This window comes from Aedes aegypti, chromosome 2, assembly GCF_002204515.2.
Source record: "Aedes aegypti strain LVP_AGWG chromosome 2, AaegL5.0 Primary Assembly, whole genome shotgun sequence".
In the NCBI taxonomy this organism is placed as follows: domain Eukaryota; kingdom Metazoa; phylum Arthropoda; class Insecta; order Diptera; family Culicidae; genus Aedes; species Aedes aegypti.
The window spans coordinates 42,873,796-42,945,884 of NC_035108.1; positions in this window are offsets into that span (position 1 = coordinate 42,873,796).

Genomic DNA, 72,089 nt, shown 5'->3' on the forward strand with positions numbered 1-72,089 from the left:
ATAATCCACACCCATGAAAGTGAACGGTCTACAGGAAGCTGACATCCTGGATTTTGAGAAATCGCCCATCGCTGGTGGCTGAGGAGCTGCTCGTTGATTCTTGCACTTCTGACAGTTTGTCCTCACTTTACGAAACGCAACCCTTTAGAGTTCTGAATACCTGGCGTAGTTCGCTAGTTACCCAGAAAACCAGAAATCGCATCAAAGTTCACGTTATAACTCGTTTATTCATTCAAATCACATCAAACCCGCAAAACACGGTGGATGAAATCGTCAGATTGATGAGTTTCCTCGCATTAAACGCTTTTCTTCTGAGTACATTTGTACATTTTGTTTCGTCCCGTACACTCGTACAAAGTAAGTCGAATCAATTCGTAGCAGCTGTCAAATCAACATTTGTTATAGAGTTTTCAATTTTCCCGGGATTCAACTTCCCGGGAAACGGGAAATAAAATTGTCATTTTCCGGGAAATCCCGGGATCCCGGGAAATTTTCAAAAACGTAATAATAAAGCAAATTTGATGGATTTTTTTTTAAGCTATTCGTATTTTATGTATATTTATTTTATACCAGTAAAAATGTAAGGTTACTTCTCTTTTTTGTGAGTTTATGATTCCAAAAATCTGTTGGCTTCGTTTTAATCCTCATTGAAGCCTGAAAGTTTATAACATCAATCCTTAAGCACTAGAATAAAAACCAATTAGAGTCTTATGTTGAAGATTGTGACTATTACATGCATGAAAGCCACGATAAAAAGAAACAAGGTATTATATTCCGAAAAATTACAATCTCGAACGAGTGCAAGAGAAAGCAAATCCTGCTATCTTTTACTATTGTTCTAGATCCATGCTTGGCAATAGGAATGACGACACATGTTTTTATTGAAAATCGTTGTTTACACGTGAGAATAGCCTACCTTGCTGTGCATGAAAACTTCATAAGCCTACTCAATTCATGGAACCAATCCCTCGAAAAATCCTTTGTTTAGTATACTGCTGTAATTTTAAGTCAGTCCCATCTGCATTTTCATCAAAATTGAGTTGAGTTCAGTTTTCAATTTACCTTCCAATGAGCTTTCAACTGCACTCATGAGAATACAAGATTTGTTCGGAAAAAATAATAAAAAGTTCCAAGTCAAATTGTCCCATAATGAAAAGTAACTGCATATCAGTTCCACAACAGATTTCCACACCGTGTAACACAAAAAATTAACAATGTTTTGCTCATCTTAATATTTTTGACATAGAGATATCAGAATAAAAAGTAAAGATATTGGAACAAGTTCCAATCTGCTGGAAGTTTTTAATTTTTTTGTATGGAAAACGAGTTTGAAAACATCACAGCCCATTTTCTTAATGCCTACTTTTTATAGATGACTTGCCCTTCTACGCTTACTTGTCTCATGTTCTATGTAAACCTTATGGACTGCGGGACAAATAAGCGTAGAACGGCAGTATAGCTTATAATCATTTTTAGAAAAAACATATCGTCAAAAAATATACATTTTATCAACAACTATTTGATTTCGGAAAACAACAAATTAAATTCGATATATAACTAGTGATTTAGAGAGGTCAATAATGATCTTCTTCTTCTTGGCATTTCATCCTCATTGGGCCAGAACCTGCTTTTCGGCTTAGAGTTCAATGAGCACTTCCACAGTTATTAACTGAGAGCTTTCTTCGCCAAAGTTGCCATTTTCGCATTTGTATATCGTGTGGCAGGTACGATGAATACTATGTTACTCTATGAGCAGGGTAGTCATGGAAATTTACATCACCAAAAGATCCTCGACTGAGTGGGAATCGAACCCAGACACCTTTAGTATGGCTTTGCTTTGTAACTTGGGACTCTAACCACTCGCCTAACGAAGGTCCCTGGTTGGAATGATATGAAAAGTAAATTGTGCGAAAGTTTTTTTTATTTTCAAAAAAGATGGTCAATCCTATTTTTAATAATCCCGGGTAGTTCCCGGGAAAAACGGGAATCCCGGGAAACAAAAAATCATTTCCCGGGAAACGGGAATCCCGGGAAATCTCATTTCCCGGGAAATGTTCCCGGGATTGAAAACTCTAATTTGTTATCATAAGTTAAGTCGCATAAGATCACAAGTTACTTCGGTAGAAAATTTATACACTCGCATTGTATGGTACCATTCATCACATAATATATGCACGCATATCGCCTCCACTTTTGTAGGTAGAAGGCACTTTCGCGACATCTTATGAGTGAAATTTTGCACGTACAAAGCCTCCAGGTGATTTCGCTATTCGTACATTTTGGTTGTCTGGGTACGACCTCATGGTTACGGTGGTGATCATGGTAACTTCGTACTACCAACATCGTGTTATAGTGGTCTCTTTTGGAAGAATGATCGGGTTCTGCGCGTCCATCGTAGCATACTCGCATCTACTAGTTCTGCCACGCATTCGCATTACCTATTGCTCATCTATGAACGGATTCATCGAGTAGATTGTGCTCTGTTGGAAACTGTTTTCGCTATGGCTTTTATGTTCGAAAGAACACTTTTTTCATCGGGATATGACTCTTTCTGCGCCACTCTGAATAGGTAATTTGATGCTTGCTGTGATTCTATGCTGGACAGAGAGCCGAATCGACGTTGGTTTCCCGCAATCATACTTCGACAGTTCTTCAATAATTGGAACACGATAGCATCGTACCGGCTAGCTGATCCCAACTAATGAAATTTGCCACTGTTACACATGAATTTATGGCGGTTGTATGATGGAACACGTGTACACGTATCTCCACCTTAGTTGAACCGGTTGTAAATGGTTCTAGTGGCCAATTAGCGGGCTCTTGCCATAGGAACTCTGGTCTCTGGCTTTCGCTTCCAAGGTCTGGAAGACGTTACCATTTAGTGGCTTCATCGGCAACATTATCCTTTGTGCCGACCCATCTCCTCCGTCTCAGTGCTGACTAGCATATCATCCACGTAGTGGCTCTTGATAATTACTTTAGCTGCGGCTGGATACTTTCCTGCGTGTTTCTCCGCGTTCAAATTTTTCACGTATTGGGCGCAGTTTGGTGGTAAATGACTGGACAATGCGTACCATTGGTACTTTTATACTGCAGGTATAAAATAGACCCCATTTGTGGTTCTTAGCCTCTTGTCCAGTAACTCCTATCCCTACCTCCCCGTGGTGCCGCCTGAGGTACGAGTAACCGTAGAGAAGATCGGGTAACCAACCCTGGTGGAACCTTGGTCGTATGCTGACAGGGAAGGGGGGCTCCTCTCTTCTGATAGTGTAGCTTATCAGAGCGTCTGTTCTCCATGTCAGAGGTGGCTCAAAACAGCGTCTGTTCTCCATGTTAGGAGCGGCTGATCATCGTCCTAGTACCAGCGTGGAACTCTAAACAGTGCTGTGCACGATGATCCTCCGGCGAGACAGGGGGTTGGTGCAGGCCTTACAATCCAGCCGTAAAACCATCAGTACAGGAAGCATACAATGTAAATTCGTACCGGAACAATCGGCATAGACCCAGGAATCGAAAACAGACTAACGATTGGAAACTCGGATCATGGAACTGTAAGTCTCTCAATTTCTTGGGAAGTACCCGCATTCTTTCCGAATTATTGAGGGTCCGCAAGTTCGACATCGCAGCGCTGCAAGAGGTTTGCTGGAAAGGGTTGACGGTACATACGTATAGGGATGGTTATACCATCTACCAGAGCTGCGGAAACAGACATGAGCTGGGCACAGCTTTTATCATGATGGGCGAAATGCAGAGGCGCGTGATTGGGTGGTGGCCAATCGACAACAGAATGTGCAAGTTGAGGATCAAAGGCCGTTTCTTCAATATCAGCATAATCAACGTGCACAGCCCTCACCTAGCGAGTGACGATGACGATAAGGACGCTTTCTACGCGCAGCTGGAACGTGAATACGACGGCTGCCCAAGCCATGATGTCAAAATCGTTATCGGAGATCTCAACGCTCAGGTTGGCCAGGAGGAGGAATTTAGACCGATTATAGGGAAGTTCAGCGCTCACCAGTTTACGAACGAAAAAAAACGCAAATCGACCACGTTTTGATTGATGGAAGACACTTCTTGGACATTATCGACGTCAGAACCTATCGCGGCGCAAACATCGATTCGGACCACTACCTAGTGACGGTTAAAGTGCACCAACGACTCTCCGTTGTGAACAACATTCGGTACCGACGCCCGCCACGGTACAATCTGGAACGACTCAAGCTACCCGAAGTCGCAACTGATTACGCGCAAAGCCTTGAAGCTGCGTTGCCGGAAGAGGGAGAGCTCACCTAAGCCCCTCTTGAGGACTGCTGGAGTAGTCTCAAAGCAGCCATTAACAACGCAGCGGAAGGTGCCGTTGGGTTCGTGGAAGCAAATAGACGGAACGGTTAGTTCGACGAGGAGTGTTGGACGGTTTTGGACGAGAAGAATGCAGCACGGGCGATGATGCTGCAGCAAGGCACCCGTCAAAACGTGGAACGATACAAACAGAAGCGAAGACCCATCTATTCCGGGATAAAAAGTGCCGCCTGGAAGAGTTGGAGTGCGAAGAGAGCAGCTGTTTCGCTCTCAAGACACGCGTAAATTCTACAAGAAACTCAATGCATACCGCAAAGGCTTTGTGCCGCGAGCCGAAATGTGCCGGGATAAGGATGGTGGTATCTTGACGGACGAACGTGAGGTGATCGAAAGGTGATGCCAACTCCCACAATAGGTGAAGTTAAGGATGCTATCAAACAGCTTAAGAACAACAAAGCAGCTGGAAAAGATGGTATTGGAGCGGAACTTATCAAAATGGGCCCGGACAGGTTGGCCACTTGTCTGCAACCGATTGATAGCCAGGATCTGGGATACAGAACAGCTACCGGAGAAGTGGAAGGAGGGAGTAATATACCCAATATACAAAAAGGGTGACAAGTTAGAATGTGAGAACTATCGAGCGATCACCATTCTTAACGCAGCCTATAAAGTGCTTTCCCAGATCATCTTCCGTCGTCTATCGCCACTGGCAAGCAGATTTATGGAAAGTTATCAAGCCGGTTTTGTGGACGGGCGATCGACGACAGACCAAATCTTTATGTTGCGGTAGGTCCTCCAAAAGTGTCGCGAATATCAAGTCCTTACGCACCACCTATTCATCGATTTCAAAGCGGCCTATGATACCATCGACCGCGAAGAGCTATGGAAGATTATGGACGATAATGGTTTTCCCGGGAAACTGACTAGACTGATCAAAGATGATGGCATATTTGAAATGCCAATGGAGAAATAAATATAAGCACTGAAGAATCAAAAAGTTATCAATTAAAAGTGTGGTATATGATTTGAGGTGCTATTTTCAATTCTTATTTTTTATTTTCTCTTTTATTTTTTGTGTTCAACATCAGGTTTTAAATAAATTTTAAATGGTGATATTTGGAGATTGTTATTGAAAACTTTAATTGCAAATTTCAACACTTATCGTTTGTTTCGAATTATTTTATTAGGGGCTTTTGCATGAACAAGTGATGGTTATTGTTTTCCTAGGGCATGATAATACATTCCCCGGTAACATATATAGTTTTTAGTGATATTTTGGCTCCTTCTTATTTTTTAAAATGTCCAAACTATTGTTTGCATCTAATTATTTTATTAGCATCTTTTAAATAAGACACAGAGTATGCTCTTTTCTAAATGCTTGACAATTTGGCTGCCTTCACCGATGGGACGGAAGATGGGTGGTCGATCGGCTTTACGGACACATGTCACATCGTCGTGGTCCCTTGGCGACTAGAAGTGTGGCATATTGGGTGAGAATGGGCCGATTGAATGCTAACTCTGCCTCTCCCTGGCCAAGTACCTAATTAAGAAACTCAATCTGTCACTTGAACGGCAGATGGAAGTAAGTTTTGACATGTCTTGTGGCGAATAGATGATATAACGCGAACATAAGCGAATTAGGAAGTTTTGTGGGGATGATTCGACAAGTACGTGGTTGGACGTCTATAGTGCTTAAGTTTGTTGGTCAAATCAATTTGGGGGCTATTTAATACGGCGATATATAATGAATGGACAGATTTTGGTTTACCAAGAAAAATCACTGTCAGAAACGTTTGCGTCTTATGGGAGTCATTCGATTTTTGTGCCACTTATTTAGTGTGGATGTGTTCCCATCATTGGAATAACTATCAATTTAATTCCACTAGAATTTGCATCCTTCGACAGACGACAGACCTCAACTCTAAGACCGGCTTCAGAATCGTGTACTAGATTCATGAAATCATGGAAAAATCTTAATCCTACAAGAGTCTGGGTAGTCTTGAACCCTTGAGAAGGTATGCACCATATCTTATGGTCTCGTCCCTAAAGTCATTGGTAACAGTGTGTTTAGCTCGCCGTTTTTAAGTACATGATTGGACTCATATAAAAACTATCACCAATGGGAGATAGATGAGGATCTCTAGTTCATCGTACCATTGTTCAACAACTTGTAAATCCATTTGGTCGATAAATTGAGCGAGAATTGTATTATTTTGATTCTTGGAAGTTTTCGATGGTAAAATACAAGAACAAGAAACTAAACAACTTTTGCTACAATTCATTGCCTGCAAGCAAAATTAATTATTGATGCAATGGAAGACTATCACAAACAAAGAACACCAATTTCCACTGAATGCTTGACAAACAAGAAACTTACTGGTTTCTCGCTCCTCGCTTTGAATAACTAATTCCCCATTTATTCAGCCAATAAAATTTTGCCAACGAAGTAAATCTTTCGTTCGTTTGTCTCCATTTTGGAACGGAAATGATCTACTACTTGAGCAAACACGTTTAAGACCCTCCCCCCTCCTTCCCTAGCTCCATCTCACGGTTTCCCGGAGCGGATATTCAATCTGACATTTCGGAACCGACGAGGCGTGCGATGCCCGGTCCTTTCCCCCATTTAATAAGTCTTATCGTCCCTGCTATGGATCCCATTAATCCACTGACTGTTCCAGGCGCTGAGCCACAGTTGAAATCGAACCGAAGGGAAGTACCGTGAAACGGGGTATGTTTGATAATGTGGACAACTTCAAAGTTGTGGGACCTACATCATACTAAAAGAAATCATATAATTTCATAAATTTTAAGAAAGGAGACTGCAGTGTTTTTCCGATAGCTCTAGACGATAAAACTGAACATTTGTTCAAGGTCGTCTTGAATTGTTTCCCAAGTGACTATAAGTCATCAAAAGAGATCAAAAATGGAATAAATGATGTAGTATGATTTTTTAACAAAAGTGATCCAAATAATATTTAGGCTATTTAAAAAGCAAGACTTATGTTCGATGTCCTTGCGACATTGGAACTTTTCTAGAAACCAGAATGAATTTCCAAAAGCTCTCAGTGCTGTCGGTGCCAAAATTGGGGTCATAGTACCAAACATTGCTGAATGGATGCTAAATGCATGATTCTCACGCTAAGGACATCCTATGTATCCTATGAAGGAAGATACCAAAAAGTTTGTATGTGCACATTGCGGTGGCAACTATTAGTCTAACTTTAGAAATTGCCCTTCGCGTAAACGAATCATCGAGGCTCGTACCAGACAGATGAATGGTAACGTTTTTCTTTCCAGGAATTCCTCAGGCAAAATTTTCAATAGTCTTCAGTTAACGATCGCTTGTTTAAGAATCATACCCAAGAGGTTTATTATAATCATACTCATTACCAAGCTAATTTTCATCCGTTGAGTAGCCGTTCAAATCTCTTATTAACAAATGAGAAACTCGTCTGCTGATATTGTACCAGGCAGTTTCAGCTCTTCTCCTTCAAATTGTCTTCCAACGGATAATCGTTCTATATGTTTTAAATCATATTGAAAAACTCCTGCCACTGCAGGCAACTCCTATTACATCTCTTCATTAACTGATAATCCCAGCAAAAAATCAACAGAACTTTGCCCAATTCTAGTAAAATGTCTGCTACTGATTTTGATTTTTTGATTAAACAATTGAATCAAGTGATTGATGCACATTGACTGAAGCAGTCCAAGTTGGCTTGAAATTTACCAATAAAATTGTTATCTGATGACGTTTCTCTAATGGATTTTAATATTAAAATAAGAAAACTCGTTCTTTGAATGGTGAAGAGGACGAGCTGCTTAATTTTCTAACAGTTAATAATATACATATAACATTTATTGCTAAAACTTATTTGAAACCTGGATCCAAACTTTGCTGATTATCGTAATGATCAATTAGATGGGCCATGTGGAGGAGTTGCACAATGGTCAATTTAACCCCGTTTTACTGTACATATTTCCACCCATAAACTTGGAAACGGCCGGATTCGAACCTGTCTTCGGTTGGGGCCATTCGTTGTCGCTGCCCATTCTAACAGTGCTTTTGCTAGAGGGGGACAACCGACAAAAGGTCCGCACATTATATCTAGGGCAACGAACAATGAACGAAGAAAATTGTTCGGAAAAGGGTTTATCTAGGTCGTGGGATGCTAGCGACAAGGCGGCAAGGAGACCAGAGCCGTGATTAGCATTTATTTACTGCCGACAGGGATACTTAAAAAGCCGCGTGTTTCACCTTGTTCGACAACTTGCCGTTGTTGTTGTTTTGCGATCCGAACCAGGTTGACGCAGCCTATTAGGAAGGCTAATCGGACGTTTAATGCCGTTTCCTTCTGGCGAGTCGCGTCTCATTTGGCTAGGACGTGCATGGGTATAGGCAGAATACGAAGATGTCGACGCCTGTGATGAAGAAATGTGTAATCTTGCTTGAGGGCAAGCTGCTGTGTTTATTGGTCGCTTTTTGTACGGTCTGAAATGTTCGTTCTGTTGTGTATGATTAATTAAGTAGCATATTGTACAGGCGAAGCTTTTGCTCAGTTAGTGAAAGACGAAAGCTATTGTTGAAAAGTTTGCCTCTGTCTGTAATCAACTGAAAGGGTCGTCTGTTCAATGATGTAGCTACCCGAGGAGGAACAAATAACTCCCCAATAGCTTATGCATACCATATTTTGGTATCATACCAAAATTAGGTATTGTTCAGTTGTCAATAACTCAATTTGGTATTATAATGGTATTGAAAAAAATCTTTAAAACAATTAAAAATACTTCATTGAGGTATTGAACAGCTATTGAGGTCTGCTGGAGGTATTGAACTACTATTGAAAAATTGCACTTTTATATGAAAATCTATCAAGTATTATTGAGGTATTACAATACCTGATCTAATTATCAGTTTGGTGTTCATAGAATATGCTTGAGATATTATTTGAGGTATTTTACCTCTTATGCAGGGCTTATTCATACCTCATTCAGGTTGTAAGTATTGGAAATTATCTGGTATGGAATACGTTAGTTTGGTATTCACAAGTTATTTTCTTCTGCTCGGGTAGTGTTACATACCATCTGAAGGCGAACAACTCCAAACCAAAATTGTAAAATTGTATGTTTTTATTAACTTTGTGCTATAATTTTCCAGCACATCCTCAAATATCGGTAAACTGGAGATCACCCCAACAGACTTCCTTAGCCGAGTGGTTAGAGTCCGTGGCTACAAAGTAAAGCCATGCTGAAGGTGTCTGGGTTCGATTCCCGGTCGATCCAGGATCTTTTCGTAATGAAAATTTCCTTGACTTCCCTGGGCATAGAGTATCATCGTACCTGCCACACGATAAGCGAATGCGAAAAAAAGGCAACGTTGGCAAAGAAACTGAGAGCTAACTGTGGAAGTACTCATTGAACACTAAGCTGAGAAGCAGGCTCTGTCCCAGTGAGGACGTAATGCCAAGAAGAAGAAGAACCCCAGCAGACTGAATGGTAAACGTTTTGATTGGTGGAAGATATTTTTTTGGATATTATCGACGTGAAAACTTATCGTGACACCCGCATCGATTCAGACTAGGTAGGTAGGTGTACCAGTTATAGACAGAATGATAATTTGAATATCTTCAATTTTTTAATCACTGTGTCTGTTTAAGTAGTTTAATATCAAACATATCTTGATGTTAATACATTCAAAGATGTTGAAAATGTGAAAGCTTTCGAGAAAACACGCATGGCCAAATAGGGAAACACTTAAGCTATAACTGGTACACTTTCTTTACTGCCTTGTAAAGTTAAAATACGTTGAAGCCTTTATGATGTGAATTACGGTCGGTACCAATGCCTCCCGGGGTGACCTATTTCGCATAAAGACGTTTTGCATAAGGACGTTTCGCATACGGACGTTTGGCATAATGAACGTTTCGCATAAAGCAGTTTCATATAAGAACAGGTAGCATTTTAAAGAAGGCATATAATTCTCTTTATGCCAAACGTCCATTATGCGAAACGTCCACCCATAAAATTATGCGAAACGTCCTTATGCGAAACGTCCCACCCCCATGCCTGTCACTGTATTAACTGTATTCCAGCTTCTGGAACGACTCAAGCTTCTGGAAGTTGCAACTTTTTTAGCGCAAGGCCTTGAAACCAGGGCTGGGAATGGTAATAGTAGTAGGCTTGAATTTCACGAAAATCACGTGACTTCTCTTCTCACTACAGCAGTTTAAAATCATGAAGCTCATCAAGTAGCCTATGTCGGGTACATTCATTTTCTAAATCAGTAGTATCATTGAAGGCTATAAATGCGGGAAATGCAGCGGGAAATAGAACATTTTTCTACAGTAGTTTTGGGTTGCCCTTAGCAACAAATGTTTTTTTTTTAATTTCAAGGCTGCCTACAGCAGAAATAGGTGTGATTCAGTGGCGCAACCAAGGGGGGGTTTTGGGGGTCAAACCCCCCCCCCCCCCCCAGAGCCGAAAAAATATAAGGCTTATCTTGTATATTTCTGTAGTTCATTAACATTCTACAATTATGGATCATTAATTTAGGCTCGTATTAACACTCTGAGTTTCAGTGGTTTTAACAGTAACATTCTTATTCTATGTTTTCTTTAAATTCTTAGACCCCTGAAGAGGTTAATAAAACAAAAATATTTGCAAACTTGTACTATAATACAGTACTGAACAAAATATAGTACAAGTTGGTCGTTTTATCAAAACAAAATGGTCGAGTTTGGAGCAACCCTGTCGTCGTAAAATTTGAGCTTCTTAGTCGTCCCTTTTTCAGGAGGGCGTTGCTATACCCCAGAGGGCGCTTCTATTCCCAGGCGCTAATGATGTCGTCTCATAAGAAATATCACAAATATTTTAATGTATAGGGATCCACTGTGATGGCAGGTTATGTTGCTATGGGTTTTCGACTTTCAGTCTGTATAGAGCATTAACGGAAATCCGAAAACCCTTAGTAACATTTTAATATATAAAAATTTCAAACATCACAAATATTTTAATATAAATTCCTAACAAACGAAAACCAATATGCATTTGCACGTATTTAGTTTGTGTTCCATTTCTATTAAAATATGGCACGAAGAGATCAAGTACATTGGCTTAAACATTATTTAGTTGAAAAATTTGCTGATGTAAAAAGTGAATGTTATTTTGTCCTTGTATCAATTGAATCTAACAATGCCTACTGTATATGCTATGTGACTATTTCCAAGAGTCATACACCTAATACTATTAAAAGACACTGACACGTTAATGCTTCCAGTGGGCATTTATGCCCTTTGAAGAAAGCACCACACTAGACAACGGACTAGCATTTAACGCCCAGTGGCACAGTCGGAAAACATTCCTCACGAAAAATTTACCGGCCTGAGGCGGGAATCCAACCCACACTCCCTAGCACGATGCGGCTAAATGCCTGGTGACACTAACCGCACGGCTACGAAGCCCACATATTACGATGTGCCCTTTAAATAGAAATTTCAATCCATGAAAAAAAACTCAGTCTCGTAGAACCTATCACTCAGTGTAAAACGAATCATCTAGTGTCAATCTAAGAACCACATAGAACCGTTTATTAATAAACGTTTTTGTGTCTCCCTCAAATTTCAAAATTTTTTTCATGTAAAGCATTTCCCTTTTAAAACAATATATTGTTATTGCATTTCGCTTTTTAAACAAAATTGTGAAAAATTTAAGCACATTGATGCAACAGTTTTCGAGAAACGACAGTTTATGTTTCTAGTTCTATTTTGCCCGTGTAAAGTTCTTCAAAAGACAAAAGCATAATTTTGACAATACAATTGTATGGTAATTGTATGGTTTTTTTTACTTGATATTGCATTTCTTTTTGTTTGATAAATTGACTAAGAACCAAATGGCATTGCACAAAACATGACGTTTGCATTTAAAAAGTAAATCGTTCATTCGTTAAATATTGTTGTAGGTACAGCTTTCTCTATGCTTTTTGATGCTGATCTTATAATTCAAAACGAAACGCTAACGGTGAATCACGTTTTTCTGATAAAATTCAAGATGGAGCCACATTCAAAATGGTCGCCAAAATTATTTTAAATTAGACTACAACTTTCCTCCATGAGATGCTCTAAGATTGCTTTGTGTTTCAGGGAATATATGAGAAGAAGATACGTGAAGAATTTACGATACGATAGATTTTTTTAAAAACTGAGCTTTTTTGTCAACAGTCAAGCTAGGGTCCAGCAATTTGAGTCAACCAAAATGCTTCTCCTCTAGTTTTATAAAATTCAAGCAAAATACGACGCAAACTGTAATTTTAATTATATATGCCGATGGTAACCGCGTTTCAGCGATTATTACTCAACCATAACTCGGAACATTTTTTAACAAAATATTATGCGTATTCTCAGTCATGTCAAACCAGAAAAAAATGTAGACTTGACTAGACTGTGAAGAAAATTTTTAGAGTTGAACATAAATAAATTAATACCTAAGATTCGTTGGCTCGAATGTTTGATTAGATTTGTACGTAAAGTAATATATGAAGCATACTTATAGAAAATTATGATTTTTTTTCTTTAAAAAAAATCAAATAATTAAGTTTACTAAGATTTTCTTGAGTTTTCCAAAAGCAGAAAATCTAGAACGTTTGAACTATTTTTTTACATAAAGAAGAGATGTTCGATTTTCAGCCAAATATATGGCTTAAATTACAAATAAAATATCACTGTTGAGGTGATAACAAAATGGATAAAAGTCAACAATATCTCTGGAATTCAATATATTTTGTTATGGTTTTATCTTTCGTAGTTATACGTGAGACATATAAGTGAATCTTGGAATTGCCACGTATCAATTACATATGGTTTTCAAACTAATTTCATCAAATTTAAAAACACAAAAATGCTGCTCTTTTTGCATACTTGATTATGAAATTTATCACAGTCACATGAAAATTATTAGTCCAGAATAAACAATGATTCTTAATGATCACGTGCTTTTATCGAAAAATCTCTCGAGATAATTGATCCAACAATTTCTTTAACAATACCGAATATTAGGGATCAAGCGCATACAGCCCTGTAGGCAAATGCTTTTATGTATATAGTAATATCCATTTAATTAAGGGATTGTGCTACTTTGCCCTAAATATTGATTTCCCAAATGTCTTTTCCCCGAACGCCAGGCCCTTGAATGTTTGTTCTCGGAATATCCCGTTTCACAACTTCCCACATTTCAGGGTAGTGAATGGACCAGTCATTTGGTACGCACCCTGTCACTGAGAACTATTCTTGCACCTTCATGAATTGCATCACTTTTTGAAGATACAAATCATTCGGAAAAATGGCATTCGAGGAAAACGATTGTTCGGGGAACTGTCATTCGCGAAAACGACATTCGAGAAAAGTAGCACAATCGTTTGATAAATAATATAGACAAATCATATGAGACAAAATATAGATATTATAAGCAACATATGAACGGAAAGAACTTACCAATATAATAAATAAATTGCTCGGCATACACAATACGCTAATCAACATTGATCCTGATTGCTTCGCTCGTCCCCGCAAGAGCAGACGACGCAACTTAAGGACCAAATACTACTCTTCACTTGATATACATTAGTTAAGATCATAAAGTTATCAACATTTAATTGGTTTCCTGCAGGGCCTTAAGTTGCAGCTTACCTACGTAAAACAATATATATTCAGGGCGTTGATACAGATTAAAAAAAAATTACGATTCAATTCATTAATGTGGACTAAGGTTAAATTACTGCAGGATATTGATAGATCTTGGAATTTTGAATTAATGTCATACAGGGCGTTAAGATGTACCTGATCTTCATAGGATAAGGTCAAATTACTCCAGGGCGTTGATATTGCTCAGAATGCTTGCACATTTTAGCATGCAATAATTTAACTAAGAAGTGTAAATATGATCTACATGAAACAAGATCAATTACTATACAGCTTGAGAATCTCGATTGATGCCACACAGGGCATTAAGATGCACCTGATAAATGTGGAATAAGGTCAAATTACTTCAAGGCATTGATACAGCTTGGAATTTTCAACTAATGCCCTACAGATCATTAAGTTGAACCTGATCGACATAGAATAAGGTCAAATTACTCCAAGGCGGTAATACAGTTTGGAATATTCAATTGATGACCTAAAGGGCACCAGACCTACATAAGATAAGCTTGTATTATTCCAGGGTGTTGAAAAGGCTAGAATTTCCAATTGATGTCATAGACGACCTTAAGATGTACCTAATGTATGTGAGAAAGGAAAAAAATATTGAAAGGAATGAAAGGAAGGGCATTGATGTATCTTGACAATTTCGATGACATCCATCAGAGAGTTAAGATGCACCTGATCGTCATAGAATAAAGTCAAATTACTCCAGGGAGTTGATACTGCTAAGACATTTCAATTGATTTTCAACAGGGCGTAAATATGCTACAGATCTCGCAAAGCTCAATATGGAATAAAGTCAAACTACTACAGACCGTTGATATAGTTTGATCGATTCTTGTCATACAACGCGTTCAGATGTTTCTAAACTACGTGAAATAAGGCCAAATTACTCCAGGGCGTTGCTAAAGCTTGGAATTTTTTACTGATGTCCTACAGGGCGTTGAGATGTACCTGATCTACATAGAATGAGGTCAAATTACTCCAGGGCGTTGATACAGCTTGGAATTTACAATGGAAGCAGACCATTAAGTTGCACCTGATCTACGTAAGACAAGATCTCATTGGACAAGGTCAAAAGACAAGAAAAATAGATATCGAACAGGGCGTTAATATAAAGTTGATTTAAAGATCACGTGTCCAAATTACTCCAGGACGTTGATACAGCATGGAATATTCAATTGATGTCCTACAGGGCATTAATATGCAACAGATCTAAGATTTACGTGAGACAAGGTCAAATTACTCCAGGGCGTCAATACAGATTAGAATTTTCAATCGACACAGGGCATTGAGGTGCACCTGATCTACGTAAGACAAGGTCAAATTAGTGGAGGGCGTTTATTCATCTTGACATTTGTCTCTCAGGGCGTTAAAATGCAACTTATTTACATGGAACAAGGTCAAATCACTCCAGGGCGTTATTAAATCTTGTAATATTCGATTGATGTCCTACAGAGCATAAAGATGCACTTGGTCTACGTAAAATGAGGTCACATTGCGACATTTTCAATTGATGTCCTACAGGGCGTTGAGATGTATTTGATCGATATGGGATTAGGTCAAATTACTACAGGACGTTGATAGAGCTTGGAGTTTCTATCGACGTCGTACAGGACGTCAAGATGCACTTGATCTACATGGGATGAAATCAAATTAATCCAGGGCGTCTATGTATCTGGAAATGTTTAAATAATTTCCTACAGGGCGTTAAGAAGCAGCTGATCTATATGAGACAAGTTCAAAATACTCTAGGGCATCGATATAAATTGGAGTTTTCAATCGATGCAGGGCTTAGAGGTGCATCAGATCTACGTAAGACAAGGTCAAATTAGTCAAGGGCATTTATTCAAATGTCAAGAAGTCCCTCAGGGCGTTAAGATGCATCTGATTTACATGGCATGAGTCAAAATTACTCCAGGGCGTTGATAATGCTTGGGACATTCAAGTGATGTGGGGCGTAAAGATACACTTGGTCTACATAAGCTGAGGTCAAGTTACTTCAAGGCGTTGATAAAGCTTGAATTTTTAATTGACGCCCTGTTTAGGAGGCTACGGATCTATATGGGACAAATTACTCCAGGGCGTTGATACTGCTTGGAGTTTCCAATTTTCGATTCGAGGTCAAATTACTCTAGGGCGTTGGTAAAGCCTGGAATTCTCAATCGATATTCTATAGGCCAATAGATATGATGAAATTATTCTAGGGCGTTGATACAGCTCGTAAATTTCGATTGATTTTCTACAGGGCGGTATTTTGGCCTTGTTATATATGAAATTCTATGCAAATAGGTTTAAATTACTCCAGAGCGTTGGTAGGTACAGGTTGAAAATATCGATTGATATCTTATGGGGCGTTAGATTGTTGTTGATTTCGCTCATTATTTTTTATGTCTTCGGATGAAAAATTCTAAAAAAAATCTGGGAAAAGCTTCTTAGTCGTCGACTAAGCGCGACTAAGCAGGACGACAGGGCTGGTTTGGAGGATTGGATCTCGGCTTCTAGTACTTGGATTGACTTAAAATTTACATCCTTACTTGGAAACACATAGGTTAGCCGGAAATTCGCAGCTCTAAAAAATCAATCTTTTGAGTAATAATAAATCTTCAAATTTAACAAAAACACAAAAATAAAACTGTTCATTCCATTATTTTGCGAAAAAGATCAATAATTCATACTTGTTTTTAGAACTATATTTTTAGTAAAAAAATTGTATTCAAATAAAATCAAAGTGACAGTTAAGACAATTTTCACACGATGCGAAACATACGATGACAAAGAAGTTTGTGTTTGAAATATCATGAATTTTCTGCTGAGTGAAATTATGTGAAGTGAGTGAAAGCTTATTTATGAATTTCAGTGCAAATTACAAAAAGCCCACTAGAAGCCAAGACCCAGGTCTCGAAGTTTGATCTTTTAATATGAAAAGCGACCCGTGCGCAATTTATTCTGTTCAGTGCTGTAAGGCTATAATATTGTTTTGCCTTTTCTGAAAACTTAACTGAAGCATTTGTGTCAGAAGTTGGTCATCCATTTAAATATATTGGGAAAAAGGTCCCATCCGCAGCATAAATAATCTTTCAATTTGCTCATTACATTGCAAACTTTCCCGACCTTCAGAGCAGTGTTGTTAGACTCACACTCAAACTCTCAATCAATACGTTCTCCCGTGAGAGCAAACTCATTAGAGATCTGCTTCGCAAATCTCATGCTTGAGATTTTGATGCAAAATCAACTCAATCAACTAACAAGAAATTATTGCCATGTGTGAGTAAACTGTGGAAATACGGGACAATGAGTTAAAAAGGTGAGCCAACTCATCCATGATTTTTTGACTGCTGAGTTGCATGATTGACAACTCACGCATGAAAAATCTCAAGCGTGAGTTGTGAGAAATTGAGTTTTTCACAACACTGCTTCAGAGCATATGAATTTCCGGAAAATCGTTTCTTCAGTTTTAAAAAATTACGCAGAAAATGTTTTCTCCTTCTGCATATCGAATACTGTAACATGGGACGACAACGAATGCTATGGTAAATATTCAACAAACACATATAAGTAAATGCTGATTGAGCATTATCACGCGTTATGTATTTTAATCTTGTTTAATGAGTTTAACCAAGTATGTACATTCAAAACAAAATATACTTTTTTGTTGAAACATAGGGTGCAGAACCATTTGGCCATTTCCCTGATTCATTTTGGCATGGGGGGTTTTTCTCGGTAGAATTGTCTGAAACTTTTCTGAAACTTTGGTGTGAGAAGCGCATCAGTACGATGCATATGGCCAAATATGAGCGCTCTAGCTTTTTAAAAAAAACCCACTGCCGAAGTGAGCCAAGAATAGGGTCTGGCTTCCTACTTTCCCAAAAATTATTACCTTCAAGACATCAAAACCCCCCCCCCCCCCCCCCCCCCCCCCAGAACCAAATCCTGGTTGCGCTGCTGGTGTGATTTTCACGGGCTTCGCTGACTGTGATTTGCTACGCTTGCCTACTGAATCTCAGAACTTTTCCCAACTCTGATTGAAACCAGGCGAGTGAGACCTTTTGATGACTGCCGGAGTAGTTTAAGGTTAAGTAGCCCGTCATTCGTTTTGGCAACCATGTTGACATTGCAGGTCGCAATTTCAAAGTGATAAAACTCAGTCCATATACTCATATTGATCAGGAAAAGTATCACTATATGCGCTGACGTATAGAAAGTATGTTGATACTTTTTCAGTTGCGTCAGTGTAATACCAACTGATTTCCTTTAACTTAAAATTGTGACATGATTAAGCAGCAATCATCAACGACGCATACAAATTTCAATGACGGTCTACTTCGCCTTAAAGCAGTCTTTAACAGTGCAGCAGAAGGCGTTATTGGGTTCGTAGAAGGCTTTATTTTGCTCATCTTGATCTGATCGATGGAGCAAAATCGGACGCTCACAACAATTAAGAGTCAGCATTCGATGTTCATTGAAAAACCTGTGGCTGAGAGAGAAACGTTAGCTCTATCCAAATGCACATCTTCCATTTGACAGCTCTTGCTAACTGCGAAGCTCTGCAAACACGTCAGCTGTGTTATTTTATTCACCAAAATGGCTTTGGTGAGTGAATTCGATGGATTGCGCCGGCAATTTTTGTTGCATAAGATTCATTGAATGTAGCGCGGTTGTTGCACCGTGACCAGATTTATTTCTCGAGCGCATGTACGGAAAGGTATAACAGTCTTGATTGCAAAAAAAAAGTTGGATAAGAAAAATCAATCGAGAATTATTGTTGTTCTACAACTATCACACGGTAGACGAAAACAGATTGCGCAGAATTTAAAAAAATGCTTTTTGAATTGCGCCAGGGTGTTACATCAAGATACATCACCTGCACAGGTATCTCTCATTACAAGGGGCTACGTAAATCCACAAAATTTAAAAAATACAGTCGACTCTCAAATTCTCGATGTTCTACATCTCGATATCTCTCCTTATGTCGATGATTATCTCGGTCCCTTCATTCTGCATAAATTGTCACTCTCCATATCTCGATATCCTCCTTATCTCGATTACTCCCTATCTCGATGAGTTTTTCATTGTCGATCTTCTTTCCGTATGTCGATATGCCCACCATCAAAGGTTACTAGATTATATTTTAGGTATTTAGAACAATTTTCGTAGACGAAATGCCAAAACGGATGACGCATAAGTCCTATTCATACAATGTTTATGTACGTAGCGTATATAATATTCACATATTGACATATTAGTTGCGGTGGTGGGAGGCTTTCTAAAATAACTTTCAAATTCTTCCAGAAATTCACGTGCGATTCTCATGAAAATATCTCTAGGAATCTTCAAGGAATATCTCTCTGATTTAACTAAAATATATGGGATTCTTCTGAAAATACCTCTGGCACTTTTCCGAAAATACTCCAGAGAATTTCCTGAAAATATCTCTGAGATTCTTTGGATATTCCTCCTGGAAATTTTCCGAATATTTTTCAAACATTTTTTCGCCAATTCTTCCAAGATTTTGCTGGAAATCCATTCGAGATACATCAGGAAATACCTCTGAGATTATTTTGGATTCTTTTAAGGCTCAAGAATCCATCATTCAATCATCAGCAATCATCAAAAATTAAAAACCAGTTTTTTTTGTTCAATTTTAAAGATATCCTCATGAAAATCTATCACTGCTTTACAGATAGCAAGTGCAATGCGATGATAGATATTCATAAATATTGCTTCAGTGTTGAGCAAAAAAAACTGGTTTTGAATATTCGTAAAACGATGACGGTTATTTTCGTCTTAACGTTTTCTCTGAGGAAGTACCTCTGGAATTATAAATTGAACTCCGAAAAAACATCAGGAAACCCTTCCGAGATTTCTCCAGTATTTCCTCAGAGATACCCTCCAACACTTCTCTTAATCTAACTTAGATTTTTCCGGAAATCCTCAGTGATTCTTCCGCGTATTTCCCTAGGTTCTCCCTAAAAATCCTCTAAGATTCTTTTGGCACACCTATTAAGGCGAAGTAGGCCGTCATTGAAATTTGTACCCGTCGTTGATGATTGTTGCTTATTCATCTCACGATTTCGAATCAAAGAAAATCAGTTGGTTTTTCACTGACATAGCTGAAAAAATATTAGCATACTTCATGCATGTTAGCGCGTACAGTGATACTTTTTCAAGTCAATATAAACTATCAAGACTGAGTTTTATCGCTTTGAAATGCCAGCTGAAAAGTCATTATTGTTGCCAAAACGAATGACGGGCTACTTAGCCTTAAAGTGTTTCAGGTTATCTGTCGGAGATTCTTACAGAAATCCATCTGGAACTGTTCCGTATGGAAATCCTACTGGGATTCATCTTGAAATTTCCTTGGGATTCTTTGAAAGATGCTTGCCTCTCGGATTTTCCTAAATTTTACCTGGGATATTCCAAAAATCCTTCAGGGATTATTACAGAAATATCTCAGATGCTTTCAGAAATCCTACTGAAATTATTTTGGAAATCCTTCTATAACTAGTGTTGTTATTCCTCTGATATTTTTCATAAATGTTTTTGATCCCTGGGACTCTTCCGGAAACCTCTTTTGAATTATTATGAAAATTATTCTCCAATCATTTTTTTCTGCAATTGTGCCGAAAATGTTTCAAGAATTCTTTCGGAAATCTTTCTGGTATTCTGATGAATGTTCTTTGAGATCCTTGAAATCTCAAAGATTTTCCGAAAATCCTTTCAGGCTCCTTACAGAAATCCCTCGGAAACTCCTTCAGAAATCTTTCTGAAATTATTGTAACACTTTGATATTCTTATGGAAATCATGCTGTAAACTTCGGTAAATATCAGTGGAACTCTTCTGGAAATCACCCTAAAACTAGATTATTTATAAACTAGAATTCTATCGGCGATTCGTTTAAAATACTTCCGGAAATCCTGTTGGAATTCTTCAGAATCTATCTGAAGTTTTTCAATAAATTCAGCTTTGATTGTTTGAAAATCAATCTGGTACTCTTTTAAAAAACCCCTTTAAATTATTCCCGAAATCTTATTGTGATGTCTTCTATTATTCACCTAGAAAACTTCCGGAAAAAAACTCTGTGGTTCTTAAGAAAAATTTTCTCAGATTGTTCCGGAAACTATTCTTGGTTTTTGTTTTCTGAAATTTCTCTGGAATTCTTGAAACAATCCTTATGGGATTCTTCATAAAATTCATCGGAGAATTTTCGAATTTCTTTTCTGCTTACGGGAAAATCTTCCAGAAAGCCCTCTGGTATTTTTGAAGAAATTCCTCTTGGATTGTCTCGTATATCCCTCTGAGATTTTTTCCGGTACTCTTCTTAAAATTGCTGAGGAATATTTACGAAAATTCCATTTAAAACTCTGCAGGGTCCTTCTGAATTCTTCCGAAAATGTTTCTTGGCTTATTCCGATAATCACACAGCAATTTTTCGGATATCTTCAATAGATTTATTTCTGGAAGATTTACAGAAAGTTTTTCAGAAAAAAACCCAGAGGTATTTTTGAAATAATCCTAGTGTCATTTCCAGAAAAAATCTCAGAGAAGGCAGATACCGTTTTGATTCATATTACGGACAGCTTCTAATTCCTAACTTTCGAGGCTCGTTTTAGTCAACATTTTCCATGGATATCTATGAAAATTTATAATGCTCAGCTACCTTAGACGCCTCTTAAGTGGTTTTCCGATCTCAATTAATTATTTTACCTTTCTATCTATGATTTTCATGAGCTGTCCGGAATTGGAATCAAAGTGTCCGGAATATGAGGCAAAAGTAAGGAAGCGTCCGGAATAAGAATCATGAGAAGTCCACACATTTCTATTTATTTAAAATTATTCATGTTATGGAATCAAAATCTTTATCCACCAGTCGAAAGTTAATTGTTTTGAAAGCTCGATGACGCGGAAGAATCATACAGAATGATTCATTTAATATGCTTTCTGATGCACTATACTTCACTAAGGTCTTAAGTGTCCGTAAATGAATCAAAACGGTAACCTCAAAAAAAAAAAAAGATTCCCATTAGGGTTTTTAGAAGACTATCAGAAAGATTTTTAATAGAATCTTAGAAACATTTTCAGAGGAATCGCAAGATATTTCTTGAAAAAAAAAACCGCTAGAATCCCATGGAAATTTTTGGACGAATCCTTCATAAATATATGAGACAAAATCCTAGAACAATTTTCGGAAAAAATACCTGAGGTTTCTCTTCAGGAATTCCAGAAATATTTCCAGAAGAATCTCTGAGGGATATCCGTAAAAATCTTCGAGGGATTTCTTGGAGAATTACATGCAAATTTCCGGAGGGATTTCCGATGAATTTCCAGAAGTATCTCAAAGGGATTTCCGGAAGAATTTCTGGAAGTGTACGAAAGGGTCACATCTTGGGTGATTTCAGCAGGATTTTCGGTACATATCCAGAGGAGAAATTTTAGAGTGATATCCTGCCAGAATAATAAAACTATTTCAGGAAATGGCTCAAGAGCTCGGGCCCTTTTTAAATGTTTGCCCATATTTGTGCCTTCTTTTTATCGCTCTTTTTCACAACTCAACAACTCAGCACAATCCTCCTCGGGATGGCTTGGTGAGCTGTCTGGTTGTTGCAGATGCACAACTTATCGTGTAGCCTAACATCACATTTTAACTCACCAAGGAAAGGCCAGTTGAGATTAACAACAGCCCTCTCATCTTTGCTTTTGGGATGAACTGAGATCGGTTGTTCCGTGATGAAGGAAAAGTGGAAGGTAGGCGAGAGAGAGAGGCCCTGTCAAAAGTTCTTCATGGAGCAATGTTGAAGTTTGAAACCCATATTGATATGTTTCGGGTTTGTTACAAATAGGGCGATATTCAAAGCTGAAAAGGCATAGATGGCTCTTACACAGTGGTAGTGAAAACCCTGAAGCAAAGAAAGCACCACGGAAGATGAACTAAACATGAAAAGTTATCTATTCACATTACGCTTGTCTTCTCATTACTATTATATATCACGCCCTGTCAGATCTCGTTCCTAATCAAACATTTTCTGTAATGGATATGTATTCTGCAGTCATTTTAGGCTCAAATCATGATCTAAATGCTTATTTCAGTCAAAAAAGGGTGTGACGCTGTAATATCATGTTGAAAATTATGATGTCCCGTGAAACGCGGGACGTCTGGTCACTTTACCCAAGAGTTCATTCAGGGATTTCTCCATGAGTTACTTCAGGGATTTCTTCAGGAATTCCATCAAAAGTTTCACCAGGAATTCTTTGAGAAACCTTTTAGGGAACTCCTTTAAGAATATTTCCGGAAAATCCTGAAGGAATCCTTGAAGTAACTCCCGCAGAAATTCTTGAAGGAATCTTTCCAGTTATTCAAACAGAGATTCATACAGACATCCCTGGAGACATTTACGGAAGATTTCCTGGAGGAGTCTAGAGGAGTCTATGAAAATCCCTAGGCAAAATTCTAAAAACCTTTAGAGGAATTCGTGGAGAATACCATACATGAATCCAGGGAAGAATTCTTGAGAAAATCCCTAGAAGGAATAAAAAAAATATCAAAAAAAATCTGGAAAAAATCCTTGAGTTATCACTGGAAATTCGTTAATGAATGCTTTGAGGAATCTCTTGAGCAATCCTGAAATATTCTGGAGGAGGTTATCTTTGGAGAATATACCGTAAGAGTTCGAGAAAAATATTTATTCCTTTGCAAACTGAAAATTCTTCCGGAATATCCTGAAAAACACCCATAAAAATTTTCGAAGTCTTGGAGGAATCCTTCTAGCGACTTCAAAAGGATTCATCAAGACATTCCGCAAGGTATATCTCAGGGAACTCATCCCGGAATTCCTCCAAGTAGTTCCCCAAGAAATCTTTCAGATAATGGAATGGAAGCGTAGGGAAACGATTTATTTCTGTCCGTCTCGGGTTCTAGCAAATGCTATCAACTGTGACAGATACAACAACTGTGATATATTGAGAGTAGTAGATAGAAATAAGCCATTAGAGTACTAACCCCATCATATCAAAGCGGCGTATTATTATATCAACCGCAAAGAGCAAAACTAATGGACAAGAATGGTTTTCCAGGAAAGCTAACTAGACTTTTTGAGGCAACAAAAGATTGTCTACAGTGTTGTATAAGGATATCAGGTGCGCTATCGTATTCATTTGAAGCACGGAATTCCATTGGAAGAATCCTCCTCCTTATGTTAGTTCAGTTGCATTTGAATGTCAATAAGATCTTCAAGTAGCAACTATTTTCACTAAGCTTTATTCATCGATCCATTAAAAACTTCTGAAGAAATGGAAGAAAGAAGAAATGTCCACTGGTTGGTAAGCTGGTCTCAAATGACCAATCAACAAAAAGGACACATATTAAAACGCACTTACCACGAATAGACAGCCATGCTAAAATCGGTGCATAAAATACTGGTCACCTTGTAAATGATCTCTCTTGCTGTGGCTGGTTATGTTTGAACAGAGTTCTCCGGCGGAATTAGTTTAGGCTGATATGTTCAACACTTGATGGTTCGAAATATGTGTTCGTTGGTTTATTATATGATTATTTATAAGTAATACCACTTAAGGTGTTGTGGACTCACCACGGAAAATTAAAAATGATCCTTCGTCAAAGTCAAACTATCGAATTTGGCGTGACTTTTTTCTAGCTTATACGCAATCGGAGCGTTGTGTGTGAATGGACATCTAAATCTTCAGAAAAAAAGGGGCTTTGTCAAGGACCCCGCCGTTACTGAGTTTGAAATAACATTCAGGTTGCCTCCTGCGCTATCGTGGTGATAAAGGTAACGTGTTTGTCCAGGATACCGGGACTTATGAGTTCGATTCTCATAAGACGAGTATTTCCTTTAGAAAAATTCACTTCAATTTGTCCATTAATAGGAAATACATATGTAATGTTAAGATTTTAAGTGGTTGCACAAATGAAACTTCAAAAAGTTGGATCATAATCCAATGAAGGTCATGGAGATAGTAAAAGGCATACCGATGATGTTAGAAAAAGCAAAAAGAACAAAATTGTGAGATGGAAAGTGGAAAAAATTGTATGGTTTTGAAAAGAAGCTGAAAGAGAAGTGTAGTATATACTACTATAATGTGACCGGTTAATAATATTCTGTCTAAATTTATGAAAAATTAGGATCTTTCAGCCCAATTCGTTTATCGGACTTCCGTCAAAGATGCCATAAAATCCATTATTCTAAGAATCTGCACAAGTCATTCCAATATTATCCATTCAAATACTACTAAAGGACTATTTTGATCTAATTTACATCTGAAAATTTTCAGTGCTTACATCTTTCATGCGACGCTATTTTTCGCCCAGAAAATTGAGCTCGATTAACCCTCTGTAGCTACTACCACTAGAACGGTGTCATAACTGGCGGAAGGGTCGTTACCGCCTGTATATGCAAATTCCTTTTTTGCGGAATATTGACATAGACACTATGAAAGCGGCGCTCTCCTTAACTTATTCATTGAGTAGGATAAGTTTGTAATTTAAATAGCTTCCATTGAGCAGCAGGTACCCGCCTTATCTTTGTTACCAAAGTATCCAAATTGCTCCAAATTGGTGTTTATCCAAGTTAATTAGAAAATTACAAAACCGTTACGTGTGAACTCAAGCCCAGAGCATCAAAGCTGTTGTTCAGCGAAACTCATCCAAGCTCGCCCGCCGGTACAATGGGAGTCTCAAAGTGTTAATTGCACAAATCATGGCACCTTTCATAAATTTACCGGCGAGAGCATGTCAGGGAAAATTGCACACCGATTACCTTCGCGCGCTTGTTCAAGTCCGAGCCGCACAGATGTCCGGTTTTACAAAAAAAAAAAAACTAAAAGAAACCCAATTTCCAGAACAATTATAGTGTGAAAACAAAGCCATACATGCATATATTTTCTTATAAGGTGAATAAAAGTTCGAAAATTCTGAAAGAAAATTGTTTTTATTAGTATTAAGATCCTTAATTCGGTTTTTAGGGTTCTCTTCACCAAAACGCTTGCGAGTATAGTTTTCAACTGATTTTTTTATGGATTACTCATTTTTACCTAGATTCTACTTCCAAGATTCCGAAAATTTAATTTCATCTGTCATTAGCTCCATTGAATGAGCAGAATCTATGACTAAATAGTGAAAGACAGAAGATCGAAAAAGAAAAAGTCGAAAGATTAGAGGGTGAAAGATAAAAGGTTGAAATGAAAGATCGAGTAACAAAAAGAAGGAGCGAAAGTTCGAAAATCTGTCTTTTAGGATTTTGTCTTTAGACTTCATGCCTTTCGAAGTTTTGCTGACCGTTTGGCTATAAATCGAATAAACAACTATAATTCGAGATGTGTCAAATATTTAAGGGACAACTTCTGCACATCATACATTTGCCCTTTTAAGTATAAGAAATCGAATTTGTCTTAGTATACCTATAAGTAGATGAAAAAACCGAATTTAGTACTATACCATTTAATGCCACTAGAGTTTGTATCCTTTGACAGATACGCGTATCTGTCAAAGGATACAAACTCTAGTGGAATTAAATGGTATAGTACTAAATTCGGTTTTTTCATATACTTATAGGTATTCTACTAAACAGCTCGAAGATTTATTATTAGTATACCTAAATTTTACTTTTATGAAAAAGTTATGAGCTTCAAATTATATGGAAAACAGAAATTCAATTAAAATTTCGTTCCATGTAAAACAAAAATATGTGATTATTCTTAAATTTGGGTCTGCAACCCGATAACGTGTTGTTATCATCAAAACAGGTAAAAAAAATGGAAAATGCATTATTTTTTCGATCATCTTTAAAATCTGGACCACAGTGACCCACCGTTGGTGCCGTGAAAAGCTCGCATGATACCCGGTGGCCATATTTCATCCAGTCCAATTAGGCATTCTGACAGCGTACGGCGACGAAAGTGACGACATCAACGCGTGCTCTGTCCACTCATACTGGCAATTTGGAAACTATAGAGAAACACATTTTCCCGGCTGACGACGACGACTACGGGTACTAATCCCGGCCAGGAGGAGAGCGTCCACCGGTCCAACGTGAGGCAATCAGAGATTTGGGCAGAGGACGAAGATTTGCTACGGGAGTCGGCAAACCGTCATGAAGTCACGTACAGTTTATTTTGTTACGTATTGAGATTGATGGACCACGGAGGGACTAGGATAAAAAACGAGCTTGAATTTTAACACAGAAATGGACGCTGAAATTGAAACGTCGTGATTTGGTTTCGTTCAGAATAAGACTGGAAAAATGATTGATTATAGCCTATTCGACCCAACATCGATGAGTTCTATGTGTTTTCTCAGGTAGCTAAAAGCGCCTTAAGGTGAAGATGAATCGAAGCCAAATCTCAAATCTTCAAGAGCACAAACCTGGAGAACCAGCCATCCGTTTCAGCTGAAAACTTGATCAATTGATCACTCGCTGACGATGATCAGCCGATTAAATTTGCGACGTGAATGGTTTTCTGGTTCCACAGATTTGTGCTCTTGAAATTTTGAGCTGTGTCTTTGATGCATCTTCACCTTAAATATAATGTTAAAGAATATAAATTCCACTTCTATTCCTCACCAATCCTTGTTTCTCAGAGGTTTTTAGTCAACTATCTTCTTCTTTCTTTCTGAGGCAGAGAGCCTGCATCCCAGATTAGTGTTCTTATGAACACTTCCACAATTGGTAACTGAAAGATTGTAAAATAAAGTCGAGAATATTTTCAACACAAAAATACTCTCGACTCTCGGAAAAGAACCCGCGACTCTCTGTTTGGCCTTGCTGAATAGCTACGGCAATTTGACCCCTTACGGCTGAGACACCCCCGAACCAGCGTTTTCGATAACCCTACTCTCGAACAACGTTTGGAAAACAACGACGACCCTCGCACGAATACGGACTATGAGACTTTTCAGTTCAGAAGCAGGAAAAGTGCAATACCTTTTTCGACGCAAGTACGACCAGCTGAAGGAGTCATCATACACCAACCCGTTGATGGCGAGTTCATGTACCAACATTGCCGGTGTTTCTAGAAGTAGTCGTGTAGTAGTTTCTACAATGGCTGGCACTGTGGTTCAAGGCGTCTCACAGGTCAGTCTTTATAATTCCCCATTGCAAATGGTTGCTGCTGCACCTGGTATTCTATCAGGACACGTCACATCTCCTGGAGAAGGTCCTCTAGGAATCCATCTTAGAAGCATTACACAAAGCGCTTCTCCGGTACCGGCTGTTGTAGATTGTGTAATGGTTTCGACAGCTGGTACTATGAGACAAAGCGTCCCACAGTCGATAGATTTTCCACAACAGACCTGTCGCTACGTAGAATATCAACATCGTCATCCATAAGAATATCAGCTACGGAGAGTCGCTCCGATGGCTGCTTCGCCCTTTAGTGGAATATCCGTGGTCTTAGGGCCAACAACAGCGAGCTAAAGCTGCTCATCTCCGACCTTAAACCATGCATTGTAGCATTGCTGGAGATCATGGTGAAACAGATTGTTGTTCCGCCAGAATTCGTTGGCAGAAACTACATCTTGCTGTTACAGTCGATGAACGCCAACTACTGGAAACACGGTGTAGGCCTTGCTATCCGTGAAGGTATACTGTTCGAACATGCACAACACGTAACAGCTCGTCACTGTTCGCCTTCACGCATCGATCCAGGCAACCGTTGTGTTGATATACATCCCGCTGAGTTCAGCTCAATGCTGGACCGCACTAGCTTCATTGTTCAACCAGCTGGAAGGCCTGATCTTGCTCTTGGCAGATTTCAACGCTCACCACGTCGCATGTGTGTGTATTGCACCAATCAAGTGAGCTTGGGCTATTTATAGCCGGAACAACACTAACGAAGCAAATCTTGAATGATGGCTTAGCTACCCGCAACGACCTGGCTTCGGGCAACACATCAGAGATCGATCTGCTCGGAGAGTTTGGCTCGGAGGTTCACCTGGTGAACCTTATCAGACACGTACAATAGCGATCGCTTCCAAATTGCGGTACCCATACCTTGGTGGTCAAATCAGCAAACAATGCGGCGAACATGTCTATACGAACAAGCTAGTCAGTTTGACGTTATACGAATGGATTACGGCATAAACTATCCGCCCAGAGGTCGAGTGGAATATAGTGGAAGCTTCAAATAATGGCAGCAGCGACTAAGTCCATTCCGCGGACTAATGGTCGATTCGGACCTAAGTAAAGCGGTACAGCGGTGGTGCCCGAGGCGAAGGTGGCAATTTGTCGGCGACGAAAGTGTTTCCGGTGGCTCAGACTTCTACAGCAGGTTGACCCAGATTAACCCGGCGGAAATCCAAGCAAGAAAAACGGGGGCGCGACAGTAGCGATCTTAGGGAAAATCGTACCGCACAACACGACGAACTGTGGTGAACGATTAACACACTGCGTGAAAATCGGCAGAGACGCTCAGTTGTTCTCAAACGGCCTAACGGTTTCACGGATAACCCCGAAGAAGTAGCAAAAACTGGTGACGTACTACGGCCAAAGATCGGCGAGGTCTAGCTACCTTCCATCGTTTCAGATGGCGAAAAATGCAGCTGAGAGGCGAAAACGGCAGTCCATACATGTTTCGTCTAATATCAGCGACGCGTATAATCTACCCGAATTTCTTTGGTGTCTCGACAAAGGACGAGGTGCCTCGACAAGTACCGACACAAAAGGGGAACTCGCTGCTTCAACGTCTTCGCGTGTCCTCAAAGTTTGTACAGCTGGAGCTGCTGAATAAAATCTGGCACAGCGGTGCCAGCTGGTGGAGTGCCCTCGTCGTTCTGATTCCAAAACTGCCAAAATTCTGACCATGCTGCGCTAACCAGCTGCATGGCGAAGTTACTCAAGCGGATTGTCAACCGTCACTGAGCTGAAGTGGAACGGACGACTTGACAAGCGTCAGCACGCTTTCCGCATGGGACGTGGTTACTACGTGTCGGCCGCCGAGCTGGTGTGGTCAATACCAAACATCGACGATCATTGTTTGATAGCGTCTCTGTCAAAAGCGTACGACATCACCTGTCGGCACGGCATACTTGTCCCATGAGCATGAGCATGATTGACCGCCCGCAGTTGCTACTCCGTTATTGCCAGAACAGCTGTACTTACACAGGGAACCAACAGCCGCTACTCAGGATCAATGTGTAAATACTGGTGCTCTCATTATTATAACAAACAAAACCGGCACCGGCTGCGTCCGAATGCAGGTCAATTTGGGGATTAGAGGGAAATGTTGATGTGCTACTTGCTTTATAGAAGCTGGGAGTTTGGATATAGGAAAGGATTCGTTGTGGTAAACGATAAGGATATAGCACCCGCAGAACTTGAACCGGACACGAGTGATCCGGATTCCGTCGCTCGCCCAAAAAGAGCATGCAACAGATTCAACGGATCAATCTTTACTGACGCACATCTTCGTTTCTTTCGCATCCGCATACTTCGATCTTTTTTTCCATCCGCACACCACGAACCGGACATGATTGACCTGTATGGGACGACCCGGTGGCCCACCGGAGAAAGCCCGCCCATTCGTTCAGCAGCTTATATCAACTAGCTTCCACAACTCGACCGTCGTCTACACAGGCGGGTCAAAGTACAAAGACGCAGTAGGAGCCGTATTCTATAACAATATCCTTTTCGAGAACGTTCAGTCTACCGAAGGAATGCAGCGTTTTTCTCTGCAGAAGCGTATGTTATGAAGAAGGCGGTTTCTATCCCCAATATCTGAAATGAAATAGTGATTCTCACGGATTCGGCAAGCTGCTTGCAAGCCCTGGAGGCAGAATATTTCAAGCACCGGTGGATTCAAGAGTTCGAGTACATCGTGTGGTCAAACATGGGAAACACTCACTGACTTGTTGCGTTTCCCTCACTCGCATTGAACGGACAAATGTCAAACGATGGGTGGCCCAGTTTACTAGCCTGACAACTAGGGCAGTTCACTTAGAAGTTGCGGCGTCGTTGTCCACAGAATCATGTATACAGGCTATTCGTAGATTCATTGCACGGAGAGGAGCTCCTCAGGAGATTTATTCGGACCAAGGAACGAATTTCCAAGGAGTTGACGCTGAATTAGCCAGGCAAATACAGTCCATCAACGAAACTCTCGCTTTTTCCATCACCAACCATAGGACCCAGTGGAAGTTCAACCCTCCATATGCTTCACACATGGGAGGCATGTTGGAGAGACTTGTGCGATCTGTTAAAAAGGTTCTAAGCTGTTAACTGACGGATAGACATCCTAATGATGAAACTTTGTCGACAGTGCTTGCTGATGTGTACAATCGCTTGTGAACTCACGCCCACTGACCTACCTACCCTTGGAAAGCGAAAAATACGAGGCTTTGACGCCCAATCATTTTCTGCTCTTGAGCTCCAGCAGGGTGGTTCAACCAGTTCCGAGGCTAACAGATGAAGCTGCTGCTCTTCGTTCCAGTTGGCATGCGATTCAGGTAATGCAGGATAACATCTGAGGGCGTTGGCTCAGGGAGTACCTTCGAGTTATGTCGCCTCAATCCAAATGGTTTGGAGAGTTGCGAAATGTTCAAGCTGGAAATTTGGTGATGATAGCTAATGAGAAGAAGCGAAACAGCTGGAAGCGAGGGAGAACATTCCGAATTTATCCTGGAAAAAATCGCAGAGTTAGGAGAAACGACGTGCAGACTACGATGGGAGTTCATCAACGACCCGTTTCCAAGTTGGCTATACTGATCGTCGCTGGAGTTCCAGGTATAGCTGAAGGTTCGGGCAGCAAAACGGGTGGGTGCATATGCGCGACGCACCCTAATGCGTTCAGTACCGTCCAATCAACTTCTGCTCCAACGGCAGACTAGACGTTGCTGTCATATCTTTAACACATTCTATGAAGCCTATTGCTAACACAAAATTTCAATAAGAGCACGTGAATAATCATATTATTTTTGTTAAAACATGTTTTTCCCCCAAAACACGTTCAAATTGACGACACAAAACACTGAAGAATAAATTGTTGGAACAGACGGAAAACGAAAGAAAAAAAATTAAAAACTGTAAGTTAACCTTAGATGTGTTAAAATGTAAAATCTAATAAACTATTAGCTGTAGCTTGAAGCTAACTCCGCCAAAAATGAGTTCGTCTTAAGAGTTTTTAGAAACTCAATCCGTCCGTCCCGTAAAAGTGGTAGACTTTTCTAGGAAAATACCTGAAGTGGATTCATTATCAATCAGTGGAAAGATTTCTGGAAGATATTTTGGAGGATTACCCACAATAAACCCTATAAAGGTTTTTGAAGCAATTTTAGAATAACTACAATTTGAGTGACCTAACTGAAACTGTTAAATGAAAGTAGGAACTCTTGAGAAGTTGTTGTGGGTTTTGTACGAAATCATGTAGAAAACGTTTAAGAAGCCAAAGTTGAACTGCTCAAGTATTTCCTGGAGAAAATTGTGAAGAAATTCCTTCAAAAATCTTTTCATAAACCACTCATATTGAGATGTATTCATGTGAAGCTGAATAAAAGGAGTCTTCAAATTTCAACGCAATGGATACTTCGCTACTTCCCTATACGTGGTAAGCATAAATGCTCATCTGCCTATGAATCAGGCTCCACTCAACCAATTGGAATAACTGCTATCCAAATGCTATCTTAGATGATCGGAAAACATACCTCGATTCAGTGATATTAAAATTTAACCTAACTTTAAATATCCACCGAATGAAACGCATACCGCACAATCACACTGCTGATGGTTTTCCCCGCACCGGCAATAGCTCTCATCAAACCACTTTTTTCTGTGCAGGATTCAAAATTCCGCCACCCCCACCTTGTTTTAACAAAGGAAAGCAAATATGTATGGGACCACGTTCCGGGAGAGAGCTCATTCCGTATGGATTTATGCAACTTGGACCGTATTATTTTTATAACCCAAGCTCGGCTCTGCCTCCGCCCCACCGGAACGCAATTGTGGCAACGAGAGTGGGCCGGCTGAAGAACGCAACCACGATGCAGTGGAGAACACTAGTGAAAGATTGGAAACAATTTTGTTTGCGCTTCCAAAAGCTCCACTCGCGCACCGAGTTGCACTATGGGACAACAGGTGGTCAAAAAGTCTTCTTGTCTTCTTGTCTTCTTGTCTTCTTGTCTTCTTGTCTTCTTGTCTTCTTGTCTTCTTGTCTTCTTGTCTTCTTGTCTTCTTGTCTTCTTGTCTTCTTGTCTTCTTGTCTTCTTGTCTTCTTGTCTTCTTGTCTTCTTGTCTTCTTGTCTTCTTGTCTTCTTGTCTTCTTGTCTTCTTGTCTTCTTGTCTTCTTGTCTTCTTGTCTTCTTGTCTTCTTGTCTTCTTGTCTTCTTGTCTTCTTGTCTTCTTGTCTTCTTGTCTTCTTGTCTTCTTGTCTTCTTGTCTTCTTGTCTTCTTGTCTTCTTGTCTTCTTGTCTTCTTGTCTTCTTGTCTTCTTGTCTTCTTGTCTTCTTGTCTTCTTGTCTTCTTGTCTTCTTGTCTTCTTGTCTTCTTGTCTTCTTTATTCAATATATTTTGGTCACCAAACTATCTGAAAATTACCCACCGTGCATCGTCATGGACTTAAACACGGTGGCAATGGAAGCAGAAGAAAATATTCTCTGTTGGTAAGGTAGGAAACCAGGCAGCAGACGGTCGTAATCCGGTCGGTTCCATTCGAAGCTGATTATCGTTGGGATGTGAAATTGTATTTAGAAAGCAGATTACACGGTATGACTTCCGAAGCAAGCTGCTCCACATTGTGTCGTCATTATACTGCGCTAATGTTGTCGAGCATCATATAAGTCGTGAAAAAGATACCGAGAGTCCGTTTCCGATCCTTCCATGTGTTCATCTTCTTTTTCTGGCATTAACGTCCCAACTGGAACTTAGACCTCCTTCTCAGCTGTTCTATGAGCACATCCACGGTTAATAACTGAGAGCTTTTTACCAAAGTTTCATTTTTTGCGATCGTAGGGAAGTCAAGAAAACTCGCATAACGAAAAGATCCTAGACCGACCGGGAATCGAACCCAGCCACCTTCAGCATGGCGTTAGCTTCGTAGTCACGGACTTTACCACCAGGCTGAGGAAAGCTCTTAAGAACGGAACACAAACTAGGTCAATGGGAAACGATGATGATGGATTCGGAGCCACTCACGCCATCTTTTCGATTTCATTCATCACGATTTGAAACAATGACGTTTTTATATCTTGAAGCGGGACAGAGCGTGAGTGCTTTCCATACGGACGCAGTTAAGTTCGATGGAGCATAAATAACGGCACGCCAAATCATCAGCTGATGGCTTTTCGCTGCTGATTCCGGCGTAAAGCTTCCCCGTGATGGATCCATGCATCGAATGTTTACTTTTAAGAGCCCTGCTCTGACTTCGATACTGTCAAGAGAAGCGCTCTGTTGAATTCTTTTAGGAATCCTCCTCAACGTTCACCCCCAACATTAGACAAATAGGCGAAGCGGAAAGGCAAGGAAACACTTTTCCCACAATTTGCTCCATCGTGCATCGGATGGCATGGATGTAGTAGCGATATGTCCCTTGCTCCTCATCCAGTATTACGTTGCAGTGTACAATGCAGCGCAAAAAATAAGTTTATCTCATTTTCCTTCCAGTCCAGAGATGGCATTTTGTTCGACCACCTGTTCTGCCGAAGCCACTGAATATTTCCTGAAAACTACCCGCTCTCCGGCATTCTGCCAGAATGGATCTCAAGCCGCTATTTATCTTTGCGCTCCCGGATAGTTCGTGAAGGCCGAGTCTGCTGGCGGAAAGTGAACGAGCAATATTCACTGAAGAGAGAAATGTAATGGTTATGTCAAAAGCAGAAGCTTGTTTTTCTTTCGTAGATTTCGACACTTGCCACCACACACGACTCGGATTCTAGGTTATTTTTTCATATGGCTTCATGAAATGTCATGTCATTTTGTCTCCATATTCTAAATTTATCCTTCTTTCCCCTATTCTTAACCTTTTCTTCTTTTTTCTGCTTTTCCTTCTTATTCTTTCTACTTTTTCTTCTAAGCATTACATCCTCACTGGGACAAAGCCTGCTTCTCAGCTTAGTGTTCTTATTTGCACTTCCTCAGTTATTAACTGAGAGTTTTTTTTGCCAAAGTTGCCATTTTCGCATTCGTATATCGTGTGGCAGGTACGATGATACTCTATGCCCTGGGAAAAGTCAAGAAAATTTCCATTTACGAAAAGATCCTGAACCAACCGGGAATCGAACCCAGACACCTTCAACATGGCTTTGCTTGTAGCTGCAGATTCTAACCACTCGGCTAAGGAAGACCGTTTGACATATTTGTACTGTAAAGTAGGCTTCCCATATAATTTTTAAAGACATCATCTCCTACGTTGAAAAAAAAACTGGTGATTTTACCCTATTGGAAGCTTCACTTCGTATGAAAAACCGTACTTGAGCCCGATCTTCGATTTTCCAATTTCCATGCAAAACTTGCTCCCATCCGTCCGGAGTCGATACATCTCCGATAGTTATGGCTCTTAGCACCGTTTCCAATTCCATTGTGCTTATTGGTGCGAACAAAACATGTGAAATAACATGCAGCAAAACCCATCCGAATGCACGTGGTATGTGACTGAGTGCATGAACACGAATGCAATTTCGAGAGATGCTAGATGAGTAGTCCCATTTTCCAAAGGAGAAGCCTCTGGAAGGAACAGCAGCCTTAGTCAAGACTGTTGGATGCCGATCCTAGCTTGGGACGGTAATGTTGTTTTATCTCACAGTTCAGTATATGAAGCACTATTTCACGTACTTGGTCGCTCGAGTGGGTAATGGGAAAGCGAGTTTCTACGCCAGAATGAATTAACGTTAGCTAGTCGTCAAAAGCACTCCTCGCAATGAGAAAGAAGAAAATGTATTACTTTCACATGTTTGTAAATGCTGGAGTTGCAATTTAGACGTGCTTTTATTGAGAATGCTAATTCACATGCATGCATAACCAATTCTTGTACAATAAGCAGTCAATGGTTGTTATTACAATAGGTAGTGATTTAATTGAGAGCATTACTTACATGGCAAAAGGCTTAAGAGAACCCATTTTCCCATTTCTTTGACTATTGTATTCTTCAAGGACCCTGACGTGTTTGTAGAAGAAATGTAAATTTTTTTAAAGTTTTTAATTTATTTTGCAATTTATTTTCTATATAGTTCTAGCAAGACACTTCAAGAAATTAAAGGATAAAAAATCCCTAGAGTCCATACGTTATTTATTTATTTGTTTGGTTCTACATAATCAACATGCTAAAACCTTGTCAACAATATATCGTCAATTCATTCAGTTCATGACCGCCTCTCTCCATCCTCGATTTAGATCCATGATCTTCAGGTCCTGATGCACCTGGTCAATCCACCTGGCTCGCTACACCCCACGCCTTCTTAATCCGACTAAATTTGAAGCGAACATCATCTTTACAGGGCAGTTGTCCGGCATTCTTGCAACATTCCCTGCCCAGCGTATCCTTCCAGATTTGACCACCTTCTGCATAATGGATTCGCCGTAGAGTAGAGGGCTAGCTCGCCGCCACATACCTTTCTCCTGAACGCCGCCGAAGATCGTCCTAACCAGCCGGCATTCGAAAACCACGAGAGCTGTCAGGTCCTCCTCAAGCATAGTACACGTTTCATGCCCCTAGAGGACTACCGGTCTTATGAGCGTTTTGTACATAGTGTATTTGGTGCGGGTGAATCTTTTTTGACCGTAGTTTCTTCTGGAGACCATAGTAGGCACGACTTCCTCAGGAGATGCGCCTTCGCATTTCACGACTAATGTTGATGTCAGCCGTCAGCAAGGATCCGAGGTAGACGAACTCGTTAACCACCTCGAAGATATCCCCGTCTATCGTGACACTGCTTCCTGCTTACTTTGTTTTCGGCGCATTAAGGCTCCCCCAAATCTACGCGACATTTTACGGCGACAGCGACAAATAATCTTCGCGATTTCGTTGTTGTGTCGCTGCAAGCACTCTTCTATGGAACCATCTTGATTGACACGACGCGAAAAAAAATAAATAAAAACACCGTGTAGCGCTATATTGAACAACAGGCGTTAAAGTTCAGCACCTTGCAGTAGTCCCCGGCAGGATTCAAACGAACTTGAATGTTTGTCTGAAATCTCCACACAATTTTGCACACTTTCCATAGTTGCTCTTATCGGTCTCGTGAGCTTCCCGGGAAAGCTGTGCTCGTCCATGATTTTCTATAGCTCTACACGGTCCATACTATCGTATGTCGCCTTGAAATCTATGGATAGGTGGTGCGGTGGGACTTGGTATTCACGACAGTTTTGGAGGATTTGCCGTACAGTAAATATCTGGTCGATCTCCGACACCATCCTTACATCGCTTACACCTTTCGATCACCTCACGCTCGTCCGTCAAAATACCCCATCCTTATCCCTGCACATCTCGGCTCGCGGTACGAAGCCGTTATGGGATGCCTTGAGCTACTGATAGAACTTACGTGTATCTTGAGCCCGGCACAGCTGTTCCATCTATTCGTACTCCGTCTCATCTAGGCGGCGTTTTTTCTCCCGAAAGAGGTGGGTCTGCTGTTGCCGTTTCCGTCTACAGCCAAACCTCTTTTTACGCCCCTAGCCGGGGGAGCGTAAAAAGAATCGGATCGCAAAAGGAGGGAGCCTTTGTTGGATTTCTAAGCGTAAAAAGAGGAAGCGTAAGTTCGAATTTTGAGCGTAAAAAGAATGGGAGGCGTAATGAAGCTTTTAGTTTTTTCTCGAGAAGTTTTGCGAAGAGGTGGGGTTTATCCGTGGTAGGGGAACTGGGTGTAAAATGCGCCGTTGGGGTAAAACGCGCCACCCTTGTTTTGAACAAACGACGTGCTTTGGGGCGCTGTTTTTTACCCGAGATAATGGAAAATGTATTAAAATGCTACTCTATATATAATTTTAAGTGTCTTTCTGGAAAAATCGTGAAAAACTCGAAAAAACGTTTTTCGCTGTTTTCGTTGTAATTTTGTGTTATTTTCTAGGCCATTTTTCAGGCCGATAAACAACAACTCTTTTAAAACTATCACCGAGAATCGACTTGTGCACAGTTTGTATTCCATGCGAAAAAAGTGTTGAATTAATCCTTAAAAAGCGTATTGAAGGACTTAAACTTTAATCAACTAGTGGGGCAAAACGGCCACACCTGTTTCATAACACCAAAACAGCCGTTTGAATTCAAATTCCAGCAAACGTAATGCCAAGCTGTAGTTAGGGGCTGTCCATTAATTATGTAAGGGTTTATAGGGGGAGGGGGGGTTTGAGATTTCTTACGTGCCATACAATTTATTTTTAATTTTCATACAAAAAATCTTACCATGGGGGGAGGGGGGTTTGGAAAACCCCGAAAATTGTCTTACGTAATTAATGGATCGCCCCTTACGTGCCAATTTGAACCTTACAAATGCACATTTTTCGAATCAGCATGTATACTATAATCGAACAATAACATCTGATCAAACGCCCTTATGTATGCAACGTATTTGCAAGCATGATTGCACATGCGTGCGCGCGAAAGACTAACGCCGAGATCAGGTGGCTCGTTTTACCCCCCAAAAAATAAAAATGCAGATAAGCAAGCATTTTTTAATAATTGATTTATTAACTCCAGAAAAAAGAAAATTGATGGCTGTTTCTACTATTTGATAGAAAACATGTTTATCTATGAGATAGTGAATAAAAAAAGGCTTATAATAATGTTCTTCATAGCTAAAAACGCTCCTTAGAGGAGTTACCCTACTTCTCAAGGGTATCAATAGGGATGATATAAACCATAGTCTGACGCCATTTTGAAATACAAGAAGGCGACTTCCGGTCTGAGAAAATCATTTGAAACCCACTAAATATGGGTATTTTTGGAACAGGACCGATGGGTAGGTGACGGAAATCGACGTCCGACGTATAACGTTCCCCGTTCTGCTGGGTCTCTTGTTGCAGCATGACCGCCCACGCTGCTTTCTTCTCTTTCAGAATCTGCCTACATCACCTCGACACGTTCTCACCATTGATGCATTTCATCACACTTCCAGCAACGCTACGATGCGAATCCGCGGTTGTTATGTGAGAATATAGGGGAAAGCGGGGAAGATTGGCTACCATAAGGAAAAGTCTATAAAAGTACTGAAAATATTATGGAACCTTCGGGTTTTTTCACGATTTCCAACAATTTTTAGATGCATACACTAGATCCGCATGATTTCCGTTGTCTCATAAAAGTTCACAATTCGTATTCGGGATACATTCCCCAGTGGCGTAGCTAGGGCTTTCGGGGCCCGGTGCGGGGTCAAATTTGAGAGCCCCTTAAGGTGATTATAGAACGAAGCCACACCATTTATTTTCAAAAGCACAAGACTTGAGAACCAATCACCGCTTCGCGTTAAAAATCTATCCCATTGGTCACCACCAGCCAGCAAGTAAGTTGATTGGTTTTCAACGCGAACTGTTGTCAGATACTCTCGTCTTGTGCAATTGAAAATTCAAAGTTTGGCCTCGTTTTATAATCAACTTAAAATAGGGGCGCTATGCTAACATGATCAAAAAAAGACTGATCAGGAATCACGATTCAATAAATATAACCTTTACAGATTTTCCCAAGTTTCCTTCAAGAATCATTTAACAGATTCTACCAAAAATTTCCCAAATAATTTCTCAAAGAATTCATCCAGGACTTCCCTTAGAATGTCTTCACGGAGATGCTAAGGGAAATGTCCAGGAATAATTGGATTTATTTCCTTGAAAAAAAAAAAAAAATCCGGTGGATATTTCTGAACTAAATCTTAAAAATTCAGGGTGTCTACTACCTGGAAAACCTATTATTATCAGGGAATTTTATTCAACTTAGAAAAAAATCTGGAATTCTCAGGGAATTTCGGCCATAATCAGGGAAATTACTTTGCATCTGTAATACAAGGTACAATTTGTCCTTTTCGTGACAGCAAAATCATTCCAATCATAAAAATTTTCGGCTGTGCCGCTATCAAGACGCTACTAGAAATATTTAGCTCTTATATTTTTCATTGATTTTTATTTATCCAACATAAAACATAAACTTAAAATTGGAAAGTTGATAAAGGCAAGTACAGTTACCATTTATAGTTGGGTGTCGTTAATGAGCACTTGGTGGAAACATTCCAAATTTATTTACAAAAATGTTTGTCGACTATTCCACAAGTTCAAGGAAGTTTCAGGTATTCTAGTGATTCTTTCTGGAATTCCTTTATAAGCTTCTCCAGGTATGCTGCCAGCAATTTTTCAAAGGAATGAATTCTTTCACAAATTTTGTCAAGAAAATCGTTGAGCACTGCAACATTATTATCTCCAGTAATTTTCACAAAGATTACTCTGAAAATAAAAATGACAGTGATTATTCTTGGATTTCCTCCAGATGTTTTGCCACTGATTCATTCACCGATTTTTTCCAGTCGTTAGTTCTAGAAAATTAACCACATATTCCTTCTTTGCACAAGGGTTCATTCCATAGTTTCGATATTTTTGCAAGAAATCCTACAATAATTCCAACGCCGGCTTTCTTTCCATTTTTCACATTGATTCTATAAAAAATCGTTCACGATTACTTTCAGAAATTGTTCTGAAAATTTCCTTAGGCCTTATTCCGATGAAATCTTTCATGAACTTTTCCAAGAATTCCTCAAAAAATTCGACCTGAAATATTTCTCTTCAAAATTTCATTCAAGGTTCCACATAAGATAGCTATTCTTACAGGTATTGTGAAAATTATTCATACTTAAACTTCAGGGAGTCTCTTCGAATTTCTTTTAAAAGTCTTATAGAACAATATTCAGAGATTCGAGTTTTTTTATGTTATATTAGCATTTTAACAAGAAAATCCTAAGAATCCCGTCAGGAATGCAGGAGTTCTTTCAGAGATCCTCGTGGGAAATCATCAAGGCATACTTAGAACTCACACATTTTTTTCTTTGGAGAATCCACGCGAATTTCGATATTTCCCTGGAGACATCTCTAGAAGAACGACTCGAATTTGTTTTTTGAGATTTCTTTGGAAAAAAAGAACAGGAATTTCTGAATGAATTTTGAATTTTTTCGATGCTCTGAACAGGAATGTCGAAGAAAGTCTTAGGAAAATCAATGGAAAAATCAATGGATATATATCTTGAGAACATGGAACTTCCTTTGAAAATGTCTCCAAAGATATTTGGAGGGATTCCTTATGGAATTACCGAAGTAGTTTTAATGATATACTCTGAAAAATTACAGATTGAATTCTTAAAGGTATCAAAAACTAAATCCTTGGGAGAATTTCTTATAAAGTTCTTCAAAAATCTCAAAAAAAAACTCCTGAAATGATCGTTGGGGTAATATGTAAAAGAAATCCTCCGAAAAGTATTACAGACTTGAATCATTCTTAGAGATATGAGGAACCAAAACTTCATGGCGTAGTTCATGTTGTTTTTTTATTCATAATCCATGTATCGTCTTTTTTTGGTTTGTTTTTTTTTTCAGGCGAGAGGTATCTAAAATTCTTATTTTCAAGACTATCAAATTTCTTTTGAGGGCATTTTGTATTTTTTCCAAGATGATATCTTGGAGAAATTAGGTCCGATAGGTTTCAAAAGAAACATTGTGGGTGTATCGCTGATATCCATGATTCAGAATTCCATTCTAGGGGAAATGTTTATTCCCTTAAGTTCGAAAAGACTATTTTCTTCATCTGCATTTGATGATTGAAGGCACTTTCAGATCATTTGAAAAGAATAACTATTTTTTGTGGAAATCAAATAAAAATCACCAAAATTTTTGTTTTTTTTTTAAGAGAATTTCCAGAATTTGAAACCGTTTTTTTGAACCTGGAAAAACCTGAAAATCTCAGGGAATTTTATTTCTGTAAATGAGTAGACACTCTGAAATATTACTGTTTCTATTAAAAAAGATGGTAAATTCCTACAAGAGAGAATTTTTCTAAAATATTTTCGGATTTCTTCTAGACTCCTAAGAAGGTCTTGGATAAATATCCCGAAAAACTGATAATTTAACTATTTACTCAACAAAACCCATAATTTCAAGCAGAATTTTCTGGAGACAATCCCTGGAAAATCACGAGAGGAGCTCTTGAAGGAACTACAGGAAGCATTAGTGTAACATGTTGTGATGTTGAACCATAAATAAACTATTAAATTGAACAATCCATTGAGAATTTACTTCAAAAATTATCCAAGAAATGTTTGAAAGAACTCAAAACTTTTGAAAAGATGTATGAGTAATCCCCAGTTTTATTTATAGGAAAATTTGTGGAGGAATTTGTGAAGAAAATCCTTGGCAGAATTTATGGTATGATTCCTGTGATAATCTGTGGAGTAATTCCGAAGGAGTTGTACAAAAATGTCTCAAACTAATATTGATAAACATAACAGGGCTTTTCAAGAATTCTTGATTTGTTTCTTGAAACATTGTCCACACGATTTTTTCTTAAAAACTAGAATAACCTCGAGAATATTACAGTAGGAAAATTTCTTTGCAAATCCTGTGAGAATTTCTGGGAAAATTAGCAAAGTAATCCCATTTTTGGAAAGTAGTCGATTTTCTGTAGCAAATTTTGAAGACATTTTTTTGGCATAGCTTTTAATCTTTATAATAATTTCTTGAGCGATCCCTGGATGAGTCTATGTATGTATTCCTGAAGAAAGTTCTAGAACTCCAGCCTTTTTCGATGAATCTGTAAACCTATGGAATAGTCGCGTAGTAATCTTTGGATTACAAATATTAATTTTATAAAAGGCTTGAAAACAGGCTTGATTTAGAATATGGCTCACAATAGAAATGTCTCCAAAGCAGTTTCTGGCTTCCTCAGGCTCAAGTTAGGGCCCCCGGATATAGGATGACACGATGCTTTGTTAAAAATTGCTCTTCCATAATGTTTAAAGTGATTATAGAACGAAGCCACACCTCGAATTTTCAAGAACACAAGACTTGAGAACCAAACAGCGCCTCACGCTGAAAATTTATCCTATTGCTCATCACCAGCAAGCAAGCAATTTGATCGATTTTCAACTCAAACAGTTGTCAGACTCTCCAGACTTGTGCACTTGAAAATTCAAAGTTTGGCTTCGTTTTATAATTACCTTAAATAAACGCTACATTCATCAATATAACTGAATGCTGCAGGGGCCCCCGCACATTACCAATTCAGTTTTCGTCCAAACTTGATCTATCCTTCCTATATATATTTTAGTTTATCAAGAACTGAATTTCTACTGCCATGAGATATATTCACCATGATTTCGGGGCCCGGTGCGGACCGCACCTACCGCATCCCCCTAGCTACGCTACTGTTACTCCCGTTTAAATTTTCGCTAATTCTGCTGTTATAAGCTACAAACTCATCGTTAAACATTATTTAAGTGAAACCAGCACCAAAGCACATGCCAGAGAAGTAAAGTTTATGTGATATTTGGCCTCAAAGTAGTGAAATAACATTGAAAACATTGTGTTAATATCTCGCGACTAGAGTCGCCATTGTCGAAGTTCCTACACTGTCTCACATTCGCTATAGACAACAACGCAAAAATTCCGAGTGATAGGTTGTATCGACATTAGGATCTATTTCGTTCAAGTGCAGTGACGTTAAACTGAAAGCTATTAAGCGTTAGTCGCCAGCTAGCTACGGCCTTATGGCCAGTATCGCAACCGCCCCTCGGGTGGCATATTCGAATAGCACAGTAGAAGCAATGTTCTCAGATGCTCGGAACGACGATATTGGTCAAGTTATGGTGTTTGTTTTGCGCCGTAAGCTAGATAAATCGAACGTTAGTGAAAGTGAACGAAATCAAAATGCAGCCCTGCCAAATCCTTTCGTCGTAGGCGCATCTATCTGACAAGTAATTGGTGTGAAGGAAGCTAGTTCAATTGAGACGACCCGAGAAGGAAGGGGTTCTCGGTATTTGTTCCGGACCCGCTCTAGAAGCATTGCCGAAAATCTCACGAAAATTACCAAATTATCAGATGGTTCTGATATTGAAATGATTGACCACCCCACCCTCAACACTGTGCAGGTAGTAGTTTTCGAACCCTACACTATCAACGTTGACGAAGAAAAAATCCACAAAGAACTGGAATCGCAAGGAGTCCACACAGTACGCCGGATATGGAAACGAGTTAACGGGAAGCTTATGAATACTCCGCTACTAGTCCTATCGAACAGTGGTTCTATACTGCCGACATTCTAGATGGAAAACAGTGCGAAAATGATCCAAAGTGTTAACACTGCAAGGGTGGACAATCGGTGTCATCACGCGATTGCCCAAAATTTAAGGAAGAGGAAAAAATAATCAGATTGAAAATCGATCGTCGCATCTCGCTTATCCCACAAAGATAAAGAATCCCACTGTTCCATCTGGAAAACCTCCTGGTAGCCGCTGCAGTAGTAGACCTTCCTACGACGTCCAAATCCGGAGCAGAAGTGGAAAAAGGCATTACGACATTTCTCCAACTGATACCGACAAACATAAAGGTAAACGAATCTCAGTACCGGCGAGTATCGATATCGATGAATAATGCCTCGAAAGACACAAGTAAATACTCTGACTACCGATTTTTCTGACACCGCAACGATAATGGACAAGAGCATAACCTTCCCGAATTACTCTCACTAACTATGACTTCATCCCACGTCAGCAACAGACAAGAAATCATTGAAGCGATTTGAAGATGAGGAAAGTGTGGTACTCTCTTGACTTCCGGAAGAGGAATCGAGACTGCAAAGCAAGGTGATCCAGAACGTCTTTCTCCAACCTGTTGAACACCAAGCTTTCAGTCCGGCCGTGAAGAACAACAAGCTAAAGGATCTCCCACACTCTGCGAAAATCAACAGTACGGCATACGGCCAGTTCTGGCACATCAGCGTTTTACCTTCCACCAGTAAGACCCAAATATTCGGATATTTTGAATCACCAAGTGCGAGGCCACCCACGTCGACCCTGACCGGTTCATTCCGATGAGCCTCCGGCGGCAGTCGACGTGGATCACCAAACCCTACCGGCAAGTATCAATTCAATAGTGCCTTATGACCTGTCAACCCGCATCCTATCTTTCAACAATACAGCTCAACCAAGAATCAACGGACTGGAATATCCCAATAATTCATCCCTCGAAGACGAAAGCCTAAGTGAAACGCACAGTGCGTCTAGCCACAAGCCAAAGAAAAGGATGCTGTTCTTCCAGTGGAACATCCGTGGTTTGTGGTGTAACCACACCGAATTGTACTATCTTTTCCTAGACAACCCTCCTATGGTCGTCAGCCTGTAAGAGGTGATGACTTAAAATGTAAAAACGCCCCCCAGAAACAATACTCTTGGAATTTCGTCAATAGACATTACTCCCAAGGCGCAAATCAAAGGAGGTGTTGACTATGCTTCCTTTCAGGGTCCTTAGATACCCTAGATACACTATTGATCATTATTAAACAAGCTGTTAAACTGAACCGACGTGTTTTTTCTCTTGCCTGTAAAAGCCCAATAGTCTATAGGTTATGGGCCCAGGATTTCACTTTTGAAGAAGTATAAAAAGAAAGTTGAATTAGAAGATAGAAAATGGCGTCTACGGCTCAGAAGGCAGGGATTACGCAGTTCGCTGGAGAAGGTTTTGATACCTGGCTGTTCCGGGTTGAAACGCAACTTGCGGCGCATGGGGTGAAAAAGGCAATTGTTGAAGACCCACCAGCGGATGGAGCTACAGCTGAAGTGAAAGCCAGTTTTGAAGAACGAGATGAAAAAGCTAAGGCGTTAATCGTATCCTATATTGCTGACAGTCATCTTGAACATGTTCGCGACATAGATTCAGCTAAAGAAATGTGGACTATAATTTAAAAATGCCGGAAGAAGGATCATTGAAAGAACATTTTTGCAAGTTTGATGAACTAGTTCGCCAGCTGAAGAACGCAGGATTAAAAATGTGTGATAAGGATGTAATAAGTCAACTATTCATGACGCTACCACCATCATATGACACGGTAACAACTGCATTGGAAAATTTGAAGGACGAGAAACTCAAGATCGACGTTGTTAAGGCAAGACTATTGGCAGAAGAACAGAAGAGAGCAGGACGAGAAGAACATTGCGGAGCAGCGCATGGCGAGGCGGTTCTCGCAGCAAGATTAGGGCGAAATGGAAAAGATGAAGGTTTCATTGGACATGGTGAAGCAAGGCCAGGATTCAGAGGCAGGAACAAGGCAGTTTTTCAGGAAAATGTTTCGGATGCGGTGAATTCGAACATCGGCGGTTTGAATGTCCCAAACTATCGGAGAAAATTAGTAGAGCACATGTAGCTGAGGTACCAATAGATCGAGAAGTAGCGCTGATGATGAGAAGCAATGACCAACCGTTGTCAGAAGAAAATGTACTGGAATGGATTATGGATAGTGGTGCAAGTCGACATATGGTGAATAACGAAGATTTATTTGATATGCTCGAAGATTTGCCTGAACCGGTGAAGATAGAATGCGCCAAGGATGGAGAGAGTATGTTGGCTTCAACAGGTGGAACTGTATCAGCAAGATCTGTTGTCGAAGGAGAAACTATTACATTTAGAGTTGGAGAAGTCGTTTACGTCCCGAATCTTAAGTTTAACCTGTTATCATTGAGGAAGTTGGTAAAAAATGGAATAAACGTTGATTTTCAAGTAGAAAAAGCGGTAATAATGCAAGGCGACCAGCCCTGTCGTCCTGCTTAGTCGCGCTTAGTCGACGACTAAGAAGCTTTTCTCAGATTTTTTTTTTAGAATTTTTCACCCGAATTTATGTCTTGTATGAATGTATGAAATCAACAACAATCTAACGCCCCATAAGATATCAATCGAAATTTTCAACCGGTACTTACCAACGCCCTGGAGTAATTTAAACCTATTTGCATAGAATTTCATACATATCATGAGCATATCACCGCCCTGTAGAAAATCAATCGAAATTTACGAGCTGTATCAACGCCCTAGAGTAATTTCACCACATCGAATGGAAATTCCAGGCATTATCAACGCCTTAGAATAATTTGACCTTATTCCACATATATCAAAATCGAAAACTCCAAGCAGTATCAACGCCCTGGAGTAATTTGTCCCATATAGAGCCGTAACATCCTAACGCCCTGTATGAAATCAATTAAACTTTCAAGCTTTTTCAACGCCTTGGAGTAACTTGACCTCACCTTATGTAGACCAAGTGCATCTTTACGCACCACATCACTTGAATGGTCCGAGCATTATCAACGCCCTAGAGGAATTTGGACTCATGCCATGTAAATCAGATGCATCTTAATGCCCTAAGGGACAAATGTCAAGATGTATAAATGCCCTTGATAATTTTACCTTGCCATACGTAGATATGGTGCACCTCAATGCCCTGCATCGATTGAAAACTCCAATCTGTATTGACGCCCTAGAGTAATTTAAACTTGTCTCATATAGATCAGCTGCATTTTACCACAGGGTCGCTCCTGAAGCTCGAGCTGTTTAACCGAAAGCGGCGGGCTCGTGTGTGGTGCAGAGCGCCACATCCAAGGAACGGTGAAGCATGGAGGAGGAAATGTGATGGTCTGGGGGTGTTTTTCATGGAGTGGAGTAGGAAGCCTCGTGAAAATCGACGGAAAAATGACGGCAGATTCCTACATAAACATCTTGCGGGAAAATCTGGAGATTTCGCTGATCCAGACGGGCCTTGAAGAGAAATTCATATTTCTCTAGAACAACGACCCGAAGCATACTGCCAAGAAGACCAAGTCTTTCTTCCGATCTTGTCGGATTAAACCGCTGGAATGGCCTCCACAAAGCCTAGACCTCAACGATGGGGCCCATCGAGAATTTGTGGGCGATTCTCGATGCCAGGGTTGACAAAACTGGTGTTACCAACAAAAATAATTATTTTGAAGCCTTGGAGCGCGCCTGGGAAGAACTAGAACCACAACACCTACAAAACCTGGTGAAAAGCATGCCGAAGCGCCTTCAGCAAGTCCTTAAGGCCAAAGGAGGACACATTAACTATTAAATTGCTCTTTATTTTTCTTAAATCATCTTTTCTGGGGCCAAGAAGGAAGTGGGCACTTTATTTTGTCACTATTTTTTTTTTCAATACAAATTGATTTTCTTTTTCTTTGAGTAAAATTCTTTTTTTTTTATCAAAATTTCATAAGTGCAACTTTAAAAGAATATCAAAAATAAAATATCGAAAAAGATTTAAGTGTGTTAACTTTAATTTGAACCAAATCAACGACAGGAATTTGAAAACTGGTAAGGTGGGCACTTTATTTTGCCTCTCAGTGTATAATATCTATAGTTTGCCCTTACTATTTATCAAACGATTGTGCCACTTTTCCTCGAATGTCCTTTCCGCGAATGACAGTTTCCAGAATAACCCTTTTCCTCGAATGCCATTTTTCCGAATGTTTTGTCTCTTCGAGAAGTGATGCAGTTCATGAAGGTGCAGGAATAGTTCTCAGTGTGCGTATCAGAAGACTGGTCCGTTCACTACCCTGAGTTGTGAAATGGGATCCCTTAATTTAATGGATATCACTATGGATGTATGTGCTTGATCCCTAATATTTGGTATTGTTAATGAAAATGTTGGTTAAATTATCTCGAGGAATCCTTCGATAAAATCACGTGAGCATTAAGAAGCCCAAGACTACTCTCGAAGTTTGATGAAATATGGTATAGTTTAAAAATGAAAGAATCTTCAACTTATATGTGCTTATGACAGTCAGTTAATACCCTTTTTTTCTGGACCAATAATTTTCATGTGATAGAGATAAATTTCATAATCAAATATGCACAACGAGCAGCATTTTTGTGTTTTCAAATTTGATGAAATAGGTTTGAAAACCATCTGTAATTGATACTTCTAAATTCCAATATTCACTAATATGTCTTTCGAAAAAAATACCGTTTTGCTTCGAAATCCGGACACCTAAGAGGCAGTGCAATTTCATACTTGAATTTCATAAGCAAATTCTTGTATATCTTGAAGCTATAAAATATTTCCACACCGTACATAGTTCAATTTTTGTTGTTGTGCAAAGAAAAATACAATGTTTGAGGAATATCTCACTACCTAAAATAAAAAAAGTTCCATTGTATGTCTTACTTCGAAATCCGGACATCGCTTTCGAGCTGATTCGAATTCCGGACACATTTGCTTCGGATTCCGGACACTCATATTTAATTAAAAACTCAAAGATTTTGTAAGTATTTCATTCAAATAGAATTCTTAGCATTTCATAAGGTTATATCCCTTTTAAGGTTATATCACCAGCTTTCAGTATTGACTATTAAACAGTCAAAACTGATGTGAAAAACAAAGACAAATCACACAACTCTCTTCTATCGCCGCATGAGATTCAGTGACGTGCGACATCTGAAACTTAACGAGACATATTCTTTTCAAATTATTTTTTCCGAAACGGAAGGTAACAATTTAGTTTTTTTTTCCGAATGTACTCTTAATCATTTTTACAATCTTCAATTGTCCATTTTGATCATTATGATTAAAAAAGAGGCACATTTTAATTCACATTCTCAGATGTCCGGCTTTTGAAGCCTCTTGTAAGTCACGTTTAACAACACAGAAACATATGTTGACTATGAAAACTTCGAGCACATATCCGAGCACCAACCTTAAGATATTGTTTAGCAGGCGGAAAATCAAATGACGATTTCACGCGCAGTTTATTTTTATTTTAGTGTTTATGATTTTAAGGCCTACTGCGATACGTTGACATTCACAATAATCATTTAAAATCAAAGAATCGAACTGAGTGTTAACATTACAGTTACACTTTCTTAAACATGGCAAAAAATAAGAAAATGTTCAAGGTGTCCGGCTTTCAAAGCGTCCGGCAATTTGATGCAAAACGGTACAGAAGGTAAAACCAATGCGAAATATATTGAAAACCAGAGAAATTGTTGACTTTTTTTCCATATTGTTATCACCTTAACAGCGATATTTTATTTGTAATTTAAGCCATATACCGTTCTGATTCATATTACGGACAGCTTCAAATTCCGGACATTCTACTTTGTATGGGAAACATTTCACGCGAAATGTTTCAATTTTTGCTGTTCAAAAGTTCTTAATTTCAAGCCTCGTTTTAGTAAACTTTTTCCATAAATATCTTTGCAAATTTATAATGCCCAACTAACTTAGATGTCTCTTTGGTGGTTTAACGATTTCGATTGATGATTTGACTGTTCCATTAATGATTATCATGACCTGTCCGGAATTCGATTCAAAGTGCCCGGAATATGAGGCAAATGTGAGGAAGCGTCCGGAATAAGAATCATGAAAAGGCCACACATTTTGATTTATTTAAAATTATTGAAGTTGCGGAAGCGTATTCTTCACCCACCGTTCGAAATAAAAGGGCTTCCGACGCTCGATAGCGCTAAGGAATCATACAGAATGATTTATTTTGTATGCTCTATGCTGGGTTATATTTCCCTGAGTCCTTAAGTGTCCGTAATATGAATCAAAACGGTATTTGGCTGAAAATCGAACACTTCTTCTTTATGTATAAAAATAGTTCAAATTTTCTAGATGTTCTGCTTTTGGAAAATTCAAGAAAATCTTGGTAAACTTAATTATTTGATTCATTTAAAAAAAAATATCATAAATTTCTCTAAGTATGCTTCATATATAACTTTACGTACAAACATTATCAAACATTCGAAACATCGAATCTCAGGTATTGATTTATTTATGTTTAACTTTAAAACTTTTCTTCGCATTATAGTCAAGTATACATTTTTTTTCTGGTCTGACATGACTGAGAATATGCTTAATATTTCGTTAAAAATGTTCCGAGTTATGGTTGAGTAATAATCGCTGAAACGAGGTTACCTTCGGCATATATAATTAGAATTACAGTTTGCGTCGTATTTTGCCTAAATTTTATAAAACTAGAGGAGAAGCATTAAGGTTGACTCAAATTGCTGGACCATAGCTTGACAGTTGGCAAAAAAGCTCAGTTTTTGATAAATTCTATGTATGTCTTCTCGTATCTTCTTCTCCTATATTCCCTGGAACACAAACAATCTTAAAAAAAAATAAATTTGAGAGAGACACAAAAACGGTTCTTTGTGGCTTTTAGATTGGCACTAGATGATTCCTTTTACACTGAGTGATATGTTCTACAAGACAAAGTTTATTTCATGGATTATGATTTCTATTTGAATGGTACATCGTTATAGTATGACTCTAGGAAATAGTCACATAGCATATACAGTAGGTATTGTTAAGGTAGATTCAATTGATACTAGGACAAAATAACATTCACTTTCTACAGTATGGCCCATAAAAAAATGCGAAAATCGTCATATCATGTTTTATAGTAGTTTTTACATAGAAAATGTGAATGAAACATAAATATTATTTATTACTTGTATTATTCAATCTATTTAGATTCAGTTCTTTGCTTTGGACACGATTTTTATCTGTTACTTCCACCTTACCAGAGAGGAATTGGAAGCATAGTTTCAAATTTTATCATGTGGACGTCGAATTCAATATCTGTGTGACGCAAACTTCTAAAACATCAAAGATGGCGTGAGATTGTTCACAGGCCTTGTCTCCAGCATACGCCCATATCAAATGATAGAATTATTTCATACGTGGGTAATTGGAGACTAAAACATATTTTCTAAAAAACGGCTCATTTTGGAGACCTTTGATTGAATCTTCATATAAGTGTGATATACGGCTCCGTTTTGCTCAAAACCTATGAGCTAGTATTGATATAAGTTGTCTCTAACCGAAGGAACAAATTTCATCCTCAAAAATCTGTTATAGGCTTCCGCATTTATTTTTTATTCAACTTTAACAAAAAATAAAGGCATATAAGACCTATAAGGCGCAAATGCCCTCTCAACTATAACCCTGGCAAAATATTTTATTGTGATCATGAAAAACACGTTCTCTAAGAACTCCTCCATCTTCTGATACCAATCAAACTAAAATTTTCAACAATAAAGTGTGATTTTTAAAGGTGAAAAGTTTATCACCAGAGTATACGACAATCAGACGCTGTTTCTAGCATTGGGCGGACAAAACCTTTGAACTTATTTGCTTTATTACATTGTTTAGGACAGTAAGAAAAATATGACAAAACTTGCCCTGGATAGCGAAGTTGTGTCAGAATATACTACAATAATCAGAAATTGCATTCACTATCAAAAACAATGAACAAACGCTTGTGGATGCTATATTCACGTTCAAACAATTTTCGCATTTTTTTATGGGCCATACTGTACATCAGCAAACTTTTCAACTAAATAATGTTTAAGTCCATGTACTTGATCTCTTCATTCCATATTTCAATAGAAATGGAACACAAACTAAATACGTGCAAATGCATTTTGGTTTTCGTTCGTTAGTAATGTATATTAAAGTATTTGTGATATTTGCAATTTTTATATATTAAAATGTTGCCAAGGGTTTTTTGGATTTTCGTTTATGATCTACATAAACTGAAAGTCGAAAGCCCATTGCAACATAACCTCCACCACAGTTGATCCCTATATATTAAAATATTTGTGATATTTCTTATGAGCCGACATCATTAACGCCTGGGAATAGAAGCGCCCTCTGGGCTATAGCAACGCCCCCCTCAAAAAGGGACGACTAAGAAGCTCAAAGTTTACGACGACAGGGCTGAAGGCGACTGTATAGTTGGAAATGCTGAAGTTCGTGGAAGTTTGTATTATTTTCGAATGTGGAAACTGAAGAAAGATGCTGCCCTGGTTACGAAAAACGAGACTGAAACACAAACCGTTCTATGGCACCAAAGATATGGACATCCTGGATTGAAGAACCTAGAAAAGCTAATGAAATCAGAGATGGTTGTTGGTTTGGAAATGCTGAAGAAATGTGAGCAGATTTTCTGTGAACCTTGTGCTGAAAGCAAGTTAGTTCTGCTGCCGTTCAATGGACCGAGACCTGTGACAAGTCGAGTGCTGGAAAGAATTCATACTGATGTATGCGGAAAAATAACGCCCCCAACATATGACGGAAAAAATACTTTGTATCTTTCATTGATGATTTCTCACATTATGCTATTGTATTTTTAATGAGCAACTAAGATCAAGTTTTCCAATAATTCAAAGTATACGAATCAATGGTTACAGCCAAATTTGGAAAGAAAGTCGAATATTTGAGGTGTGATTTGGGTCGAGAATATTTTTCGAGGGAACAACTACTTTTCTATGAAAGCAAAGGCATCCAAATAGAATCTACAGTGGGATATACACCCCAGCAAAACGGAGTAGCCGAAAGATTCAATCGAACAATCGTAGAGAAGATGAGAACGATGCTAGTTTCTTCTGGTGCTCCAAAGACACTGTGGGGCGAAGCTATTCTAAACTCTGTATGTGTAACCAATAAAAGTCCTTGCGAAGCATTAGCAGATTCAACTACACCTGCGGAACTAGAATGAAGTGAAACCTGATGTTAGTAAGCTGCGTGTATTTTTTTTTTTGGGATTTTCCTGGATTCCGAAGCAGAAACGTGGAAAGCTGGATCCGACTGGACAACGATGCATGATGTTGGGTTATGCTCCAAATGGCTATCGACTATGGGATTATGAAAAACGAAAAATGTTTGTAGGCCGTGATGTCAAGTTAATTGAATCTGTATTTCCTTATAAAGAAGATGATACTGTGCCATCTGGGATTACAGTTTCTGCTGAAATACCAGTTATGCAACCCAAGGCAATCTCAAGTAGTGCTGAACTTGGTGCTAAAGTGGATATTTAAACCAGCATAGTGAATTCCATTCAACAAACTAATCAAATTGATGAAGAGTGTGCAGATGAAGATTACACTTCAACAAACGAGGAAGAACAAGTTGCACTCCCGCCACAATCTAATGGGAACTCTCAAGAGGAGAATGTTCCGAGGTCCAGTGGCCGGGAGTGCAGGAGACCAGGTTGGTTTCATGATTTTGTTTCTTCCTATCGAGCATTCTCTGTTGCTGTAAATGATTCACAGATCCCATCAAAATACTCTGATATAGAAGGTCACCCTAACCAGAACGTTTGGAAAAAGGCAGTAGATGAAGAGTTGAGCTCCCTTATAAAAAATCAAACTTGGGATTTTGTCAAATGTCCGAAGGAAGCTGTTCGATTGGTGCCTTGTAAGTGGGTTTTCACTGTCAAATCAGATGCTGATGGGAATCCGGTAAGGTATAAAGCGAGGCTAGTAGCGAAAGGGTTTTTGCAGCGCGAGCACGTGGATTACGATGAGACATTTGCTCCAGTAGCTAAATTGGCAACAATAAGGACGTTACTTGCGGTAGCAAATGAAGAGGACATGAAAGTTTTTCAAATGGATGTAAGGACAGCATTTTTGAATGGAAAATTGCAAGAAAAGGTGTATATGGCAGTACCAGAGGGAGTTACAGCTACGAGAGGAGAATTGTGTCTACTAAAACGTTCTTTGTATGACCTGAAACAATCTCCAAGGTGCTGGAACAAGCGTTTTAATGAATTTTTGATTGGACTTGGTTTCCGTCGTTCCCGCCATGATAACTGTCTATATGTTAAAGCAGGAACTGAAAATGCTGTATACTTGGTAATATATGTTGATGATCTACTACTTGCTGGGAAAAATGAAGAAACTGTAAGAGGTATTCAAGAAAAACTAAAAAATGAATTCGAGATGGCTGATATGGGCGAAGTACATCATTTTCTCGGAAACAAAGTAGAACGCATTATAGAAAAAGGGTCGATGGCACTTTCTCAAACTGGACAAATTGACAAGCTTTTACTCAATTTTGGAATGGAACACTGTAATCCTGTCAAGACGCCGGCGAAAGTTAACCTAAATTTGGAGATACACAATGGCGACTGTAAGAATCCTTATCGAGAGCTTATTGGCGGTTTAATGTATATAATGATGGGAACAAGACCTGATTTGTGTTACATTGTTGGATATTTGGCTCGATTTCAAGATGCCGCTGGTGAGCAACACTGGCAACAAGCAAAACGTGTCCTAAGATATCTACAGGGCACTAGAAATATGAAGTTGATATATCAGAAGCAATCAAATAAGATTATGCATGGCAAAAACGGAAGAGACAAAACGTGTTAAGCACATATACGTTAAATATCATTTTATTCGAGATGCTGTAGAACAACAAAAAAATAATATTAATTATGTTCCAACTCGTGATCAAGAGGCAGATATTTTGACGAAACCATTGACTACTACGTTTTTTGAAGGATTCCGGAGGAAGATAGGTTTGTTGTAATCCATCAAGCAAGTCAACAAGAGGGGCTGTTGAAGCTAATCAAAGGAGGTGTTGACTATGCTACCATTCAGGGTCCTTAGATACCCTAGATACACTATTGATCATTATAAAACAAGCTGTTAAACTGAACCGACGTGTTTTTTCTCTTGCCTGTAAAAGCCCAATAGTCTATAGAAAAACTGAATTTGGTGGACCGACGAAGTACTAGTACAGAAAGTGGTTAAGGCTCGCCGTAAGGGCCTACGAAAAATGAAACGAACTGCACCATCGGATCCCAGTTACGAAAGCATACGGAAATCGTTCCAGGCCGGTCGCGCTGTCGCCAGAAAATCAATAGTCAAAAAACAGGAATCCTGGACTAATTTCTGCAGTAGTTTCTATCCACGCACCCAATCCGATGTTTTGTGGAACAATTTCAATATACTCAATGGTAAAAAGTAAAAAGGGGTTAAAGGGCTCGTCATTGATCCTCCCATAATTGCTGATCGTTTTGTCAACTATTTCCAACAAGCATCTACAACTCCCGCAAACTCAGCTAGCGCAAGCAACGCAGAAACCATGCTGATATCTTCCACTGAATCGAATTCAGAGTTAGATAAAGAGTTCTCACTAGAAAAACTCTTACGAGCTATAGACTCCGCTAAAGGATATGCCAACGGTGAAGATAACATCGGATATTCGATGATACGCCATTTACCAATTTCCAGTAAATATGCTACGCTGAAATGTTTCAACCGCATTTGGGCTCCACAAGGCTTCCACAACGATGGAAGGAAGGGATAGTAGTTCCTGTTCTAAAACCTGGAACCACCCAAAATAGGATCGAAAATTATCGACCGTTCACCCTCCTTAGTTGCATAGGAAAAAATCTATGAACGTATGATGAATCACCAGCTGATCACCTTCCTGGAAAAACACAATATTCTCCACCCAAACCAACACGCTTTTCTATCTGGTCGTGGAACCTCATCATATTTTTCCGATCTAAACGAAATCCTTGAAAATTCCAAACAATCGAAAAATCACCTCGAATTCGCTTTATAAGATATCAGGGTAGTGCTTCGTGAAGCCCAAGCAGGACAGTTCGGTTTTGCGCCGTCCGATAGATTTTGTTCATGGTTTCGCGCGTGTTTTCGTCGATGGAGATTGTTTTCCCTGTTTTGGAGCGTCTTGCTGGGTAGTGCTTCGTGAAGCCCAAGCAGGACAGTTCGGTTTTGCGCCGTCCGATAGATTTTGCTCACGGTTTCGCGCGTGTTTTCGTCGCTGGAGATTTTTTTCCCTGTTTTGGAGCGTCTTCCCAAGTAACCAGTAAGCACGATAATGCGTTACGGTAACAGCATTATATGTGCATATAGGGTAATCATTTGATGCATGTCAGTTTTATATACGCATATAATACTATTATAATGCCAGAAAAGGCGAAATTGCGTGCCATTATAGTGCCAAGATATAACCGTGCTTCTCTGCACCACTAATGCTGATATAAGACCACGTGAGAAACGTCAGTTGTTTTCGCCAGGTTTTTAGGGCGAATATTTTGTGCTTTCGCGTACGCAGCCGCGTATGCGGCCAAGCAACTGGTACACGAGGTAAATAAATGAATAAATGAAAACGGAAACCTCTAATAGTATGCAAAAAAAGTAATAAAATGATTCAGATAGTACTTCTCCGTATCAGACATATTGGTTTTGGTAGTTTTCATCCTTTTGAAGACTTGCAATTGCCACATTTTGATCCTCGTTTTATGATGATGAAATTCCTCATTTTGCGTCTCGAACCTGCGACACCCTTATTGTTGAGTTGTTGTCCTGCTCCTTTCCTCCTACGGCCACATAAGATGAATAGTATTGGAAAGAAAAGTGTCCAATTTAAACCATCACTTTTTCCCGTCGTAAAACCTGCAATTGAGTAGTGAGGAGATTTATGTTTGACTCCCTTTTACCACTATATGCAAACACAAAGCACGTGGTATATCTGTCAAAACACTGGATGGCATTTAAACATGCCCTGTATTCGAATATAAAGCCAATATAGTGCTTATTTAATGCCTGTATGCATCAGGCTTAGAAGCATTAATGATGCTGTAATAGGATTTCTATGCAGTGGAAGTGCGGTTATAAGGTGTGTAAGCATTTGTGATGCTATTATAATGCATGTACGCATCTATGATGCTGATTAAGGGCTTATTGTGCTTATGGTTACTTGGGTTGCTGGGTAGTGCTTCGTGAAGCCCAAGCAGGACAGTTTGGTTTTGCGCCGTCCGATAGATTTTGCTCACGGTTTCGCACGTGTTTTCATCGCTGGAGATTTTTTTCCCTGTTTTGGAGCGTCTTGCTGGGTAGTGCTTCGTGAGGCCCAAGCAGGACAGTTCGGTTTTGCGCCGTCCGATAGATTTTGCTAACGGTTTCGCGCGTGTTTTCGTCGAAAAATTTTCTGTCCATTTTAATATACAGTTATATAAGAATACAATTTTACATTCAGAAATGGAATAGTGAAAAGTGAAAAATGAAAAAGTGATTTGTTTGATTTGTGTCCTCAGTACTGTTGGTTTTTGGCTGCCCCAAGTTCACCGATCCATCCGGAAGTGACAGGCAGCACATGAATTTAGAGAATCAATCCGGTGAGTTTGTTCCAGTATGATACTTTTTGTTTTGTCAGCCTTCCGGATCGTTTTTGTCCGCGTCGTGGAACTTCTGGTCGTTTCTTGAACGGAAAATGTTATTTTCGGAGTTTGATAATTATGTTCAGATTGCGCATTCTGTCCGGGCGGATGTTACGCAACTAACAATTGGTTGTGGATGTTTTTTAACCGTTCAATGACCCTGGAGGGATCGATTCTGTTATCCTAAGGTGTTTAGTTCGAACGCGCTTCCTTTCGTTTTTCGATTATCTAAAAATACAATACCATCGGGGTTTTTTTTTACGCGTATCGTTATTTTATACAATCCGATGACCCTGGAGGGATCGGTTTTGGTTGGTTGGTTTGACTTTATTAACGAGATTTTTAGCCCTGGGCTAGTTCATCTCGGGACCAACGGCTTTACTTCCCTTCCGAAGGAAGTCGTCACTATAACTTTTTACGTCATAAGTGACTATGTCCGTCCCCAAGGATCGGTTTTGCTTTTTACTGGCTATTGAGCAAAAATATTACTGCCCAATCGACAAGAATTTCGTGAAATACTATTAATACTATAAATAAACTATTGTTTTCTCTTTTGATTGCCGGCATTCAAAAGATGAAATTGAAAACACTTAAACAACAAATGTTTATGGTCTATCGCCAGCTTTCTAGGCGAATCCTAACAATATACCTACCCCAACCTCCAACTCCGTAGCACTTATGAGGGTGTCGCTGAGTCGGTGGCCTCTCATTAAGTAAGTGCTACATCAACATTTCCTTCCCCTATCCCAAGTTACGGTAAAGATGGGCGTGGCCGGGATAGTGATATTTATGCTTTTAGTATTACGGTTACTTTGAAAAATTTCCATTTTGCGGTAGCCGCCAAGTTCTACCGCAGCTGTCAAAGTTCTACCGCAGGCTTGAAAATCATTGTATTATTGAACGGAAACATCTAATCAAAGTATGCTAGTAGAGTCCAAAGCTTTTGAGAACAGCAGAAAACAACAATCATTAGCGTGGTTTCCAAGGTATCATCGAAGCCGGTCGATGATGAAAACCAGTAATGTGACAGCTGCGGTAGCTTTCTGTTCAACCGTAGAACGGAAAGTTATCTCTGAAATTGCAATATTCTTGTTTATGATATGAACAAGGTAAACTACCCTGCATTGTTCCTGAAAGTAGTCAGGATGAGATTATTAAAAAGAAACATGAATGTTTCCAGTATCCAATCTACGAAGTATCCGTAACTACGCTAACTACGCAAAAGCTAACGCTAACGCTACGCAATTGTTGGTACGCAAATATTGTAAAATCATCGAAAAAAACAAAAAAAACTTTCCGCACTTCCTTGAAACCGTAGAGATTGAATCAACTAATAGAACATAATACTCTGTGTATTACCAAACTACGACGAGTCGGACGCCGTCCATGGAAAGGACAGAATCCTGGAATTGCCCAATACGTTAAACATACAACAATCTTCACAGATGGCTCGAAAACCTCTAACGAGGTTTGTGTAGAAGTAATAGGGCCAAATATTTTTGTCCACAGAAGTCTGCCTCCTCAATGTAGCATATTCACAGCTGAAGCTGCAGGACTTCTCTTTGCAGCACGAGCTGCCCCCAGAACACCTACCGTTATCTTGTCGGATTCTGCCAGTTGCCAGTCCGCAATCGAAAAAGGGAAATCTACCCATCCTTTCATCCAGGAATTCAAATATGTAGCAGCTGATAAACATCTGGATACCTGGCCATTCTGGCATCGCTGGAAACGAACAGGTTGATAATGCTGCCGAGCGGGGTCGCTCAAGTAGACTCCTATATCGGTCCATACCTGCTGCTGATGCCATCCAATGGATTAAACAACAACTTCATGCTAAATTTCAAGAAGAATGGGCTAACAATTCATTTTTTGTTTGTAAAATTATCTCATGCAATCTAAAATTTCAATTATTTTTTTTCCTACACTTGTATTTTTTTTTCCAAAACGGTGTCCTAGAAGGTTTACCACCATTGACTCTCGTCAACGGGTCCAACGAAAAATCGAAAGCACGGGTCCAAACGGAAATCGATAATAGTACTGAATGTACTGTTTTGGCAGCACTGCGAAGTACTGTTTTAATGCTTCATGTATATCGTTTCAAAGCTTCCATCAGCAGGAAGAATGTGTGTATGCACAACACGAGAATATAGAATGGTGAAAGCTTTATTTATTACTTTAGAATTTTTATACACTCGTGTCACACATAATATCCATGTTACAAACGCACAATTTGACGTCATTCTCGTAACCCGAACATGATATCGTTAATTCCTACTACCGACTTTTCGACGGCTGGGTGGTTATCAAATTCAAACCGAAACGACACCGATTTCAGCATTTATGGGACCGTAAAAGTCATTTTTTTTCCTAACATCTTATTTCAGTTCTGACGCCATTCGCGCGTCACACATTGAAGGCTGCCTGACCGTCGTCATTACAATTACCCTCCTCCAAACTCAGAGCGATTTTTCGTTTCGGCAAGGGTTGCCTCCGGTATTGATGATTTTTATTTTCCCAAAATGAGCAATAACACTTTGGTTGGTTTTTTGGTTGCATCAGGGGAACACAAAGCCATTCACTCCGAGGAATATGTGTGGGTTTTGAACCATTGCACAGTGGGGCGACTTCATACTGAAGTCGGGTTGAATATCAAAACTGCTTAAAATCGATAAAAAAGGAAAAAAAATCCCAATTGCATGGCTGTCATAAATCTGAAGCATTGTACTTTTCATTCGACATTTAATTGGTTAAGATTTTGTTGAGATACAACTGTCAATAGGTAGCAAAGAAAAACTGTAATTTATTAAATTAAAGAAAACTAGTCCACTTGTCTTAACTTATTGTGACATCAACGAACTCGATTGTTTTCAATTTTTTAGAAAACATAATTTAATAGTAAATCATCAATCATTTTGTGGTTCTGTCTGGCCATGCGCCACTGTGCACCGTGAATGGTTTTGACCCGAAGCTCGGCGCTTATCTGCGTCACCATTGAGCAAAAAAAAAAGAAAAGCATCATGCGGCTCAATTTATTTTCATGCATAAATTTTTACGGCAGCCTACGACGATGACGACCAACCAAACCACACCCTTATCATTATTGTTTCGGTTCCTAAGGGGGTGCTAAAAGTGCGGCGACTGGTACCTACTTGGGTGGTATGATTTTTTCCTCCATTCTCGTTTGGGAGCCACATTGATTGAGGCCATCAGTCTAGTGGATGGTTCATGGTTCCGGTCGCCGGGGATGTCGGTCCAAATTCAAAAAATATTTTCTTTTGATGACAGATGAATACAGAATTCGCACAAAAGATTTTGATCGCAAATCCTTGAGCCGTTCAATGTACGTTTAGTAGGGTAATCAATCTTAGTTGAGTGATGGGTTTTGAAGAGAGGAAATAATTTAATTTTCTCTTATATGCAAATATTTTCAATCACAAAAAAAAACTACCGTCAATTCTTTACCATTCTTTTTCCTTCTGGCGTTACATACAAACTGGAACAGAGCCTGCATTTCAGCTGAGTGTTCTCATAAGAACTTCTAAAGTTATTAACTGAGAGCTTTCTTTGTCATTGCATTCGTTCATCATTGTGGCAAGGATGAAGCTACTCAATGCCCAGGGAAGTTTAGATTTTTTTTTAAAAGACGCCGACACGTTAATGCTTCCAGTGGACGTTTTGTCCTTTGAAGGAAGCACCACACTAGACAACGGACTAGCATGCAACGCCCAGTAGCACAGTCGGAAAACATTCCTCACGAAAAGTTTTCCGGCCTGCAGCGGGAATCGAACCCACACTCCTTAACACGATGCGGCTAAATGCCTGGTGACACTATCCGCACGGCTACGAAGCCCACAAATTTGGTCTTGATGTAAAGCTAGCAGCGCGTTAATTGCTACAGCTATCTGGGCCTTAATTTTTTAACCATTATTCTTTCTTGATACGTTTTTAGTTCCGGAATGTAGCTAATGTGACCGAAGATTGTGCTACTTTTCCCCATTTCCCCAAATGCCAATTGTCCTAATATCCCGTTTTCCCAAATAACCCGTTTAAAACACAATTGTGACCGAAAATGCTTGTAAAAGGTTGGTTGGTTGGCACGGTAAATGGCTGGGAATAGCGTACCATTTGTACCTCGCATACCTGCAGGAATAAAATAGACCCCTTTGTGTGGTCCTTAGCCTCTTGCCCAGCAACTCCTATCCCTACCTCCTCGTGGTACTGGCCGGGGTATGAGTAACCTCAGGGAAGATCGGGTAACCAACCCCGGTGGGAACTTTGGTCGTGTGCTGACTGGGAAGGGGGGGAAGGTTTGCTTTTGCTTCTGCAAACCTGGAGCGTTTGTACTCCTTGTTAAGAGCGGCTCACAACAGCGTCTGTTCCTCATGTCAGGGGTGGCTGATCATCATCCGACTGTCAGAGAAGAACTCTAAGCTAAACTGTCCACTATGGTCCTCCGATCATTCAGGGGGAATGGTCTTCCGGCAATCTAGGGGGTTGGTTTCAGGTCTCTGACCATAATCTGGTAATGGTGAAACTGCACCCTATACTCTCCGTCGTTAACAACGTACGGTACCGACAGCCGCCCTGGTATGACCTAGTGCGGCTTAAGCAAGCGGATGTCGCAGTGGCATACGCACAGCACCTCGAGGCTGTATTACCGGAAGTGGGTGAGCTGGATGAAGCCCCCCTTGAGGACTGCTGGAGAACAGTGAAAGCAGCCATCAACAATGCAGCTGAGAGCAACGTCGGGTATGTGGGATGGAGTCGACGGAACGATTGGTTCGACGAGGAATGTAAGCAGATTCTGGAGGAGAAGAATGCAGCGTGGCCGGTCATGCTGCAGAAGGGACTCGACAGAACGTGGAACGTTATAGACGAAAACGGCAACAGCAAACCCGTCTCTTCGGGAGAAAAAGAACCACCTGGAGGAGACGGAGTGCGAGGAGATGGAACAGCTCTGCCGGTCTCAAAAAACACGCAAGTTCTATCAGAAGCTCAACGCATCCCGCAACGGATTCGTGCCGCGAGCCGAGATTTGCAGGGATAAGGATGGGAACATTTTGACGGACGAGCAAGAGGTGATCGAAAGGTGGAAGCAGCACTTCGACGAACACCTGAATGGCGCTGAAAGCACAGGCAATGAAGGACGGAACAGGATGGTAAGGATGGTATCGGAGCAGAACTCATAAAGATGAGCCTGGAGAGGCTGGTCATTTGTCTGCACCGGCTGATAGGCATAATCTGGGAAACAGAACAACTAGATGAGTGGAAACAGTGGCGCGGGAAGTGAGTAGGACAGGTAGGACATGTACTACGCACGAAAAAACCAAGGTAGGTTTTATATCCTGCAAATAAAGAATAAAATATGTTAATCAGTCCACAGTTCGGGAAGTCTCACTCCTGCGCCAACTGCAGCCAGCACTTATAGCTCAGAAATACCGTAGGTACGAACAGATAAAAGGTACCAAGCCAATAGGCAGAATAATTAATATCACTTGAGATAGGTAGACATGACAGTCCTTTCCCCTTTAGAAACTTTCTAATAACTTTTTAAAAGCCAGCTACAACTTGTAACAACTCATACAACGAACAATCGAAAATATATCCAAAGAATTCCACGATCTTATTTATAATTCGCAAATTTGCTAATTCCAAGACTACAACAAAACATTCAAATCATTGTATTTTACTGCTCAACATTACATTTGACAAATTCGTCAACACTAAAGAACAATTTCGTTCATCTCCATACAGCAATCGCTGCACAAAAGAACAACTATGTTCACAATAAACGACAATTTCGTCAGCTCTGAAGAACAATTTGGTTCAACACAAATTGGCAATTTCACCACACTTTCAAAAACAGATACAATTGGCAATTCGCCACCCCAAAGAAAATCGATTATCTTCAACACACGTTTCCATGATCCTCGTCGCCACTTTTATATCCTGCAAATAAAGAATAAAATAATATGTTAATCAGTCCACAGTTCGGGAAGTCTCACTTCTGCGCCAACTGCAGCCAGCACTTATAGCTCAGAAATACCGTAGGTACGAACAGATAAAAGGTACCAAGCCAATAGGCAGAATAATTAATATCACTTGAGATAGGTAGACATGACAGTAGGAAAGTCAAATGATTGTCCTACCTACGATTCAACTAAAAAAAGATCAGCAGAAAGTTTGAACTACTTCTACCTGTAAAATATACACAAAACTCGATTACCGTCTTAAGATACGATAAGGTATTTGATGGAGTTCTTGCGCAACATTTTCAAGCATCTTCAGTTTCTCCTAACTTTCTTTGCTTTTAGCAGGGTCAAGCAGTTTGGCCTATTTTTTATTTTATTATTTTATTAAATAAAGTTGAATTAAAAAGGGATATATATATATATATATATATATAAAGGATATTCACATTTTTTCAATGAATGATAACAAAAAATTATCGAATGAATAATCTTTAAGGCAGAACTAGTATTAGGTTTATTTTTAGAGACTTGGTCTTTGTTTTACTGCAAGTCTCTAAAAGTCTGTAATTTTTATTGAAGGGTCTCTAAAGTATCTATTTTATCTAAAATTATCACAAAAGTCTCTTTTTCCTTATTCTGCATGCATTGAATCCTGATGCAAAATTGTACAGGCTCCAAGAAACCATCAACGACTATAACTAGTTCAACAAGCTCTTCAAGAATTGCTTTTTAGATTCTCCGAAGAAAAATTTCAGGAATTACCATAGTGGTTTTATTCAGTATACTTTCAGGGTTTCCTACATGAATCTCTCCAGAAATTCCTCTACCAATTCTCCCAGAAATTCTGACAGCGATTTTTCAAAGGACGCTAAGAAGAATTTCTCTAGAATTTGATCAAGGAAATCCATTAGAACTCCAAGGTACTTAATAATTTCCTTAGGTATTACTTTGATTTTATTCTTAAACTATTCTAGAATTTTTTCACTAACTTCAACCGAATTTGCCAGTTTATACTCTAGGAGACTTCCAAAGATTTCTACAGAACTACTTTCGAGGAAATTCATAAAGATTTAGTTCAGAGTGCTTGAAAACAATTTCAAGGGTTCTTTTTTCCACGAAACCCTGCAAGAATTCCTCTGCCTGTTCATGTAGATTCCTTCAAAAATTCATCCACGTTTTCTCACAGAAATCGAAAAAACAATGTTATCTTCAAAAGTTTGTTTCAGTTTTCCCACCAGTTTATACTGCAGCATTTTTTCCAATTTTCCTTCTATTATTCCTTCACAAATTTCTATAGATATTATGTCCAATGTTTTTCGATTATCTTGGCAAATAATCAAGGAAATCTTCCTCAACTTCTTTAAGAGCCCAGAAGTTTTTTCAGAGAATCTTGGGCGACTTTTCAACTTACTTCTGTTTTACTAGAGGTTACCCTAGGATTTACTTTTAAAATACCTCATGGATTTATTTTCCAGAAGGAATTCCTAGGCATTTCCCTGGAGACATTCCTCGAAGAATTTCTAAACAAGAATAACTTTCAAGACATAAGTACATATGCTGTTTTGCTCAAGAAATCCTTCGACTGAATGGGTCATAAAATTTCTTACAGAGAGGCCTTTTTGAAATAAAATTTCTTCTAAACTGTGTACAACGATCAAAGAAATGTGATTCTCTTGAACATATTTGGAAGCAAATCGAGATAATCGGTTACTTTTCTTGTCCTCAGATAAGCGATTACGTTTCTTGTCATCAGCAAACCATCTTTTGCATGAGAAAATCTCAAATAATTACGGGATGAATTACTTTAGAAATCTTTGATGGAATCTCTGGAGCAATTGCTGAAGGTATCTTTAGAAAAATCCCTAGGAGAAATCTTATATTAATCTTGAAAACAGTTTTAAAGGAAATTTCCAGAAATATATCGTGAAGTTATTGATTGAATATTAGAAGACGTTTTGACCGGGAATATTAGAGGATGTCCCAGGGAAACTGATCGATAAATCTTGGAGAAGTTGGGACTCTCTTGAAAAATTTCTAAAAGTAATTTTGGAGGAATTCAGATGATTTTTGAAATAATCTTTCGATAATTTCCATTTCTGTAGTTCGCCTTGGAAAATCCATATTGAATTCTTTAGATATCCCAAATAAAATTTTTGGAGAAATACGTTGGAAAATAATCACTAAATAAATTCCTTTAGAATTTTCCGGAGTAATTTCTGATTATTTGGGCAAATACCTGAATAAATTTCTGATTAAATTTCTGGCGAAAATCATGAGAAAACACATACAGTAGTACTTGCCGTAATGTCACTAGGAATTCTTAAAAAAGTTCTTCACCCCTCTACCGACAGCTTCATTTTTACCCGCAAAAAAATATTCAATTCGCGATAACTTTTTTGTTTCTTGATATTTTTGTACCATTTTTTCACAAGATCTCAAAAAACTCTTCTAGTTTAAGAATCCGTGTCGATATCAATCATTGGTGATCTAATTTTGAAGATATTCCGATGTTCCTAGGGGGACCGACATTCTCCATATAAAATGTCTTTGGCGGCCATTTTGTTTTTGATCAATTTATCAAAAAAATAAAATGTGTACTATACAATACCAGATTATAAGGAGCTATTCTGAAAAAATCATACAAATCGGTTTAGTATTCTTGTAGAAATCTGAAAATTACGATATGAGGTTTTTTAGAGTTTTCATGATCTTTATTTGTCCAGCGTGGTACCGGTTACATAAATGTTCATTACTCTAAGACGGTTGCACCATATTGCTTCATTTTTTCACAACATACTCGCATGAGTGTATCATTCGGAAGAGTGATCATCCGAATACGATAAAAAATCTGTAGCCTGGTAAATTAACGCGAGTGGTTAATGCGTCGGTCTCCCAAGGAATTTGGGAATATCTCCGGATCCACATGACCAATGATCAATTTGAACACAGATTCTTCTAGTAGAAGAGTTTTTTGAGGACTTGTAAAAAAATGGTGCGAAAATATCGAGAAACTAAAAAGTTATCGCGATTTGAATATTTTGTTGACGGTAAAAAATGGAGCTGCCGGCAGAGGGGTAAATCTTAGGCATATGCCTGCTCTAATATTATGAAAGATCAAACTCATATCTCTTGGCTCCTATTAGGTTTTGTCTCGAAAAAAAAAATAGCTGGTCTCCTAAGAATTGTATTGCTTTTTTTCTATTAAGCGAAAAAATAACCTGAAAATATGATTGTACGACATTTCCCAGAATGACGTTCCCCAGAACGACATTCCCCAGAACGCCATTCCCCAGAATTGGACATTCCCCAGAAAACCATTCCCCAGAATGGGACATTCCCCAGAAAAAAAAATAACAAGAGATCTTTGAGGTGTTCAAATCCAGGAAAATGGTAAATAGTAAATAGTGAATGCATCTAACTGGAAAATTCGAGGAAAACCATAATTTTCATAGGTAAAACATTTTTGTATTGTTTTTTTTTAACGGTAGGACTTTCGGTTTGTTGCAGTTTTTCATTTATTGAATGGAGAATCTTTAAATCAAAAATTCTTTAAAATTAACCACCTATGGTCGGAAATGTAATTCGAACCATTTGGACGATTTTTATATTTTTCGACGATTTTCTCGTCGAAAAAGTTAAAATTTAGCGTTACATAATATGTGTAACATCCCTAATTATTAAGACAATAAACCTAGGAAGAACAGCATATGTTCAAAAGAAAAGAGAATATGCCATAAAAGCCGAAAAACAAATTCCATTGATTTACTTTGTGACATATTACACTACACCAATCTCCCTTTGAAAGTACAATTAGAAAAAACAGCCAATTTTAAAAGAAGGAAGAATAACTATGAAAACAAAAAAACAATAGCTTGGATCAAGTTTGATCATAAAACACAGTATGGCATATGTAGGAACAGCTTATGTTAAACGGTTGAGCTACTTTTCCTCGAATGTCGGTTTCCCAAATGTCGTTTCCCCGAACGCCAGTTCCCAGAATGCCAGTGCCCCGAACAACCCGTTTCCCCGATTAGCCTAGTTTCCGAAAAAATTTTAGCTCTTATAATTATCATAACTTTTGTGTTTTGAGGTGGTAACGAACCGGTCATCTAATATGCACCCTTCTTCACTTGATTGGCGGTTCTTTCGAGTTTCACCATCATTGGCATTTTTGGCATTTAGTCGAGGATGACGTTCAAATCTATATTATCTTCTTCATTTAATTACTAATCATTCATTCTAGTTCAGCACCCTGTCCTTAAAGACTATTCTTGCACCTGTTTGAACTGCATCACTATTCGGAATCACGGGTCATTCGGAGAGGTGCCATTCAGGGAAATGATATTCAAGGAAACGACAGTAGCACAATTATGAAATTAATTAAGACACAATTAAGAAAATTTTTAAACAGCATTTTCCTCCTAAGATTATGGTTGGGTCTGCCGATGAACCATTTAGCCACAAAACCACCTCTTTCCCCCTTCGTGATTTTTTGACCGTACAAATTTTTTGAAACACCACCACCCCCACCCCCCCTCTAAAGAAGACCAAGTGATTTATGGACGGCAGCTTAGATGGTTTGCCTGAGAAAAAGGAAGCAAACACTCGCCGTTCAAAAGATTTTTTAACTCAATTCCGATTTTATACGCTTGAGATCCATAATAATGAATTTGACAAAATAATATTTAAGGTGAATTGACGTCTGTGTCCGGAATACGAAACTTCTGGGATTACCCAGGTAACCAATAAGCCGTATATTGAGCCAAAATGTTGATTTACGGCTGATTTAATGCCAATAAGCCTTTAAATAGCACTATATTAGCCGTATATGGTGGATTGGGCCCGATATACGGCTTATGGTTACCTGGGTAGAATCAATTCAGTAGGTACATTTCTTAACGACAAAAAAAACTAAACTAACATTTTTTTCCACTCTTTACAAACGTATAAAACCCATTCTGGGGAATGTCCTATTCAGGGGAATGGTTTTCTGGGGAATGTCCCATTCTGGGGAATGTCCCATTCTGGGAAATGGATTTCTGGGAAATGTACCATTCTGGGGAATGGGTTTCTGGGGAACGTCATTCTGGGGAATGTCGTTCTGGGGTTTGACTTTCTGGGAAATGTCCTACAACTGAAAATATTGCTTAACGCTTGAAAACAGAACAATTTCCTCCACTCAACTCAAAACCGACCAAAATGTCACTTACATCCTTTCCGTTTGAGCCCCTCAAATATAGTAACTTTCATTTTTCAGTCCAGTTTAAATTTTTCTTTGCTACACTGTGCAGAAATATTTGCCAACACTTGTCCTACCCATGGTTGCGAACTTTCGGGGGTTCACCATTCTAAATGCGGCCTACAAAGTATTATCCCAGATCCTTCCGTCGTCTGTCACCTGTAGTAAACGAGTTCGTGTGAAGTTATCAAGCCGGCTTCGTTGAAGGCCGATTTACAACAGACCAGATCTCTGCTGTATGGCAAATCCTCCAAGAATATTGTAAATACCAGGTCCCAAAGCATCCTACTTTTCATCGATTTCAAGGCGGCGTATTGACCGCGTAGAGCTATGGAAAATCATGGAAGAGAACAGTTTTCCCGGGAAGCTCACAAGACTGATAGAAGCGACGATGGAAGGTGTGCAAAATTGTGAAAAGATTTCAGGCGAACAATCCAGTTCAGTTGGATCCCGCCGGGGACTACGACAAGGTGATGGACTTTCGTGCCTGTTGTTCAGTATTGCGCTAGAAGGTGTTATGCAGAGAGCCGGGCTTAACAGCCGGGGTATGATTTTTACGAGATTCAGGCAATTTGTTTGCTTCGCGGATGATATGGACATTGTCAGCTGAACATTTGAAAAAGTGGCAGACCTGTACACCCGCCTGAAACGGAAGGCAGAAAATGTCGGTGATGAATGCGTCTAAGACAAAGTACATGCTAGCTGGTGGGGCCGAACACGACAGGGCTCGCCTAGGTAGCAGTGTTACGATATACGGAGATACGTTCGAGGTGGTCGAAGAATTCGTCTACCTTGGATCCTTGCTGACGGCTGATGATAACGCTAGCTGTGAAATACGGAGGCGCATCATCAGTGGAAGTCGGGCCTACAATGGCCTCTACAAGAAGCTGCGGTCAAAAAAGATTGACACCCGCGTCAAATGTACCATGTACAAAACGCTCATAAGGCCGGAAATCCTCTATGGGCATGAAACGTGGACGATGCTCGAGGAGGAGGGGTGCTTAGGACGATTTTTGGCGGGGTGCAGGAAAACGGTGTGTGGCGGCGACGGATGAACCACGAGCTCGCCCAACTTTACGGTGAACTCAGTATCCAGAAGGTGACCGAAGCTGGAAGGATATGGCGGGCAGGGCATGTTGCAAGAATGCCGGACAGCAACCCTGCAAAGATGGTGTTAGCTTCGGATTCGGTTGGTACAAGAAGGCGTGGAGCGCAGCGAGTTAGGTGGTCGTATCGGTTTGGCGAGCGTGGGGCGAAACCGAGGATGGAGAGATGCGGCCACGAACAGTGCTGGAAAAGTTCGCATCACGAAGCAGCTCACGAATGTATACCAACGCATAACAAACATTACAGACTCGGGAAGTGGCTAGATGTGAGTAAGTTCGCACCCGTATACTCGGGAGAACATGTCAAAAGAAGTAGCAACAAGCTCGGGAGCGTTTACTCGCGAGTAACCGTTTTCACAGACAAATTAATAGTATAACCATCATATCGACAGCAAACTACTAGTTTACAGTCAAAAGCCCTTGAAAACTATAAATATCGGAGGGGAAGCAGCTTTTTTCCCAAAAAGCACAATATGACTCTGAACAGCTCCGAACATGTTCGCGAATCACTTTTAGCTTCAGTTACTCGGGAGCCGAAAGATGCGAGTAAACCAGCGCTCTGGCGCTCGGGAGCGTTTGGTTTTGTTTTTGTTCCAGTTCAGTAGAAGTGTTCACCACTTTCCATCACTGGCCACGACCCGAGTATTGTGGCGTGAAACGGTTGATTCAGTGTTATCTGTTTAGATGTTAACTAAATAAATGAAATGAACATTCCGAGAAAACGCCTTTATTTTGTGTGCATGTCCCATTCCGATGTTCCTCGTAGTTCTGCTTCCACCTTTTTATCACCTGTCCTCGATCCAACGAATTGCTCCCATTTTTGTGCTGCTTTGGAAAATAATCACTTTTATTTTGAAGTTATAGTACTTTAGCACTCCATAGGTTTTTTTTTTTTCAATTGGTACAGATTTTTATAAACCAAATCACTCGACATTATAGCATATGCTTGCACATAAGAGGGTTAATAATCGCTAGAGATTTTTTTGCGCTTCCCGTAAACCATTTTTCGATAATGCAAGAAACGTGCGTCGCCAATATTCACCAAGCACCAAAAATTCCCATTTGTTACATATATATTCCATTCAAGTTTCCTCTTTCAATCGTTCCACTTTGGCCGGTTTATTTCTGCTAAATGTTTGTTTTTGCGATCGTTAAAATTTTAAGCCGCTGGACACAGATGGACGAACGAACGGATGGGACGTCGAAATGGTTTGCCTTTTGCCTACAGGTGCGACTGCGATTCCAGCCATAAAGCGCGCGAAAAAGATTATTTTCCATGGCATCTTGCTTTCATTGCCTGCCCCGGTCGCTGGTGTGCAAATCGCTGGCTTATATAATTTACGAGATTAACTTCCATCATTCGCTGCAACTGTGCCGTTAGATAAATAAATATTTCCACTGTTAACACGACGGATTGAACGACGCGGGACGCTGCACATGTTCGTTCCGATATGATTCATGGCCAGCAGTAATGGGGTTTTATTGGCGGCTAAACGATTCTGGCCGCGATCATTAGGACGGGTGATGAGTGGCATGGTGGAATTTATGTGCCGAGTAGATTCGATGTTTGGTGTTTGCTAGGTAGAGGTGGCAGTGATTACGTGAAATGTGATTGCTGCATTACCAATTTATATCAACGAAATTTCAAGCCATGGGCTAGTTCGTCTCGGACTTGTATTGTTATATTATTAACATCATCTAAATCATAACGTCTTTTTCTTGTATCAATGTAATCTGCGTTAGGCAACACTATCAATCTTATTTGGTGACAGTTGAGTTCTCCCGGGAGAGCAAACTCATTTGAGATCTGCTTCGCAAAGCTCACGCATGAGATATCGCAACAT